We start from the raw sequence: 72,089 nt of genomic DNA, 5'->3' as shown, positions 1-72,089 counted from the left end.
TGAGACTATGATTGTCTTGTTTTCTTGTGGGATAAAAAATTTGGCGGAACAACAACTTTATTTTTTTTCCTCTGCATTTCCAATTGACAGGAGAAACTCTAGAAATGCTCATCCTGCCTTTCCAGCTCTGCCTTCAACATTCAGCTGTCTCACCATCCAGCAAAGTCCTTCTGCTTCCTCTTCCTCAGGATAAATGTCTTGCCTCCAAACACAAGCTCACTGGAGCAGAAAATTCCTTTTTTCTTGCATGTCAATGTCCAACTTAGAAGCAGGTGCTTTGATAACTGTCTCCATCCTGCTGCAAGGCTCTTTTAAGCACAGCGCGTGACACCTCCACATCTCCTATGGCACTGTAGTGGCCCATCCTGGCCATGCCTGAGCATGACCCGCACACCCCTCTCTGGCAGGAGGTTTGGGGAAGAAAACTCCGAGCTTGTGTTAAATGAGGTACCTGTTACAGCATTGCTGTGTCAACGTGGGGTCCTTGCATAGATGCCATGCTTTTAGTGAAGCACACAACAGGCTGGTTGCAAGCTCACGTATCACAAAGCACTGAACTTAGATTAAAAAAATGAAGCACATTGGTTGGCAAACATGAGTACCAGCAGTTTCTAACAAATGAACTCAAACTCTGCAACCGTGTGCAACCTACCTAAACTTGCTCTGTCCGTTCTGATGGCATAAATAGGACATAGGTTTGACTGGTAGCAGAAGTAAGGAAAGCACTTGAGAGAAGGTTCAGAGATCACGATTCCCTAATACTACAGCAGACATTTCATACTGGCATGCTTTTTAAAACTAAAACTCCACCTGTAAAACACACATTTTTTTTGCATGCAAGGTGCTATTTGCAGAGGTGGAGAGATATACCTCAAAGGTCACAAGACAGGTAATTACTCCTCAGTATCTTAATTGACCCAGTCTGTGCATTCAGCTGACCACAGTACTTGCCTGTATTGTGTGTATAATATTAGACCTATATAATCTGCAATATAAGGAAGTTATAAAGTTTATTGCCAAATGCCTGTAGAGGAGTCAAAACATCTCTACCACTTACCAGCAAGCCCCTCAATAATTCATATAGCAATGCCAGCAATAGCGGTGCCACCGTTTACACAAAAGATTTGCAGAAAGTCTTTCTGGCTGTTATATCCTATGTTTTCAGTAAGGATGCCAGTCATTTTTCATTTGACATTTGTTCTATCTGTGTTAAAAAGACGTTAAATTAAATTTTAAAGCTGCACAGATAGACTTCTAGGTGCATGGAGTGGAGCAGCGCAAACAAAGCCTCTTGTCATTTTTCACTTGTCTCCACATGGTGACTTTGTTGCTTTCATCAAGGACGGGAAAGGCACTTTCACTCAATAAACAATCTCAAGCGTTACCCTTAAGTTAAATTTTCTGCAAAAAACCTACACTTGGTGTTTGCATAAAGCTACTTTGGTTTTGGGGTCCCTCAGACCTCTCTTCTCCTACTAGGTGAAGAGCAATGAACAAGTATGAATAAATCTTATAGTCCAGGTGTACTGAATCCGCCACTTCCAGGATACATCCAATTCACGCAGTGTTTACCACAAAGGCTGTCTGCGTACATGTACCATATCTGATGTTCCCCAAATACTGCCCACTTACTGAGCAGTGTGTGTGCAAGTATTTCTGTCCAGGAAATGTGCTAGGCTCACTCTTGTTATAAAATGCAGCTTTCATAGTTCGATTAGTTTCCTCTATACCCCACATCAGTTCGGCACTTCACTGCATGGTTTGACACGGAATTTAAATATCAAAGTAAATGCATTTTATACCAGAACTATTGTCATCACTTAGTCCAACCTGGATACAGAGAGATCAAGCAAAGTGTGGCCACTCATTAATTCCAGAGACCAAAGAGGTTAAACTCAGTAGACCTCTAAACTACAGGCAACCGCTCAAAAAAACAGTGCATCACTAGAGTATTGTATGTTCTATGAGCGGGTTAAAAAGCAATCGAAAAAGATCCAAAGACAATTCTGCCTCTAGGATGAATTAATTCAGAGTAGGGAAAACAATGCTGTTAAATAAGAAATGACACAAACTTTTATTTGAACTTGAAACAAATCAGATCACAGACCTTTGGGGAAGTGTAAAAGATTGTATTTGATTGTTTTCTACTTCTTACCCTTATTTTCTATAATTGTGATCAAGACAGGAAGGGCCAGCGCTGCAATACAAAAGAAGAAAACATTATTAAAAGTGTTCTCACTGTGACAGGCTAAAGCATCAAAAACATTGTGAAATGCCTTTATTAAATATGTAAAGCTATTGTAAATACATGCTTAAGTGCTTTATTGTGCTTGAAATGCAGACTTTTATTTCTCAGACAAGATGAAACAGAATAAAGAAAGAGAGAAAGAGGAGTTGCTTTAAGTCCTACGTTGCACATCTGGTACTACAGAAGCCTTACAGCAAAGGGTTTTGGCAGAGCCAAGCACGAGGCCTGGCTGCTCATGGTCCCATATGCAGCAACCCAGCACAACAGAGTAAAGAGAGATAAGGTGACCATCACCCCAGCTTGGACCTCTTGCTTTCCACAGCCAAATAATTCAGCAGGCAGGAGGCAGGGAGAAGGGCAAAGCAGCCCAAACTGCAGTGCTCGACTCTGTGCCTTTCCTTCCTTGCTCTCTAAAAAATGCTAACAATGGTCATGTTGCTGGCCTCATAGAAGTTGCATCTTCAGGGAAGCACAGGAGACCGCTACAAGGGCTTTCTCAGGTGGCATGCCTTGGGTCAGCCTTTGCCCTTGGGCTCCCATGCTCTCACATGGCCCCACATGGCTTGGAGACTCCTCTGACACAGCTCAGCCCCCGCCATTGGTTCCTGCACGCAGGGAACAAATCACTGGTCAATCACCCATGCCTTTTTTGTCTTTTGCAAAACAGCCTCAGCTGGGAACCTGAGCACAGAACGATATTTGATAACTGCCCCCAAACGTTTGCTGGGAAGTTGCTTATCTAGATCCACCAAGTCGATTTCCCGCTTGGTTATCCAGCTGGATAATGTCTACACGCAGGGAAATATTGCATCTCAGCAGAATGATATTGTATTTTGTCTCACAGATAAGATTACATATGGGATTTCCAAAATTGTTATAGATCGGTATTTTAAGTGATTGCACAGCAGCTCCATGTCTGCTATGTGCCTCAGTAGCAGATAGGATACTTCCTAGTCCTAAACACAAAACAAGCCTCCTGTGTTTTAATTCAAAAAGGCAGCGGAGCCTTAAAGCCTGCAAGCATAGATAGACCCACTGGCACCTATTTGCTTCAGAAGCTGGACAAGAAATCTTTATCCAAGGTTAACCTACCTACTTGAAGCGTATGGAGATTATACATAACCCTTGGCCAGTTGCACTTATATTTGCAATAGTTTTAATACACATCACCGCCATTATAACAGCTCCTGAGCAGTCCCCAGTCTCTAATGGATTTATCTTTATGCACTATATTTTTCTTAGATGGATGGAGAACAAAGTCTCAAGAGAAACTAAGTGACCTGCTTCAGACCACCTGGGAAGCCTGGAGCAGGTCAAGACTTGGCATATCCTCCTTCTCAGGCCCATCATCTCCCCTTTCTAAAGGAAGGGAAGAGAGTCTATTTTCAGAGGATCGGAAATAAAATCTATACAAGAGCAAATTGCCCAGAGCTGACCATCCCTAATATGAATATTTGTATGAATACTTTTGCATAACACGTCCTGTTCTGGGACGATATTACACCCCTTTGGCTTGTCTCTGCTTCAGGTTTGGAATACTTAGCAGTGATGAAAATTTGGGTCATTTCTGCCTACAAACTAGATTTTACATGGGCACATCACTAACAGTATGGGAGCTCCCTCATCATTGCTATGGACAGATGAGGCTGTGCAAGCTTTGGCGTTACACACATAAACCACTCGTTTAGTACAAAGTGGATATATTTTCTCCAAGGCAAATAAAACCATTTTAACTTCTGCCTATGACTTCACGGGAGATTTGAAGAATCAAGCAAACTCATTAAGGCAATTAAATGATCTTTAAAAAGTGAATCAGCTAAGCTCTGGCTTCCTGGATTTTAAGGGAGGGAGGCAACACCAGAATTCTCTAATCTAATCATGACTTGAAAGTAAATAAAATGAGAGAAACTGAAATAGTTGCTGACTCTCACAGGAAGAAACATAGGAACAGCGGCAGATAAGCACCGTGTCACTTCAGGGACAGAAGGATTATGTTTTTCTGCTTCTACATAATTGTCTCTACCTGGACAGATTTCCAATTGTGTCATCCATGCCAAGGGGAGCATTACTAGATTAATTACTGTCGCCTACAAGGTAGTCAGTGACCGTAGTACGTAAACATATTCAGCATGGAGTATGACATTTAAATCAGGGAGGGAAGAACATGTAAGACTTTGAGGGCTGCAAGTCTCTTCAGATGTCTTGGAAGTACAACAGAGTACAAGCTTTTATACCACCCTTCCCCCATATATCATACCCTCACATTCTTCCTAACGAACAATCTTTTAAATATACATACCCCTGTAACAGGGGTAACCAGGGACTAACTTGTTGCAACTGTTTTTATCTAGGAAAAACAAATCTGTGGATATTGTGCATCTAATGGTCCAAAAAGCTTGTAAGGTTCCTGAAGTTTGTGGTATTGAGGCACTTCAGAATGAAGGTGCTCTGGCATTTTCATCTGAATTTTAAAAAGTCGGCCTACAACATCTAGTAATTCTCCCACTTTCCAAAATTTCCCTAAACGCCATTTGTATTTTATAATGCAAAAAACCGTTCTCAGCAAAATAATACAGTTTTGCAAAACCACGGCAATTTTAATCTAAAATAAGTTTTTGTATAACAGCAAGTGTGAATTTCCTTAACTTTTCAGAGTTCAGAAGACTCCAGCCAAACTTACCATTTTCATTCCAGTCAAAAAGCAGCTGCTTATAAAAAGGCGTTTTCAAAGAAGATATTTCTGTGACCCCCTCATACTGTTACTAGATCACTGCATTGCACACAGCTCTGTGCCTTTAATTTTCAACTCACAAAAGATCGTGGCACTGAGGTCAGACCCACTGGTGAAGGAAGCACCTTGTGTAATGGTAACAGGATCTGGGACTAGGAAAGTGCATCTCGTTCTTTGACTGTGCTTTTTTGGTAGTGATTAATCCCACCTTCACAGGCAAAGCAGAACACACTGACAAAAGCCTGATTCCGTTAGCATAAAATACCATCAGCTACCCCTTGTATAGCTACATGTGCCATAAATCACTCCTTGCCCTGCCTATCCCAGGCGGCTACGCTTCTGCTAATGAAAATGTGTGGTATGGACTGACACTGCCCAAGTCATTGACATTCGTTGACATTATCAGCCTATTTTGCCTGCTGAGAAATAACTAGCTGGAGACAGCAGCGCTTGGGAAGGTACAGATGACAGGGATTATGCATTACCTGTCCACCTGCAAGCAACCATCCCTGAAATAGGTGAGGATGCAAACGCATGCTTCAGAATTTTAGCACCCTGTGGAGAGGAAGGGGCTGCTGCCAAGTTCAGGCTGCTACATGTTTCTGAAGACAAGGGAATAAATGGCCCCAGATAAGACCGATCGCCAGCTGAGGTGATGTAGCTCCAAACACCATGCACCTGGTTGCTCTCAGGGATCCCTCTGGAGGAAAACTCCAAGTCAGGCTGCAACCTGGGCTCAGTAGCCTCGTGAGCTAAGCCCCACACGTGATCATGAGTGCAAGAACAGTGGTCCAGGAAGCTCCTCAGGCTCAACTTAAATTTTAACACAGCCATAAGTTAGAAACATCATTTGCTTTAATCAAAATAATTTCCAGAGTGCAAGCGTGCACCTAGGGGTGAGTAATGCTGGTGTGAAACACGCAGTGTGGGAGATAGAGAATCTCCCAAAACACTTCACTAACGTTAGCCAATGCCTTGTGCGCTGCATCTTTCATTTTGTATGAATTTTTCTTCCCAGTCTTCACAACTGTTTTTTGTGGTTTCCCAAGAAAGAAGAGGGCCCAAGTCAATGCTTTGAATCATGAAGGCTGGTTTCAGGACTTCTATAGAAGGGTAGCAGTGATACCAACAGAGTTGCATCTGTTTTTACTAGTTCTAAATCTGACAAACAATCTCAAGTTCAAAAGTCATTTCCCCATTCTTCATATAGTCATAAAGACATTTATATTCTGGAACCATTTTCCTTTCCTTTTTTCCACGGCCATTAATACATTTTTTTTCTTTTTTTGCTTCATAGCTGCCAAGTCTTGCACAGCTCCATGTGTGAATTTATGCAAATTTCAGAATGCGCTAATTCACATATTTGCAAATTGGCAAGTGATTGGCAAAGATGTAAATGAGCTCATTTAGTCATGTTCCTCTTCCCTTAAACTTCGGTTTCAGATCAGTACACCCTTCTCTAAGTTATGGCAATAAAGGGAAGTTAATGCAACTGCCCCAAACCTAGCAAGTCTAATAGGGGTTTGGGCTAGTGTACCCATGTCTGTGGCCAGGTACGGGAAGGATGTTAGAAAACATCTAATGCACTTAGGAGATCTCCAGATGTGGTAGGAACGCACTGGGGAGTACCCAGCATAGCTGCAGGAGTATCAGCAGCAAACGGGTGCGGATACGGTCATGTTTAGCATGGCCAGGCCAGGGGTGGGAGCCGAGATGTCTGATGGTGTGAAGCAACGCTGGCTGTGAGGGGAGCTACAGAGCTGGTTCCACTGCAGGGGACAGCGGTTTGGAGGATAGCCTCTTGGATGAAGGAGAGGTGGTCTGACAGAAAAAGGTTGTGGGATCAGGAGGTATGGTGAATAAAGTCATCTCTTGACTCTTCTGGTAGAGCCTAAGATTTTGCAGCAAAACGTGCAAGGAGGATGTGGAGCTGGAATGGAGATATCCCAGCCCCCAGGCTCCCACTGCCTGGGGTTGCTCTTCCCCCGCCCCCAGGCTATGCAGCCCCGTGGGAACCCATCACAAGAGCTCCTGGTGGCAGCTCCTGCCGCACCTGCAAACAGCTGCTTGCAGCGAGGGTATGAGAGAACTGCTGCACAGGGGCAAGCCATGCCAGATGCAGGGTGGTAGGCAGCCCTCTTGTTTTTTCCTTGTCACCAAGAGCAGCTTGCTGCTTTGGCATGAAGGGCAACAGCTCAGGGAGAAAACAAATATTACTTTGTTTTCCCATTGCTCACAGCCCAGGAAGGCTGGGTACAGGGTATGTCCTGCTGAGCTACGTTACACCAGCACTTCCAAGGTTTAGGACAATCTCTGATCTGCTCCCTTTATTTAACTGAGCCAGAACATCTTAAAAGCCTTATCACACTATCTGCTATATCACACTTGGTGAGCTAAGGAGTTCCCAGTGTCTGCTGTTTCCAGCCAGCACCAGTTGTGCTGCTTCTCCTCAAAAGCAAGATATCTGTAGTAAGCTGTATCACTTCTAAAAATGACAGATACCTTGTTCAGTGCCTGTAGTTTTGGGTGACAAAATTAGCAGAGTAGCTTCGAAAGGTTAAACAAACCAGGGCTGAGAAACTCAGGTAAACCAAAAGGGAAAAAAAAAAAAGAAACCAAAAAATTAGGGCCAGAGAAAACATACAATTCATCTTCGAGTTATCTAGGGCAGCTTGCCTTAGAATTAGCTTAATTAGCTTCATTACCTTGTTTCATATGGAAATATTGTAGGAACAGTATTCTTTCTGTGGCACTCAGGTAGTTAAATCCACACAATTTGCTTTTTGAAGCTTGGATTCTGCTGACTTTATTTCAAGCAATCAAAAGTATCTAATTTGCATTCACATTCACATTAGTGGTCCATATGTTAGCCCTGTTTAAAAGCTATATGCTGCATTCATTATGAAATACTTGGCTTCCTAGCTTTATCCTTTTACTTTGAAATTATTGTGATAATATTGCAACTCTTCTATTTAGGCTGTTCTCAAATACAAGGGGTTTTGTGTGATTTGACTCTTTTTCAAAGTCTTCCAAGGGTAGGGCTTTTTAATTTTTGTTTACAGTGTTATGGGAACTTGCAAATTGGCGAAATAACTCACTACCGTCATTTAATATGACAGTGTATTATTCTTCATACCTAAAGCTTCATTAAAATATCAGGATTTCAATCTGCCTCTGCATAAGATTTCAGACCACACACAGCGTCATGAAGTACATGCCCTTCAGAGTTCATCATGCTACTCACTGAACTGAGTCAGCCTCTTAAAATTATAAAATGTGGTTATGTTACATTATCGTTCTTCAAGTTACTTTTTCATTGTGGAGCACAGAGTCAGGCATTTCCTTCTTGCAGAGTCCATAATTCAAATGAAACAAGAAATAAATTGACAGAATTAAAAAACCTGAGTCACTGTCAGATGAAATGTCCTGTCCATGGTCACATAAAAGGACTGTGACAGAGACAAGAATTAAATCGACGTCTTCCAGGATGTCCTCCTCTGCCTGGGACAGAAGACCACCTACCATATACTATCAGGTCATTACTTTGTCAGTACTTGCTATAATGCATGCATTAAAACAATTACCACAGTATCACTTCCAGAACTTAATGTACATCACAATTTGTTATTATTCACTGGCTTGTACACCTAATCTTCATACTTTGGGAAAAGAATCATATTTCTTCCCATAGAAAAAACTGATAAGTGATTCACCCTTGGAGACTGATTCTCATAGCCATGAAAACTGGAAAGAGAAACTCCTTCCTCACCTCCATGTTCACTGCAGCTTCTGACATTTGGAAAATCCTTTCCCACTTCAGTCTTTGCAAGCTCTCTGGACATCCTAGAAGGTGACGAATGCCAAAATGAACATCACAAAAGGATATATAAAGACAAATACCCTGAGGTAAACACCTAAAAAAAAAAAAAAATCAGAAAAGCTCCATTAAGAATCCAGTGATCAGAAAAAAATAAAATATCCTTTATTGGTCTTAAATTTTTACATTAAATCTGTTTAAGCAAGTGTTTCCTGGATGGGTGGAAGAGAAATGGAAGGTTTATTAGACAAATTGTTTCTAAGGTGTGGAGTTTGAAATTATTATGTTTGTTGTTTGGAGACATCTCAACCTGACTCAATTAACAAATGTAGGCGGTACCCCTGAGAACAAATTGTCATTAAGGGTCAAAGAGTTCATTCACAATTAATTCTCAAGTGCAGAAGCTACGTCTTTTGTAATAAGGGTTGTGTATGGAAGGAGCATGAACAGAAGCCATTGGGTTATGATAGCATCCAGCATGAAATAAGAAATTCAAAGAATAAGATCCAAATCCCATATGGTTATTAAGAAATTTAAGAAGGGGCCCTGAGTATCCTATTCTTATCAAGAATAGAATGGAGGAGGGGAGAGGAGGGGAGGAGAGGGGAGGGGAGAGGAGAGGAGAGGAGAGGAGATTCAGTCGTGAAATGTAAGATATCGAAGCAGGAAACCTATGGTACATTAAGAAATACGAAGTCACTACAGAGCATTTCTGATCACTGCAGGCATGTCTCTGGCACACAGCTATTTGAACTAAATAGAAAATACTGCCTTTTATTGGTAGACTACTACTTTGCATTATCTTAAAAAATGGAGCTCTTTACAGCACCTGAGTGGTATAATAACACATGGTAAATTGCAGCTTGCTTTCTACAGGACTCTGAGTGAGGTAATGACAAATAACGATCCACAACTCAGAAGTGAGTTTTTCAACAATTCTTTCTGTTGTATTAGTTTAAGCACATCATGCCAAGCTTTATGTAGAGTCAAAAAAGCTAGGAAAACCTCAATGTGCATAATAAATAGACATTTTCTTAAGTCCAAGACAATTCAGATCAGCACTTAGTATTGCTAGACATTATGTTGAACCTTCCCCTCCACCCAAAAGTCCAACAGTTTATGGAGTATAGGCAGAAAGCCAAAACTTTAGTGTTAAAATCAAACAAACTTCTTGAGTCAAAGATTATTAGCCCTGAAGTAGTTACAAAAGAGCAATATGCCAGGAAACGCGAGCATAACCATACATTGATGTGTCAAAAAGTTACCCTTATCTGCACTCCATTTCTGCCTATACAGCCTCCTTGGGTTACAGCTATGCTATCCATACCGCCTGTGATCACTCTTGAGAGTCAGTCCCTTCAGAGGAGCAAGAGATGTTTCAATAAGACGAATGAAAAGGCACAGATACACCATGTCCAAGATGCTTCCCACTGCGCTGACTCACTGGCAGAAGTACAGCTCTGAACATCATGAAATAATTTATCCATAAAAGAGTGGGGCCACATCCTCAGTTGTGGTAAGTCACAGAGAGCAATGACTGTAGCTGCAATAGGTCTCCTGAAGATAGCAGAGCAACACTGACTCGGCCCAGCTGCGGTTCTGGGTCATTTGGTCTAGTTTTCTGGTCAGGTGTAAGTGAAACCTGGTAACAAAATCAATGGGGCTGAATCTTTGCTACGGTTGGGATCATGCTTTTCTCTTAGCATGTGCTTGCAACTCCCATATGAAATAAAAAAGGAAACCTTAACGTCTGGGGGGAAAAAAAACTCCAGAAAGACGAAAGCTTCTTCTCTCCACCCTACACACTCATTGGCTCTACGCAGTTGTCTTAGCCAGAGGCAATGTCAATGTACGGGGAAAAGGAATGAATATTTAGGTTAAGGGAACCACTTAAACGCACTAAGAAAAGATTTTTTTTTTCAGAGACAGGTGTACCGGGGGAAAAAATGATAAGCATATGAAAATCAGCATGTAAATTAACCTTAACTAACAATGAAGCTACTCCTGGATCCAAACTTCCAGTGTTTCATTTGTGTGGCAACTGGAATATCCCAGTTACGGACATCAAACCAGCTGAGGTCATAAAATACTGACAATAATTTTCAATTAAATCCATATTTAGCCTTCCATGAGCCTTGAAAAATTTCATGTAATCATGTAATTCTCTGTGCGCCTATGAGTACACACTGCTTTACTTCCCTGAAGTGCAAATACTAATGATTTTTTTTTTTTTCCCCTCTGTGGTACTTCTAGTTTAGAAGAAATCAAAAAGAATAGGTCACTGGCTAAAATGCTATTAGCATTAAGGTGAATACTCCAGGTTTGGACTGTCTCAAAGAAATTCCCATCTCGGTGTCTAAATTTTTCTTGCCATTTTAAGCCACTAAATTGGGATCACAGTTGTTAGGAGCTGACTGTATGTTGAGAAAGCACTTTGGATAGTACAGAGTTTTCTGTGGTTGACTGAGTATCCTCAGGACCTCAACAAATTTTTTATCATGTAACTTCTGTATCACGTATGCTATCCTCTGCTGCCTTGAGATATATTTCATCAGAGCAACACAAATATCTGCATCTGCCTTGGGAATAATGCAAAGGGTACCCATAAAGTGGGGCCCTCTCCATTCACAGTCCTTAAGCTAGGATTTTGGTACTTTCTCCCACACCTCCCTCAGCGAATTTCAGTAGATAACAGCATGTCCCCCATTATGTTCTCTTATCTTATGAATCAGGCTGCATGGTTCTCCACTGCTCAACGAACACATCAGATGAATCACTTTGTTGTTGCCAGTTGGCAGGTAATGAATATGCAGGTTAGGACTGTTAATGATTTAAAAGGTCTAGTCCTGCTCCTGTTGCTAGCAACCTCTTCCCAATGAAACAGAGCTCAAACTGACTGTGAAAAGCTAGATTGTGCGGCAGCTTCTGCCATTTTATACTAGAAATTTCCTGTAGCTTTATACTGCACTGGCGTCCCAAATGTTCTCCTCCTTGTTTCTTTTCTAACCAATGTGGAGAGCATGTGGCATGCTACTGCTCTCATTGAAAAGTCTGTAGCCATAAAGACATAGACAAATCTGGCCCATGGGTTTTAAATGCTGACTGAACAGTATGGGAGAACTAGTTCCACATTTTAATGGTTCCTTTTGCTATAAAGCAATGAGACTTTAAAGAAAAAAAAACAAGTAATGGCATATATATGTATGTATGTATCACCACATGATGTCAGAATTTACCCGCAGTACCTCTTTGATTCAGGACTAAACCACATTCCAGCAGGGTACTCAGCAGCACCAGAGTGTAGGGAGCTCATACAGAAACCAAACTAAGAGTCCCATAAACTCTGAGGACTAATGATCCAGCATAACACTTTCATGCAAGCACAGAGCACACCAAGTATGGGACTGTAGTTAAAAGTCTATTTCCAGGAATGGCTGAGTGCTATGGTGTGCATATCCATTTTCCACGGCAAGTGTGCATCTTGTACATGCTTTATTGTAGGTAGGGCTCATTTTCCTTATTACCTGGGATGATTTTTCTGTTTCTTTTGTCAACTTTTAAATCAGTTTAAGCCACCAAGTCAAACCATCACTGTTACAGGGGAACCAGTGATCCTGTAAGCCACTATCACAGCAATTAGTAGGAGAGCAAACTTATCTAACTGGTGACTACCTAGGTCAAATGAAGCCAGTAAATTTCAAACAGCCTTTGATGTACATCAACTCTAGGACTAAGGAAGTTCAAACGTAGCTTCAAATCAGCTTCACATATTCATCTTTCTTGATCTTGAACTGTTCTAGACAAAGTGCAGAGCCTGGTTTCTTGTGTCAGCAGAGGACTAATGTCAAAGTCTAGAATAGATTCTCCACAGTATTGGGTACACTGGGTGATTGGATTGACTCTTTGATTTTCTGCCTGGCCTGCAATTGTGTCAAATGGAAAATGTCCATTAGGAGCCATCCACTAGCTGCAATGGGCCCTAGTGCTGTGGTTTAACCCCAGCGGGCAATTAAGCACCGCACAGCTGCTTGCTCACTCCCCCTCCCGGCAGGACTGGGGGGAAGAGAATTGGAAGGGTAAAAGTGAGAAAACCTGTGAGCTGAGATAAGAACAGTTTAATAACTGAAAATATAACATAACAATATAATATAATATAATATAATATAATATAATATAATATAATATAATATAATATCATAATATAGATAGTAATAAATTGTAATGAAAAGGAAAATAACAAAGAGAGAGAAATAAACCCCAAGAAAGACAAGTGATGCAAATGAAAATCACTGCTCACCATCCAGTGACGGATGCCCAGCCAGTCCCTGAGTAGTGGCCCCTCTGCCATCCTTTCTCCTAGTTTTATTGCTGAGCGTGACGTCATACGGTATGGAATAACCCTTTGGTCAGTTGGGGTCAGCTGTCCTGGCTGTGTCTCCTCCCAATTTTTTGTGCACCCCAGGCCCACTTGTTGGCAGAGCGGTGTGAGGAGCAGAAAAGGCCTCGACTCTGTGTAAGTACTGCTCAGCAATAACTAAAACATCTCTGTATTATCAACACTGTTTTCAGCACAAATCCAAAACATAGCCCCGTACTAGCTACTATGAAGAAAATTAACTCTACCCAGCCAAAACCAGCACTCCTAGGTTCTTCCCAAGTCCCTTCTGTCTACAGCACCTTCCCTGGAGAAGTTCCTAGGTAAGCTCTGAAGGAATCCCATGGCCAGAGCCACTCTCCAAACAACTGGGACTAGATGGTTCATATGGGACAGGAGAGGTATAAAACGGTTTGCTGGATGTAAACTCTGAACTTTTAACTTTTGCAGATCCTTACTTGATCTTTTCACTGTGTACATAGATTTGCATCCTTTAGGTACTTATAGTATAAATCAATTCATTCTGTCATCACATCAACTTGTATAATATCTGTATATTATAATATACAATCCTCAGCTCACATTCAAATAAATAAACATTGACTTAATATAAATTGTTCTCTTACCGTATCAGAACATTGTGTAATTAAATTATCTCACTGGTAGTGTGTACAGATGGCTTAATTTTCTGTAATACCCACTAAAGCTCAATCGACTTAAAGGGGACTACTAATCTATTTAAAGTTAAACCCACAATGGATAAATTTGTAGCTCAAAAAGGATTTGTCTCTCTAGTAGACCATCGTTTTCTTAAATGTTTGGGGAGAATAAAAGAATTTGCCATTTAGAAATACTAGTCACTTAAAAAAATAAAATTAAATAAAGAAAACCCCAACCCTGTGGCCATTTACAAAGTAATAAGGCTAACAGATGATCTTTCTCCCTCTCAATAAAATAATCTTTCACTGTGAAACATTTCTGTCAGACTGGAACCCAGCACTGAGAGCAAAAGGCAAAGCTTAGTCTTCTTTCAGACCCTGCTGCGTATTTCTACAGTTTCATATCACAACAGAAGAAAAAAAGAAAAGAAAAAAAATACACAACCAACTGAAGTGAAATCCAAGCCAACACGTTGCATGAAGGTTTACAGCTTTTTTGTAAAGTGAAATTTAACATCTCCAGAACCTGTGCACCGAGTTCGTTTTCTATTTTTATTGTGTTGCAGCTTTAAAAAATTGCCAATTAAGTCAAATTAAGCTGTTGTGCAGTCGGCTTCTATAATTACTAGCAATAGTTTATGGTGGGTTCAAGCAAATAAAGGGTGTTTGGTTTTTTGTTTTGTCTTTTTTTTTTTTTTTTTTTTCCAGAGTAGTAGTTTCTTTTCGTAGAAACAATTATCATGGTAGTGCTTCCCAGAAAAGAAAAGCATAGCCTGCAGCCATCCTATATTTCATTTTCAGTCCAGCAGTTTTAGAGAGGCTTTTTGCTTTTCTAGCGAATGTACAATTAGAGGAAAACAATCCAAGGTGACGAATGAAATGTGGGGCACCATAAAGCAGGCAGAGAGGCAAGCGAGGAAGAATGGAGAGGGAGCTGTGCTGGTCTGGATGGCTCCTTCTTCTCATGCTCAGACCTGCAGTGGTGGCAAGTATTTGTTATATCACACAGCACCAGGACTCACATAGCCCCAGACACTGTAACAACATTATTGCCCCACCTGAAATAATTGCAATGCAAGCCCATGAATGACGGACTTGTCACAGAGGGCAAACCAAAGACACATGTTTAGCATTTTATACATCCAGAATATGCTCGTCCTATGCATGCTGTTTGCAACTCCAGTCCCTCCTTCTTTAAAAGAATATGCTGGAACTGAAAAGGTAAAGGGAACTGTGGCAAGGATGGTCAAGAGAAGGACACGGCTTTCGTATGACATGCTTTTTTGTAAGAAGAATGACTAAATAGACTAGGATTCTTCCACCTCGGCGTGAGATGATGGTGTAGGTATCTAAAGAAATTTATAAAACCATGAGTTCCACTGTGATACAGGAAACGATCTTCTGCTGTGTCTTCTGGTGTTAGAAGCAGGACATATGAAATACAATTAGCAATGGTTGGTTCCAAATTAACTGGGAAGAAATACTTCTCCACACAGGATGTGGTTAGGCTGCAGATCTCTGTGTCGAGGGGTGCTGGAGATTCTGAGGGTATGCATGAGTTCAAAAAGGGACTGAAAAAATTCAGAGAAGTAAAAAAAACAAACCACCACATTAGGCTCAGTAATCTGTACTACTTGGATGGAGCTGACACAGGGGAATAACTGCTCTAGCCTTCTCTTTACAGCCCTGGCATCTCCCGACTTACGTCCAGACTGCCTTTTCCTCCAGCACTGGACACCCTCGTCTAGCCTACTATGTCAAGGTGAAATAGTTACTATATTAGGAAGAAAACTGTGAGTCTCAACATTGTGCAGCAGAGCAGAGAGTAGTACAAAACTGTATTTTATGTGAGGCGCAAGTCAAATGCAAACACTCTGATAGCAAGGCATTAGTAACACGTAACACCTCTCCCAACACAAGCTTATAGTGCTTTACAAACCTTCACAGAGTCTCCCAACACCTTCTGTGTTGGCAGTAAGATATTATTACACAGGCCAGCACCGCAGAAAACTCTGACATCCGCAAGTAGAGAGATTAGCCTTCTTTTACAGAAGGAGAAAGCAGAATTACACAGATGTTAAATACCTAGCCCAAAGTGATCTATCAGCATAGCCAAGACAGCAACCATCCCAGCTACCTCCCAGTCCTATGCTTAAGCCTCTTGACTGATTTGCTTTCCAGCTGACAAGCTCTACACGGATCTCCGCACCACACTTCCAAGCAGTGCTTGCTAAGTGGCACATCCATTACCACCAAAGAGGTGCAGAGAAGGAATGCAGCATCAGAGTCAGCGGCTGCCTCGACTCCAGCTCCGAGCAGTCCGTTCATCGTGCACCTTACACATCTTCCCCACTATAAAGAATGAATAATTTGTTCAAGCACTGAAGGCAAAAGCCGGTGCCAGATCAGTCAGTGCCAAGTTAGGGGCTATTTCAAAGAATGTAGGTAGCCTGAGCCCTCCACAAAGCGTGGGGTGCTGTGAGGACCTGTAGAACAGTCCTTCCTCTGTCCCCCTGGGAGGTGAGCTAAAGGAAATTGCTTCTGCCCCACAGTCCTACCGCTGGCCAGGAGGATGCTTTGGCTTGCACCTGTGTGCAATGCCCGCCACAATTTGGCCTTGATGCATTGCGAGATTTACCAAAGGATTATGAAGGGTTTTTCCCCTCCCTCCAGGACTTTTTTTTTAAGACTATCCTAAGAAATGCGTAACTCCAGATTAATTGCAAGGGGGAAGGGAGAGGAACAACAAGAAGTCCGTTTTTATTCTCATCGAATTAGAAACATGAATTTTCTTCCCCTCCCACTGATTCACTGCTCAGCATTCAGCTAAGATGATCACCGAAAAAGGAAAAGCAAATGAACAGTGATGTTTCTTAGGGTATGAAATACTTTACAATTAAATAAGGTGCTGCGGAGTATTGCGCTGATCACCAGTGATTGGTAGCTCTCTGCTAAGCTGCAAATGAATTCAGCACAGGACAGCATTCCAAATTGCTCTTACAAGCTTTCCTTTATTATTTTTATTTGGTTATGCTCTGACTCTCATCCAGAATTGTACTTAATGCCCTCGTCTGAAGTTGTTGAAATGGCACCCCATGGCATAGTGTGACAGTGAAAGGATATTGCCTTTGGAAGCTGCTAATGGTCCATGAAAAGAAAACAGCAGAAAACGGGAGAGCAGTTGTTCCAAAATAATAAGAACAAAAATCTTTACATTTTTAGCTCATCGTCTTCCCATTGTCAGAGGATTGAGAATGGGCAGAACATAGTTTGCAGCTAGTGAGGAGTTGCAGATCCAGATGGGTTGCAAGTCAAAGATACAAGTAATGAAAAAATAGTGCATTATATGTAGCAAAACAGTTTAATATTTTTAATCTTCCACTTGCCACTCAAAATTATTGTTTGCGACATAACATTATCCACGAGGTATCGTCATTCCCTGGGGTGGGACAGATGGCCCGATAAAGTGTCATTAGAAATGAGCAGCAAGGGTTGCAAAGGTCAGGCCAAGCTACAAAAGCTTCAGTCACGGTAAGTCTGTCTTAGACAAAGATACTTCAGTGACCCCCCCAAGCACAGGGCCCCACTGAAGCGAAAAGGAGCTCTCTGCCTCAAATTTTTTTCATTTTAGGAATACAGAATACTGCTGGGAAGGCCTAATTCCTCAGTGACTTTACTCCAGACTTACCTGCATGCTGCTCCAGCAGGAGTATTATAGAAGTGAAGCAATAATCGCTTGAATAAAACAATGCCAACAGGCAAGCTATGAGCATACCAATCTTTTAACAAACCTGTTTGTCCTAATTCCCCCAAAGTAATACATTCCCTTACTGTTGAACACACTTGTACAAGCAAAAACAAAGAAAAGAAATTAAGGTTAACAATAACAGTGGCTCATTCCTTTAACAGCTCTCTCCCTACTCACAAGAGCTTTTCCTCCAGCCTTAGACTATTGCTATGGCCATTACTGCCTTAGCATAAAGTTTGGCACTTGCCTCTGCATCTCACAGGCCACAAGAGTAGCAAGGCGCTAGCCGGACCCTTTCATGCCCTGTACCAGTCTACCCACTTACTGTGCTGCTGTAGGAAAAACAAAGAGATGCTAACCTCTTTGCCCCAGCACAGCAACATCAAATCGGAGTCTCTGTGTCCTAAGTAACTGTCTAGTTTACAGTATATTTCACCCCAAAGTAAAGCACAGCATTTTTTCAATATAACTGTTACTTAAATAACTTACTACCAGAAAATTTGCCATTTTTTCTTCCCCTCTTCAAACAACAATATGATAAAATAATAATAATAATAATTAGAAGGAAAAAACATCGCCCTGAGAGACAGTTATGTTTACTGTGTAGTGATTTCCCAATAGAAATTAATTCAAAACAAATTTACATTCTACATTTAAAGAAGATATAAATAATTCATGTTCTCATATCATGAGCACTCTGCATGTCATACACCGGGGTACCTGCAATTTTTCAGTTTATCCATTTAAAATTTTCATTCAGGAGCTCATTATCATGTTCTTTTGTGCTTCTATTCCACTGTGGTAATTTAATAGTCTTCAATAGAATTATGTTCAATTAAAATGTATTCAGTTTTACCTTTCCAAATCTTTTTAGCTTTTAATTTAATTGCTGTAGGCTTCAATTTTACTTATGTACTATTAACTCACCTTGTTCACCGATTCATCTCTCAGAAATACGAAAAGACTAACCCCACAAAGGTTGCAAACGGGTTTCATTCCTCTTAAGACACTTCTGCATAAACGTCGCCCCATCTCTTTCAGGCCAGTGATTCCCATAATTTCTGAGGGCAGAGTCAGACCACATTGCTTCATCTTTTTAGCAGCCATTCTTCTTCCACCTAAATGCAGCGAACGCCCTTGCCAGCTCGTGCACCCGTTGTCTTCTGACAGACCATTGCCACACCAGCACGAGGTCCTAAGAGTTTCTGCTTGCCCAGCTCTTGCCCAGGATTATCACGCATGTGAGTTCCTACAAGAACCTCCAAGTCACTGAGGTGCTCAAAGCTGACCAGGTAAGTAGATGCTTCACCGGAGAAGGCAGGAAAATGCTCCACTTCTTGTAGGATCAAATGACATGGCATGGAAATGGACTTCCTTCCAGTCACTGGAGGTTTGGTGTCTCGAAATAGAGAAAATGAACAAGTGACCCATGGAAAGCTAGAAGACGGTGATTCAGGCTTTCTTCTGGATTTATACAACTTTGTACCCCCACAGGCGTGGAAATGGCAGACCAGGAAGATCCACACCAGTTTCTGAGTCTCTGCTGCCAAAAGCAGGTTTGCTAAGCCGTACTGACATAGAAGCACTGGACTCTTACGAATTTAACACAAGAGTTGTCTGGCATGGGGGTGGGGGAGCGGTGGTGGGGAAATAGATTCGCATCTTCTGTACTGGCCCTTCTCTGATCCTATGTTGCAGGTGACAACACACCATGATCACAACTGATCCATATAGTACCATTATCAGACTCATGCTGTTCTGTAACTGTAACTGATATTGACATCATTTTATAGTCCAACTTCTACAGGTGCTAACATTTTGTCTATTTTTGAGCTACTATTAGAGACTGACTAGTTTTGACTGACCTGTGTTGAGTGGTATCAGTATTGAAGTTAACCTGTAACCTCAAAAATGGATGGGCGATTTCGAATTCTCCCTTCATTATCCCAAGATAAATGACTTGCATTTATCAGCCTTCAGTTTCCTCTGCCATTGTGCTAGGTCTTGTCATGTCCTTCTGACCCTTGACTGGTTTAAATGACTACAAATTCTTCTACCCGAGAGTTTATTTCCCCATTCCCAAATGTCAATCAGTACTTCTCCAACTGCAAAAACTTTGAGTGCTCCTTTTCTCCTATACTAAAAGAACTAAAATTTTTCCTTATTTCCATCAAAAGGAACGTTTTTCATAGGCATCTCATAGACAAAGACATCTTTTGTCAAATAAATGTCATCTTTCTCATTTTTTATGTGCAAAGACATTTCAAAGGGTGAATATAAATAAAATCAGGAGACAAATTCTTTTAGAAAACACTTCCCAGTCATCCGAAACTCCTAAATTTATGGTAAATATCTTGGAAAAGCATGCCGCAAAAATAGCTTGAATCAATCAGGCACACAATTTACTGAAAAAAAAGGCCAGGTAGAAACATATTGTCCAACTTTGCAACCTTGCTGGTCCTAGGTGTGCAAGATGTGCTCGACTCAATCTTTATGTATCCTCAGGTTACAGTAGGCTTGCCTCTCTTCTCCCATCTGTATGCATACATTGTTCATTGAAAGATTAAAAATCTACCCAAACCTAACTGGCCAATCAGATTGTTCTGACCAGCTTCCCGTAGTCAGTGGCACGGGAACAGGCAATGTGCTCAGCAACACACTTGGCTTGCTTCGGAAACCATTTACATGTAAATAACCATAGGTGAAATATTCGTTAAGGTCTACAGCAGAGTCTAGACTCACACCGTTGGCACTGTATCAAGACTCCTCAATCCCCCTGTTCACTGTGCTGTTGAGAAGAGACAACGGCTCACGCCTGGATCAGACCAAACGTCCAGCTCTAGCTGACATCCCTGTCTCTGACAAGGGTCAGCCACGGAGGCTGTGTCATGGCCCCTCCACAAGGCGTAAGAGACTTCAATTTAGGAAGGGCAACGCAGGCAAAACCTGCCAAAAAAAGGAATTAATATTTTCTTCCTGTGCAGTGATGTATGTATGTCCATCCAGAACTCAGCTGGCCTATGATACAGGATATTTCTGCAGTCAGCAGTAATGAGTTCCCATTACAAACTGCAACGTTCCATTTTTAATATGAGAAAGACATTTTTCACTCCACAAAGAAACCATACAAGGAACGACCAGGTGTAGTGTCCCAAAGCAACTTGAACATGGGAACGGAAAGTTTTGTGTTTTAAGTTTCAAGCAGCACTGAAGTTTAGCTGAGCTTTTGCGTGCCAAGTTTCAGCTTAAAGGGAATTTTTTTGGCTACAGCATAAGCCCTGGAGAATAGGAAGCATTCTAGAGGAAGCATCAAATCACACTTAACTACTGTATGGCAGAGCAAGTGGCTGTGTTACAACACAATCACTCAATAAGATAATTTCTTATGTTAGCATTTTAATTAAAATAAAGAATACTTGCCTCCATCTTACACTCTGCAATTCTCCCTTCAAATTACACAGACAGACAAAATGTACAAAGCAAACAGAAAATAGGATCACAAATCCTAGCAGACTTGAAGGCATGACTCAGAAGCTTTGTGAGAAATATGGCAAATAAAACCAGAGTTAATGATTCCATAAACATTTATTTTGAGGAAATATTAACAGCAGTCCCTAAAATGTTTCTGGGCAATAAGGGATAAATAACACCTATTATTAATGTAATGGTAAAAAATGTCATTTACCACACATTTGCAGTACTCTTGTTAAATATATTATTAAACAGTATCCCAGTATGGATTAACACTGAACAGAAGCTCCAGATGTAGAGATGTTTCCCTGTGGTTTTATCAGCAGCAACACGGTTGGTGCTAGCCCAATCCTGATCCCAGTGTGGACAGGGCCTTTGGCTTGCTCTGTTTGTTTTTTGGATGAATAATAACACTTGTGCAGACTTCGCACTGGGCTTGGTGCTTTGATCAAAGCACTTTCCAGTGGGCACAAAATCTGCCTCTAATGTTTGCACCTAAGCTTTCCTTTTTAAAGTAAATCACCGGGGTGAGACCCTGTCAATCCAGCCTTGCATACCGCTCTCTCCAGCCAAACAGTTGCACCGATTGTCCCCTGCAGGGTCTTGCACCAAGAGAAAAACAGGTCTTCTCCCACCTGTGCCAACAAATGGCCCACGGGCCTCCCCTGCACCTCCTTCCCTCGCTGGCTCTCTGCTCAGCGCAAAGGCAGCAGTGGGGGAATAGACGGCTATTGGGCAGCACGCAGCAGGAGCTGGTAACTTGTGCCAGTCCACTTCTGACAGCAGAAAAGCCTCTGAGGAAAGACAGGGCCTTCTGCATCGATCTTCTACTTCTCCACCCAGCCATGTTGCTTTGGGGTGAGAAACGGTGTCTTACTGAGCAGGTTTCTTGAGAAAAACGAGCAACGTGGGACGGACCAGCACTGGCTGAAGATGTGGTTAAAGCTTTTTCTGCTCTCTGCAGCTAAAGGTGATCTCACTGGAACCCAGATCAGATATGTTTTACAGACAGGCATTGCTGATGCTGTCCTGGAGGATCAGGTGGGTCCACGAAGGCTTCTTTTACTCTCTCCAGTCCCCATGGGCCCCAGATGCTTAACAAATCAGCAGCCTTTCACTTGGGCGGTAGCACTCCACACTGGGAATTTTTATCACCGATCTCTTCGTGGTGGTAAGCACGCTCTAGGTTATATGAGATCATGTCTCCCTCTAGTGACTAAATGTCTGTATTTTTGGAAGTCGTGACCCCAACTTTAAAGACATACTTTTTAAAGGGGCTGTAAAGTACACATCCACCTATCTATCCATAGATTAAACTCTCTCTTCTTTCACTCCTGATTGTGCACCAAGGTCTGAACTGGATTTTGCTTAAAACTATCCAATTATTAACAGAGTCATAGGACTTCTCAGTAGGCATTGTGTCTCCATTATACTGGGCTTTCAAACAAAAAAGGCAGTATCTGACCAGGAAGAATGATAGATCTTGATTAAACATTCATGCTATTTATTTTGTACTGGCAGCTAATCTTTGTCCAAACATTTAAATCCAGACAGTGATATTTAACAGCAACTCTACTAAAACTATCACTTGTGCTTGGTACAGATATGAGGATCACTCTTTCTTATTTGGCAGGCTAGAAGACATCCCCTTATCCTCACCAACAAAACAGCAGCCCGATTTGTTTTTAAAAGACATAGGAAAAAAGGGAAAATAATGTTCAAAGTTTCATCAGCTGGAGATAAGAGTGGAGAGAAGATGATAAGAGAAGAGACTGGAAGCTTGAAGCTTCACAAAAGGCTTGCCAGGCTGGTTTCTCCTTTGGCTTATCCCACAGGCAATAATACACTTCACGCTGATAACGAAGAGCAGCAACATACAAAGCATCAGACAGGGAGGATGCCCTGAGATTTAGAAAAGTAAAATCTTTTTTATCTTTAGCCCTGATAATACAAGGCATAGCACAAAGTATGGTATGTACACATCAACAAATGGAAGCTGAACACAGAGGACAAGAGTGACCAAAAAATAGTGCCATGGCACATACCAAGGATGAGCACCAGAAAGCAAGGAAAGGCAACACAAAATCTCATGGGAGGTATGTCACATCCCTCATACAGTGACAGAATGAAACAGTAAAGAAAAATTACAACATGCCTGACATATGCTGGAAAAAAACCACATTGCAAAACAATTTTTAAAACTCTGCTGGAAGCTGCTAAAAACACAACATAGGACAAAGACAACTTGAGACTCACATTTCCACTCAAAATTATAAAGCAATTTTTATAATAAGAAATATAATTGAAAAAGGAGGTGAAATTAATATTTTTCTATATGTTTTCTTTAGTGAATGAGTTTCCCACACATAAAATCAATTTAATTTAACATCTGGCATCACTTTTGTTCTCATTTTTAGTGGCACTGAGCTTGCCTAAATCCACATGTAACCTGTGGGAACACTCAGAGCTCAATAATTTCAGTATTCCTCCTGACAAGGAAACCAGGGCCTGGTTCTGCAACTGCCAATATGTTTGGCCTCAAATCTTCATAGGATCCCATGAAGTGGGATCAAGAAACCTTTCTACCAACTCTTGTCGTGATCTGAGTTTCATGTTATCCTGCTTGATCCCCTAGATCTTTCACAGAAAAGAAGATAAGACAATGTGATTTAAAATCGACGGAAACTGATAAAATTTGGAAGTGGGAATAGGGCCCAGGGCTAGATGTCAAGTCTGTGGGGTTCCTTAAGCTATTCCTACCTAATTGCAAGAGTGTTATACCAGTACTTTATATGGTCTAAAATATAAACATATATATTTCGAGATAGTAATAATAATCATAATAGGACTGCAAAGCTAGAGAACAGCCCTTGGAAATTTTCTTAAAAATTCCCTTGTGTCCCTAGTCTGGTTTCAAGGATGGTTTTGTTTTTCCTTCTTAATCAACTCTAGTTCAGCTTCTTCTCTTAGCTCTGTCCTGGTCCTGCTGCAAAGGAGTAACTAAACCTAAGTGCCTGCCCCTCATCTCAGGATGTTTGGAGCTTCCTTGAGCTACAGCGTAAAAATGTGAAATAACAGGTTGTTCTTTTTTTTTTTTTCCCCTGAAGGAAACCATTTTGTATAATATTTCCCTTTCAGTCACCTGCATTCCCCAATTTACTTCCTCAGCTTCAAGTCACCAGCTAGAGCAATAGTACGCCCATCCTAGAAAAACCTGGAAAGGATAAAGAAATGCAACTCGTTTACAAACCTTACAAACAGTACAACCAACCACTCCTGATGCCAAAATCTAGAAGCTGCTCCGGTGCTCTCATCAGCAAAGCAGGTCGCTTTTCTTCTACCTATAGGTGGCACTAGTTATGTTCCTAACATCCCAGCCCTTGCCTGTCGCTGTTTCTGCCGACCTTGGCTGTAGCTTCTTGTCTCGTTTCTCCCTTGCTGCCGGCGGAGGTGTTAATCGCAAACTTTAAATACATTCGGAAGCAGCTTCAGACAAACGAAGCATGCGTTTATAATGCAAGAAACAAACTCTCCCGATGTCTGCCAGTTCACACATCACCACTGCCTGGGCATCCATCCGTTTCCTCTGGGTGTCCTCAAACGTTAAGGACAAATGGTGGCAAATATCAGTCTGAATCATACTTCTCAGGAAAGGTGGCTTTATAAATGTTAGGACGTATTTAACTTTTTTCTCCCAGACCTGCCTCTGGTGAAGAGAAGCAATAAACCCCCCATGGAAAGCGGCATCAACCCACAGTTCACTGCAGTTCAGCTAAAATTTGAGAATGCAACATTGACCTTTATTTGAGCCGCAAACCTTTCTAGATTTTAACCATTAAGCTAAGCCACAAATGCTTTTCCTGTCACCTGAGAAATTTCAGAATTTTGTTAAAAAGCCAAAAACCTGAAAAATAATGCTGTTCAAGAAGACCAACGAATAGACATCCCTAAGATTAAATTGTTAAAATATTTCATGTAAATAATATGCTTATCTTCCCTATTTTTTGTTTATTTTTAACAAATTAATATAAATTAACCAAAATACTGTGATGAAAGCATTGGTATGAATTATAAAACAGTAAATGCTTCTTGAAAATATCAAAAGGGGCCATTTCAAGAAAATATATTTTCCTCCAGAAACAGCTCGGATTAGATCAGAACAATCAAAACTGATCCTTTCTAACAAGCAGGAGGAGGTTATGCTTAACACCGCACTCCATCCAGAGAGAACTACAAGGACGACCTTACTCCAGATGCATGCAAAACTTCTCCAAGCAGCCCAGGAACTGCCTCAGCTTGCTCTCTCCAGCTCTACGCCCAGCACACAAGAAGAAGCAGGGAAAAGATGGATCAGTCTTATAATATCTATTGAGGGAAGGACTCTTTTCACCCAACTTTAACCATCTAAACTGCACATATCCAGTTGAAACCACCCATGCAGGGTATATCAATACTCAGTAGAGAGTGATGATCCATCTCAGCCTGAAGCAGTTTCCCATAGGATGGATTGCCTTCCAGAAATGTCTCTCCAGTGCCTGCTGAAGCAGCCTGCAGAACAAGTTTATACTCGGCATGTCACATTTAGCTGGCGTGGTTGACCTGAAGGCAAAGACCCCCTGCACGTACCCTGAATGCAAAGACTGCTTTTGGGAACAGAGGCGGCTGTGTGTCTCCTTCCCCTCTGCTCTCACCAGCCAGTTGCCACCTGTATCGCTAGGTTTTTAAACTTCATGCCATTGTTTGGGTGGTTTGTTGGGTGCAGCACTGCCCCGCCCTTTACTCTTCTCTTTAGCCCCCCCAGAGCAAAGCTAAATATTATGTATGGCAATTACCAGGCTTTTCTTTAATAAAACAGGTCAAGAAATATTCTGAATATAAAACACTATATTATACCCTAACACACTCACAGAGGCTAAAGAATTATAACTCATTCCTACTGCAACATTATTTTAGCCCACTTTCCAGTTGTTTTATTTAAGTGATTAGTTATTGTGCAACTTATTTTTTTCATAAAAAAGGAGAAAGATCTGTTTTAACACATCTTGGCTCTGTTAAACTACATTTTACACATGAATTAGTGTGAATTTTATTGCTGTATTTTCCCAACTTATTAAAAGGGCTGTACTTTACAAATAAAACTGCAGGATGGATTTATTATTTACAGTCCTAGTCCTAGCCTTCATATCTACTTAATATGTGTAAAGTGTTTAGTTTTCCAATGTAGTCCAGCTGCATCACTGGAATCAAACTTGTAATTGCCTCTTTGGGATTTAAAACCATTATAGTTGTGCTTTTATGTTCTCTTTTGTTTTGCTTGAATCACTTTTTCAGGTCTATGAAGTACAGCTGGCACAATAAAAGTTTGATCAATGCATAACCAATGCAGTGTATATTTCTTCCAGATATATAAAACCCAGGTGAAAAATGTTAATCTATGAAAATTATCTTTGTCAGCTACTTATTCTTGGAATTTAAATCGGTTTCAATCTTGAGGTATATGGTTTGGCCTGGGGTTTCCCAGTCTGGGTTTTTCAACAGTTTCTTGTAATGTGTACATTTGACATATTAAAATGAATGATTGCCTGATGTAAAGTTTCAATTACCAGGGTAGATTTTTTTCTCATACTGTGATACTTGAATAAAATTATCCTGGTACCACAGGAGTTAGCACTGGAAAAAGCTTACACAAGCAGCCTTTATTTCCTTACCAATTTAGGATCCTCTCACGCATCATTGACATTGATGCTATTGGATCGTCTACTCAGATCCGTTAGGCCTCAAAGTCATGCTTTGGGCGTATGGAAAATCACCAAATCCCTGCCAAGAAACTGAAAAATTAAACCATTCAGTTTTGGCAGCATGAACTGGTTTTCACATTCTGGAGTACATTAACCTGCTAGACAATTAATTCCCATCCCCTCACACTGGTTTAGTGGCCTTCACCTAAAGCCTGACTCTTCTGGAATTGCTGGTGGAGAAAGGTGTTCCTCAGTATGGGCCAGGAATTCAGACCCCGGCCTTCAGAAAACATTTATTACACTATAAAGTACACTTTTAAAGCCAAATGTAAAATAAAGTAGAAAACAGGTAAAATTGCAGTATATACCTTTTTGATGGTAGGTTTTCTACATAATGGTGTATAAAAACATGGTAGGTGTATTAACATAAAACTGCAGAGCCAGCTTAAATGTGGTGTTGCCAGAGTTCATGGTTTCAGCAAGTTTCACAATATTTGATGTTTGTCTCTGAAAGCTGGGTTTCAGGATTTAAATGATTACATTAGGCTCAGCAGCAAGTTCATAAATAAAATGGACTAGATTTGTAAATAAATTTCAAAGCCAACTTCATAGTAAGAATGCTAGTAGCAACTTAGACCCCAGACTCCTCTGTTCTGTTTGTGTCATATGTAGTACATAATATAGCCCTTTATGGCTCCAGGACATGATTGACTTTGTCATTAGGCACAATCAGGCATGTAAGCTGTCCATACACCCTAACGGAAAGCCTCTCACAGCCACACCAACGTGTTACAGAATGAGCCTGATTTATAAAGTTATCACAACTTGAGTGGTGAGCAAGTCTGGACTTCCTACACTGCCTACGCAGTAGGTCTGGTCCAACCGCACATGCAAGACAGAGTTTCTTCATGGAGGTATGCCTAAAGACAAAGTCCCTAGTAGTTACAAGAAGACACTCTTCACATAGGTATTATAAACATGTCTGTAGGAGTAGAACTTGCATCAAAACATAAATGTGATTTGACTGAAAGTGTGAGGGGAAACAGCTACTTCTAGACTCGACTAGTCTGGTTACAGTGGAGGCTCTCATGTCATCCAGAATGAGAGCAATTTTCTAGACAATATTCAAATTTATTCTTCCTGTTTAAATAAATCTAATTATGAGACTTAGGTTTCTGGAGCTTATATTCATATTTATAAATTCAAGACTTACATTCCGTGAATGTGTTGAAATAAATAGCTGATATCCGTAGGAATGCCGAGCCTTCCTCACTGTGCCTTTTGCCATACAATGAAGATATTTTGCATATACAGACATAGTAATATAAATTTCAATTAATACTCACTAGAATGATTTTGTAGTTCTCTTGTACACTGTCATCAGAAAGCGTAGCAAGAACACATTCAAAAGTGCAATATGTCACATCTATTTTCTAGAGTAAAAGAATACACAAAAGGTAATCACGATCACCGTTCAAAGGAAGATGTCACTTATTAACACCACTAAAGCAAAAGAAATCCCCCAGATGTATTCTGAGATATTCACTATCAAAATATATTAAATAGACAGCTTTTTATTTACTGCCCAAGAGACATTTCTGACAATTCTTCTATGCCATGTACTGCATGGAACTCTTCTTCTAGATTGTCCCTTGAGTTAAGACTCTCACTGTATTCCGATAACTCTGGAAGACCTGACTCTACCATGAATATCTCCAAGAAAACAGCCATGTGATCAGGATAAGTTCTGAGGAAGATTTTCGTTTCCTTTTTTTCCTCTAATCATCACCTATTTGTCACCTATGTCCCCATTTGTGTTCTCCTGTCTCTTCTGCCCATTCCTCACCAGTTCTTTGGTTCAGTCACTAGTAGTAACTTTCCCAAAATACCTCAGTGACTGAAAAAGTGACTCAGGCATGATTTGGCAGATCTCGTGGAGCTTTCCAAAACCACCTCATTTCTTGACTTTTACGGCTTTGAAACACAGCTAATTGCAGAGGATCATGTTCTGACCACCCTCTCCTGTCAGCCAGCTCAGGCATGGTTGCTCCTGTTCTCAAATGACTGTATACAGAGTTCGGATCTGTCAACTTCAAACAACAAATGCCCTGGATTGCTTACCCCTTTCTAGTAATAGTAACAATAGTTCACCTCAAAACGGTCCCCAGACATTTTTTAAAATCTAATGAGGGGGTCTTGCATCATTTTCTACCTAGATAGTGAAAAAAAAATACACGTCTAATTAAAAAAACCTCTCCCTTCTTGAAAGTCAGTGGGTCTTAGGCTCCCATATTCCTGCCGGTCTTGAAAGTTAGACTTGTGATTTTGAAAGTGCAGATCCATGCTATGAATCCTTCTCAATCAGACCTGGCTCAAGAAGAGGTTTCCTACACCCTCCCCAGAACTTCCTATTCCCACTGCTTCCCTCTCAAAGATTATAGCTTCTCCATTGTGACAATGCTTGTGTGTTTATATTTAAGACCACCTTTTTTCCAATTTCCTTTTAAAAAACAAGATTGTTTCACATAAATGAACGAATGGTAGTGAAGAACTGGGTCTAGTGAGGAACTGGAGCCAAGGTAGAAAGGAAATTTTCTAAAATGGTTTTGCAAACAAGTATTTTTTAAAGTAGCATTTAAAACTAAATTATTTAAGGCCTTGTAAGTTCAGTGACCAGCTATGTGGGCTTCTCCCACCCTCAGACCTCATATCACCATCACATCCCAGCATGGGAGGATGGGATCTAGAGAATCAAATGCTGTTGCCACCCTGACATATATCATCCTCTTTATAAAAATATCCTTATCCCATCAAGCTCTTGTTATCATAGTGAGACTTGGTTTGCCAAGTTTTAGGTCAAATCAATCTTTTTCAAAACAGTTCCCTATTTTTGACGGTAGCGATTATGATGTGAACGGAACTGCAGGCAGAACTGCTGCCGTAATTGGGGTGGCATGAGGTGTCTGTGAAGCTTAGTTCATCCTTCTAACACAATGTTCAGGTAAGGAAGCTGCACTATATTCCAAATTGTGCTATTCTAAAGTAAATTATGTTTCACAGCACAATAATTGTTAACTGTGAATATTTGCAGCCACTACAGGGGTACACATGGGAGGCAGAGTGACAGTAGATTTGTTAATTTATTTTAGCAGTGGGATATAATGGTTCCTCAGCATCTCTCTTCTCTCCTAGAAGAAAGAGGCATGAGGAAAAGATGTACTGTATGTCTTTCACACTCTTGCTTTCTGTCATCATTAAAATTAGATATTTGTATAAAGACCTACAGCATCATTTGTAAGACTGCACTCTCCAGAACTGTTGCTTTTGACTCTTATGAGAAAGGCCAGAGTAGCAGGTTCTGAAGGCTCAAAGTCTGATGCTCAATCATCAAAAATTCTGTATGGAGATTCATGTTCCATATATCTTCCCATCTAAACCACCACAAAACTTTCCCCACCCACAGCCATCATCAAAAAGGAGAAGACACTTCAACCTCCATTCTCATTCCGATCTAAACATTTGTGCTGAAGCAACCACAAAAGAAGATCTTTAAAGCCAGCGTTAGCCATAATTATCTTGTTGCTTGGCCAGATTTTCCACTAACTAGGAACTCAGCTCCCACAGGATGCCAAACCACCACCAGATGGTTCTCTGAAACCCTTTTTGCCAAGCTCACAGTACAAATTGGATGAAGATGCAAACCTTGTGTTAGAAAGTCTCTTTGTGCCACTACCAGTATTTCTGGACCCCTCAAGCTTTTTATGCCCTGCACATGCCACCCATGCATGGGAGATGCATCTCTGGCACGCTCAGCCACGGACAGTGTGTTAAGACATGCTGGAGCAACCCAGAGAGAAAGTCTACATTCAGCCCGTGCTCCTTGAAATGACACCTCTGTCCTCCTATTTTGTCATAGACTCTCCTTCCCACAGAGACTCCATATACCACGTCTCGTTGGTAGACAAGGGATCAGGAGGGAAACCACAAGGCTGTACTGCATATGCATGAGAACAAGACCTAATTATGAGAGAACGAGATGCGGAAGTTTGTTGTGTAAGACCTGCACCAAACGCATGAGCCTTGAATACTCGTGCTCTTCTCAGCAAGCCTGTCTTTGCATTCAGATGCCTTCCTTCTCTCATGAACCATGGCGGTGTTTGGTGCTGTGGTTGAAAGGAAATTTCTCGGGGTTTCCCCTTCGCTGGAAGTCCCCTGGTTAAGGCTGCTGTTGCTGGGGAACTCTATGCAGCCGTTCCTCTGGTCAAGGGCTGAAGCCTGTAGTCTTAACCTTTAATTAGCTTTCCCTTGACCCCTCTGCAAGGCTTGCCACTGGAAGGCTTCTCCCTGGGGTGAGGAAGACACCTGCTTGCGTAAGTAAGACATTTCGATGAATCTCTTTAGAAATGCTCAGGCCAAGAAAGCTGCCAGGACCGGCAGAGCGCTCTGTCTCAGCTTCACGATAACGGGGTTTTCTGCAGAATACTGCAGAGTGACTACCAATTAAGGCCATTCCCACCCATGAAGATCGTACACAAGACAGAAGAAAACAAGAAGGGCTGATTTAATAAGTCTTTTCACAAGCAGACCCCTTGCTCTCTGCAACCCAGCTAGGCACCCACATGCAAGGAGGATGTCCTTCTGTTAAAGGGACATCAGATATCTCACGGGGCATAGACATGTCAAGGCATTTTGGCGACATTGTTACTTCAGAACAGTTTGAGCTGGAAATTCCTCCGGCATCTGGAGCAAGTCTTACTTTCTGAATGCAAAGAGTTATCGCAACACCTACCACGAGGCAGCTTCCTACAGAGAACCCACCACAGAGCTGAACTCCTCAGGTCTCTTCATGGTCAGCAATGGGAAACAAGCACCATCAGAGAAAGGCATAGTCCAGGACCCTACTGCAAGTGCTCAGGTCTGCCCTCTAAAAAAGTTTCTCTCTCTCTCTTCATTGACTATACCATGGAAGATGAGGCTATAGTCTGGCAGTTACAGAAAGCTGGGTGGCTGAATACACACTGGTAATGTCATCGACTGATCATGATTACAGGGGTTATAATTGTGTTCTCCCTTTCCTCTCCTTGTTGGTTTTTTGTGATGGCTGCTAGCAATCTCACTCACAGTTTCTGCATTGCAGCCTGAGTTTTCATTATCAGCAGCGGTTGCACTAATATTAGTAATTCCCTGGAGCCTGCAGCTTCACTTCGATAACTACTTTTTCTAACTGAATGTTTTGCATTTCACCTGGGCGACCACCACATCAGCTGAATACTGTCCAATAGGGCTTTCCTCTGTTAGAAAGGAGGTTTTCTTCCACCTTATGCCCTTTAGTCATAGGAGGATTTCCTCCTCCTTCCTCTGGCCAGGAAGTTGTATTAATTTGTTGAGCTTTCCAGCGCCGGTCCATGAAATGGGCAACACCTTCATAGCTGAAGTCAGGGGAAGACCTCATCAGATATGTTGAAGTCACTCAGCTGTCTGAGGAAACGCTCTGGCTCATCTTCAGTCACCTGGGCTAGCCACCCCTGGGACGGCGTGGCATGCAAACCATTAGTTGTTTGTGCATCTGACACCCACGCTCGGAAATTTTCAAGATTCTTCAGGAAAAAATTTCTTCTCTGATTTCTGGGATTACTTTGGTGGTAATACAGTACCTATCGGCCTTGCTTTTCTTGACTTGAAGTGGCCTCAAAAAAATTCCGTTGTCTTCACTCACCATCAGATAGTTTTTCTCCGCGTCAGAGAAGATCAGCTGCTGGCTCACTTTTTTAGGTCCAACACGTGCGTTCAAAGGTTCTGTGCAGCTACAGCCCTGCCACGTGGAGCAAGCCCAGTACCTTGTGCGTTAGCACAGGGCTATCAGTGCGCAAATGTTGAAGTGGGAGGATGTGTCTCCAAACTGTATTTTGGATAGTGGTATATGAAGGTGTCTGCTGTGTGGCTCCGGCCACCGCTTCTTTGGACTCAACTTACTACGCTTTCCACGCTTTCCACAATTTGCTGCATTTCCTCCCCGGAGCAAAAGGAACTTATTCTTGTACAGACCCTCTTGACATGATCTCTTCTTTCAAAAGACTGATTACATCGTCACTTTCTGTTTCTTTCCTGGTAAGTGCTGCTGCAGCACACACAGCTGCTCCCTTAATTCTTCCTCCCCTTTTGCAACACGCTGCCCGACAGAACTGCAGTCAAGAAAAAACTCCTAATGGAATTTTTCTACCGGGCTTGCACTGTGCTTTCCAGGAGTACCTTCACAGCTTAAAAGCACTGCAATGAAATCTTGACCACACAGATGCTCGAGGTTTGTCAGGAATGTCCTGTGGGGGCCTGTGATCTGTTTCAGTGGTAGCAGCACAGCTACGTATGTCCTGATTAAGCTCCTGATACCCAGGGACAATAGCAATAGTCAAATTTTTCCATCTGAACGTTATTTTGCTGTGTTGGCATCTGTGTTCTCAGTCCTTTCACTGTGGAGCTTCTTGCACCGGTGCTGTTCCAACTGCTGCTTGTTAAGCACTTCCTTGTGGTGGGACTTCCCTTGTTTTCATGAAGTATTTTGTTTCTTTCCCAAGGCAACAGCGTCCTTCATGTTCCAGACCGCTGTCCCATCCCAACTGTTATGGAGGCCCTGTGACTCCTGCTGATCTTGGTATCCAGTATTAATTGGTAAGTAGTTACTCAACAAATGGCTTCCAGTTTCTTAGAGGAATGTTGGTTTATGGCATTCACTTCACTCATGGTGCCTGAAGTCCTTCATTTGCTATGCAGTGATTTACATTCTGCTGTCATCCAGGTTTAGTTTATGCTTCCCAAATTTAGGCTGAGCGGCGGTATTCCCTCTTGTCTTGGTCGCATACCTCTCAGTTGTCATGTATGTTTTCACCTCCTGTCAACATTCATGCTTTGTGCACCCTTTTCCCAGGAAATCTCATGTGCTGATAACAGGCCAGCAGGTGTTTCCTACCAAATGTTGTGGCTGCTTGTCTCTTCTTCCAGTCTCACCTGCCTCGCCCAGGACAGGCAGGTTGTATTCAGAATATTCTGCAGAATCCTGATAAATAATAGCCTACAGCCTCCCTGAAACACTGAGTTGCTTTTTTTTTTTGCAGACCATCATTTTCTTCCTCGTTGTACCCATTTTAGAGGTTTGTCTATTTTAAATCATATTCTAGGGTCAGACACTGCAGTTCCTTCACCTCTTTGCACCTCGCTTGTGGAAGGGGCTGCTGAAATACCCAAGCTGTTGGTACCGGGACCTTGGGAGATGACTTATTTTTGCAGTTTCCAGGATATAGCCCATGTCTGCAAACAAAAAACTCTTAGCTGCTAGAAAAATCCCATTTTACTCGCCTCCGCTATAAAATGGATTGCACAGATATCAAGTTTTTTATCAAGTGAAACCATTTGCTGTCTCAGGACTAAATTGCCAGCATGTCAACCACATAGAAAGAGAAATTCTGACCTTTCCCTTTGCATCTATATTCAATCTGAATTTCTCCAGCACTTGGGGTGGAAGACCTCCATATTTCGTTAGTCCTACTGATGTAGGCAATTCTAGAGTCCAACTGCAAGCTGGCTTTTGCCCATCTTCCATCTCATGAATACAGATTACTTTTTCTGCAGTTATCAGTTTTGAATGTCACAGGTTTTCCTTTGGCCCTATGCAGCTAATTAGACCTAGGAAGCTAGATGCATTGTGATCCTTCTCTTTGTACTGTACCGTAGCCAAGAAGAGTGCTGTGTCACTGCTGCCGCTCGAGTCTCTTTGGGGGTGCTCTCCAACTGCAGGCACCGTACGCCCTGTACTTTTCTGTTTGCTTATGCGTCATGCTTCTGCAAAATGGTTTACTTTGTGGTTGGAATCAAACGGCCTTATCAACATGCAACTCTTCAATAAAGCTGAAATGAAACATTTGGACCTCATGAAAACAGAATGTTTTGCTATTTTGCACGGGGGAGTTTAGGAAGAAGGTGAACAGCTTCTCAGTTGTTGAGTCAGCATACGGGGGGAGGGGGGGAGTGAGGGAGAAAGGATCTCCCTAAATGGCCAGAGCATTATTTTCTTTTAGCACAGTTTCAATGGTCAGAATTGGAGACAGTGTCAGAACGCAAAACTGCAAATATGGGAAGATGGTATTTCAATCTAGATCCAAAAGCAAACTCACAGCTGTTTGTAAATTAAAACAAAGAACGGCTCAGTGACTTGGGGGCTTGCAGACATGTAGAGCTACACATCTGCCCGCACTTCAGGCTGATGCGGTACCAAGCAATCCTAACCCGCCAGCAGGATGGCTGTGTGTGCGTCAGGCTGAGCCCCAATAATACGCCTTGCTAACAGGCAGAGCATGTCCCACATCTGGGCAAACACCCGCGTAACATAGTGGCATGGCCCCCAGGCCAGGGCTGCCTCATAAACGTACGTGCGTCCATATCCAAAGCAACTCTCACCTGCCTACAGGGATAGATTTTTAAAGAGTGCCGAAGGATGCAGATAGAGAACTCGGTGGGAGTGGGGCACTGAAAACAGCAATGGGAAACAATTTGCCTCTAGAGGTCCTGAATGTGTTCAGAAATCTGGTTACGTCTCAAGCATAATAATGACTTTGGTCAAAAGTAATTTTAGTTATTTGGTCCTACAAAATACCTGAGATGACATTCACGAAGGACAAATTTTATTTTCGCTCATGTTTTCTCCTAGTTGCTTATGAAGCAATTGAGTATGACAGAATTTTTGAAAAATATTTTTATTAAAGTGTGACTGTAAAACCTGTATCTTCACCTGTAGTGGTAAAAATATTCTTTCAAATAACATTCTTTAGCTGTATTAGTTCTTTCTTCATCAAATGTTTATTCACAAATTCTTTCTTATGAGTACTGGATTTCATAATTGGAACAAATAATATTTCAGAAATTATATTAATAGAAAATAATATTTTTTCAGCTTGTAATTATTTTCAAATACTGATGGAATTTATTCATTATTTTGTGGTAAATGTAGAATTAAAATTTACTGATTGGTAGGGGAAAAAAAAAATGTAGTTTTGCTCGTAATCCCCACACAGACATTACAATAACAAATTATTGTACCTGGGTGTAGGTGTATAAAGAAAAAATAGGGGTAGTCTCATTTCATAGGGATGATTACGTTTTGAATTATCTTGCATACATCTAATACGCCAGGGGCATCTTGGGAGCTAATCAACACCTGCAAATCTCACAAAAATTAATGGATTCAAGTTTACAAGATATTCCTGTTGACTTAGGCCCAGTTTGCACTTAGATTTTACAAACTAAGGAACAGGGGACAGAGTTTATACCTGCAGAGTGTACATTAGCTTAAACTCACTCCTTGAACAGAACAGAAATATGCTTTATTGAAAGTATAAGTGTATCTATGCTGTATCTCTAACTGCTGTAGCTAAATTTTTAAGCTCAGTAGCAAAAAAAAGAAGAATAATCAAAAAGAAGGAGCAAAGTGACTTGCTGTGATATGGCAGAGGAGCTAGAGGAAGCTGCAACAACTCTTGAACTCCACTGTGCTGTAAATGCACAGTGACGGCAAGTGATGGGCAATACCCATTTGAATCTTCCACATCACCCGCACAAGTGTCAAAGTGGCGCCGACGGCTAAAATCTCACCAAAGCTTTTGGACAAGGACCCAGTGAGCTTTGAGAGGACTGGTTTGGTGCCAGCCCCTGTTCATACCCCGTTCCTAGTCACCGTAATCTTGAAAAGGAGACAACCGGTCTCTCTGGGCGAGGACTGGAGATTTCCTCCAGCTGTAGTGGAGGGAGCAATGTAAAGCGCCCCAAAGAGGTACCAGGGCTTCCTCTACTGATCTTCATGTAAACCAGTTCTGATCTGGCACCCCGAGACGAGCATTTCTAATCAGCCTATAGATATTATAGCATCTGGATATATTACCCGACAGACAGACACCTTTCTCTTCAATGTTCCCTCACACCTCACTAAAACCTCACTAAAACTTGGGACAATGGCTGTCCAGGCATACCAAGTTCAGGTATGCAGAGCAGAAGGACTGATTAGATGTATACAAAGAGGCACGCCCACAAGGGTGCCCAAGGAGGAAAAGACGACAGCACAGCAACCTGGAAAGCTAATCACTTATCCCAGGCTTTTATGGGCTCCGCTGAGTTTGACCTCTCAGCGTTAGCAATTGGCTAGAGGATGTAACTAGGAAGAGGGGAAATATCCCTGTCCCATCTATCACACGGCAAGGAGGCTCCTTACAGCTCCCCTTCGGCACCTAAATCAGGAGATCTGCAGCAGCTACACTCCCTTAAAGACTTGACTGTTCAGAAGCATCGACGAGTTTCACGGTTGCAGTGGCTCATTGCAGGAAGTAAATTAATGGGAAAAACAGCTGAAAAGGTGATTAAAAAGCAAAAAAAAAAATATTAAAAAAAAATTAGCAGTCTTAGTATCTTAGACCACATATTTGCACTCCGTTCTTCTAACAAAAGACATGATGAGCTTGCGCGCGCGCACACACGCACACACTCATGCTTATTCTATGCTTTTTCGCCTCATCTGGCAGCCGCTTTCCGGTCCAGCAGACACTAACATCTAATGAGTCAAACTTCCCATTTTCAGACTAATCAGTCGGCTGCACTAATTGCAAATGCAAATATGCAAATTTATATTAATTAATTACTCTGCTAATTAGTTCTGCGGTCTTTTTGGGGTAATAAATCATTGTGCAGTGGAAGGGAAACACGTCCTGTCCCATTTCACTCCACATAAAAATTTAATGTACTCATTGAAGAAAATATACAAAAAAACCCCCAATTCTGGTAGCTCTGCTTCTACTGATGAGTCCCCTACAGAAAGGTATGATTGTAAGAAGGCTTTCACATCTCCAGCAAATGCCATCACTAAGGTGCCTGTTAGCAATTTAATTATCACATTATGAGCTCCAGGAAAAGCCAGTTTGCTGTGCTGCAGGCTGTGACTCCGAGCTCCGTAGTTCACACATTTTGCAGCAAATGCTGTTTATACATACATGAAAGATAATCTGGAGGAAAGCACTCCGTCTGCTCTACCTGAACGGACTGCTAAAGCTTGCGCTCAAATCCCAGGAAGCCGGAGCTGCTAAAACCATCATGACTAGATACGCTTTAGTCCTGCAGCCTCACTAGATTCCATTTGAATGGGTTGTCAGGAAAAACGAAGAGTAGCTGAAGGAGAAACTGCTTGCAGAGCCCTTCCCTGGCCTTGAGTTTTACTTTGGCTCTGATCCACTCCACTTGGGAACTGCCGGCTCCCCAGCTGGCGCCACCTCTCCCTTGCACCCCTCACCTCTCCAGCACACCCCAGGGACAGGGACAGTCACTCCACTGCCCCCTCTGGCAGTGGTCCCCCAGCCTCAAGGGATCTGCGGTGGTCTTCCTTCCCCACACTGACATCTGGAAGGTGCAGGGAGTTCCCCACATTGACTTCATGCCCCAGCAATAGCGCACGGGACGGCGCACTGGTGGAGGCTCGGGTACCAAAGCCCGTCAGGGCGTGAAGGTACACGCGTCACGCTCGCAGGGTTGTTCTACGCTTTCCTCCTTAGGGTAGGAGAAAGACATCCCCATAGCATAACAAACCCCACAGCACCTGGCTGTGACAAGGGAGTGACTGAGTCCCCTCATCATACCAGCGACGATGTGGTGCGCAGTTCACCACAGGCGCCCCAGGGGCCGAAGGCTTTCCTAAGAGGTTCAGAAAGGCATTAAGCAAGGTACGATCTCTTATCTCATGCAAGTTCAGGCTAACTAGAGATACAGCATCTCCCACAGCACTCAGAAAGTTTCTTCAACTTCCACGTGCTTACTTTTCACTGCAATATACTGTCATTTCAATAAATGTGAAACATTCACAGAGCATTTTCTTGAGAGTTTGAATGTGATCAAGCGGGTTAATCCGCCTCGTAGAGATAGGCTGAAAACCAGATAAAAATGTTATAAAAGTCAACAGAGCTCTTCTTATATCTTTGAGATCCAGGCATCTGACATGCAAGAAGTTTTCCAATATTAAAAAAAGAAAAAAGAAAAAAAAAGGAAAAAAAAGTAAATGCATTAGCAAATGTTTTGCTTTATGCTTTGAATTATTGTGTTTAAATTGAAACAATAAATGAGGTTTACAGGTAATTAAATTCCAAGAGCCTTTATCATGCTAGGTTTAACCAGAACTTGAGCTGTGTATTTTTCTCATAGTTTGGAACCCTAGAATAGCTTCTTTCTTATTTATTTCTCTCTCCTACCCAAACACGGGAATAAAATACTGTTGAACAGATAATCTGAAGTCCTGTGACTTGGGTTCTGGGAAACAGAGGAAACTAAAACAACGGGAATTGACTGGGCAGTTTATGGACCAGACAAAGATAAAATTTATTTTTAAAAAGTTGCCACCTTTGCTTGAAATACTAATGTGCACTAATGGCTATGTCATTTAACATCATGCAAATTAAAATATTTATTTAAAAGCAAACCACCTTTGTGATCTTTCTTGGTTTGCAGGATCCTGGAGTCACATGGGATCCAAATTGTTTGTTACAGACTACAGTTATCCCCACCTGCTCTGAGTTTTGCCTGATATTTAAAAAAGAGCTTCTTTTTTTTTTTTTTAAACCCTACACGAGATTTCAGACATTAATAGGCAAAGATTTTGACAAAACTCCACAGGTAACTCTTTAATAATGAATAGGTACACGATGGTAATGGGACTTTGTTCTGGTTGTCTGTAGTGTTCTTTAAAGAGTTACATTTAAGTCATAATTGCACTGGGACATGAGATATAACTTAAGACATTTGACAAAGTCTCTAGACCCTTTGATGGGTTACCTTCAATTAGAAAGCTTCACCAGCACATGCATCTTCTGCAAACTGCAGTAGGCTTCCTCTCGGCAGGCACTGTGAACAATTCTTTCTTTTTTTTTTCTTTTGTTTTCTCAGAGTGTGTTCATAAAATAGCTAAGAAAGTTTTGTCAATACTTATTTCTGAAGAATATTGTCTTAATTCAGAATACTTACATATAATCATGAAAAAGTGATGCTAATAAAAATTCCATCATGATAGTCTATGTTTATTCCCTTTCAGTTACTTCTGGCTGATATTTATTCTCCTGTCAGGGCTGTGAAATTGAGACTCTTCTTAACATATAGGACAGCAAGACCCATTTGGCATCCAAGATGAAACCCAGATGAGTGTTAAGATTGACAGTGTTTTCACCCTTATAATTAGCTATTCACACAAATGGGGTTTTAGTTTGCACTTACACTTGGAACATGGCACTTCTTCATACAGAGAGCAGCATTCACATGTTAACATTTTCACTTTTGTTTTTTTGTTGGCAAGTAAACCAGCGTACTCGCTATTGACTTCTGTTAGCGTTTCGTTGTATATTATTCGCTATTTATTAGTGCCCTCTTTAAAAAGGATTTAACGCGAGCAAAGCACGAACAAGAACTACAGTGATGCAGTTTCTTTTGCCCTGCTCTGGAAGAGGATGGCATTTGCCTACAGTCACTCTGCTGCTTCCAGGTGAATGCTTTCCACATACTTAGGGCTGGGGCACCGCTTTCCACCTTTTTTTTTTTTTTTTTAAAGGGTTAAAGACCCCTCTCCCTTGCTGAGGGAAGGATGGGTGGCCCCGGTGCAACAGAACGCGTACCACGCCGAGCTAATTTGCAGCCTTGTCCTCGGTCACGCACTGACTCAGTGATGTCTGGAAGAAGGGCGCACAAGTAGGAAACCTTATGGCAGTACAGCAACGGGTGCCAGAAATTCATCAAGGATTGTGATGGGTTCTGAACAAGGTCCTGTTCATTCTAAATCGAGGAATAAAAGGCTCGGATAGAAAAGAAGGCAAAAGGACGGCTAAACCGTCGTTTTTTTGCTAAATCTGAGATGCGACTGATTTCCTCATACACATTAAGGGTTACAAACAGAAAAAAAACAAATAAAGCATCCTAAACGGACTGCGCTCAATATGGACTTAGGCTAGAGACCTCACTGCCACAAGAAGCAGATTTCAGAAATGTATGTTTGCAAAAAGGAATTGATATGCATATCAGAGTTACCATAATTAATTACAATAACGTTTTTGGGTCATGCTTCAGGGCTCACAGAATTCAGCAACTGTTAGAGAACGGGCTGAGACTTAACAAGGGTAATGTCTTTTTAACCTTCATGTACACACTTTAGGAGTCTCTCTTCGGCAATGGCTATTGCCAGAAAATTATTAAGAGATGAGACCAATCTTAGGTCTAAACAAACAGGAAAAATTCCTGGATTCTCAGCTGTGGGCTATATCCCTATGTGGTCCTTTTTCTTATGGGAATGGATGGATTTTGGCAGTTGATTTAGTCTCTTTCCTAATTCTTTATAAGGCTAGAATGAAAAGGGGATGAAAAATATAAGGAAAACTTGATTGTTTGAGCAGAAGTGGTGGCAAAATACACAAGGTCTTCTGCACCAAACAAATTAATTAATATTGTTCATCCCTTTAGAAACAATTGCATCTACAATGGACAAGAGGACAACTATCAGGCTAGATTAAAATGAAGATTACATATAAAATCACTGGGGGAAAAAAAGGAGAACAGACTAATGGTGGAGAAAAGGCACAGAGAAGCCCTAAAGGCAAACAATAGAATGAATAAGTATGGTAACTGCAAACCACCTAAGCAAAAAATAAAAATAACGATTGGGGAAATAGCAGTAAAACGGGAAAATCATTTGTCTATACCAAAGCTCCACAACCACAGCTCTATGCCTCCAGGCACTCCCAAGAACAAGGATGCCTTCTCACACAAGTGGCAAGATATCCAGAGAAGCAACCCGAGCCTGCTGTTCCTCCCTCTTAGAGGAGCAGAGCGATGCCTCCCTCTCTGCTCCCGCATGGATGCAGCACCACCACCATAGCTCAGAGAGGGCCGTTACATGGGGAACTGGACTTGAGGCTAGGTGATCTTTAAGGTCCCTTCCAACCCAAACCATTCTATGATTCTATGATATAGCGATATATAGAGCAATAGCGGGAGCCCAGGGCTCGGGCGCTGCGGTTGCAGCTGCCCAGGAAGGCAGCAGCAAGAAGCATCTCTGATGCAAATCAAGGTGTGAAGCAGGTCAGTGCTTCAGGGACGGGGACTTCCACTGGTGCAGGTGAGAAAAGTGGAATTGAGCCACCACATCCCTACCAGAGACGAAAAGGTCTGGCTTACTATCTTTTATTGAATTTCGAAGTCCTTTGCTCACCTTTGTTGGGGCATATTTCACTGTACTACACTGAGGGAGAAATGCTGAGCCTGCTAAGTGACACGTTAAAATGGAGTTGTGGCCGCAAGGCACCTTGAGATAGTTAAAGACAAACCAAAATCAGAGTGTTCTTCCAATGAGTTATCCCAAAATTTCCATGTTTGTTTTCAATCACGGCCATGATGAACCGTTGCAATATTTGGTAGATATACTCCCTAACAGCATTTTCAACTGAAAAACTGTGTTTAAATTTCACAAGCCAAACCTTTTCAGCTTTGATGTACAAAGTAGGAAATGACAGCTCATTGTCAGACACTTAAAACAGAGAAACGCCTATTTCTACACCAACACTTGGTGTTGCGGGAGTTTTCCTCAGGAGCAAGTGCCTCCTGCAAGCCCAGCTTCCTGCCCCAGCTACACACCGTGGTACAGAGGGACGGCCGTTCAGAGGCAGGATTGCACTGTGCCCTGGAAAACATGTTATGGCCACAGAACAAAAACCATAAAGAAGAACTGGGGCCCACACCACAGCTCCCATGATCCAACGTGTCTTCTAGGACAGGACACATTTGTATTTAACTGACTAGAGAAATATATATTTTTGGGGCAGCCCAGCAAACAGATTATTCCTGTTGGGACTCACTGACGTCACAAAGGACTCATTTTGGCTTCTTGAGCAGATAGTCAACAGACTTCACTAATGATGAAATACACCCAAGAAAATTCTGATTTGTGAGAACAGCTTTACCATGAAGAAATTGTCCTAGCAAAAGATTTCCAACAAGCTCTAGTCCTGACCCTGCAAAGACTTACAGTGGAATTAGATTTATCTAACATCGACCACCAAAAAAATTGTCTGTCCTAAGCAGTTTGGTCTATCATACGCACAGAGTTAGTGGAAAGCAGTGGAAGGCGATTCATTGTACTTAGTTTACACGCACCAGGAGAAAATGGTGCCTCCTCTTCCCATTGTCTAAAAGCAAGCTTGGAGAGTTGGCTTTCACTCAGGCAGCTACTGAGCCGTAAGCTGGCGGTATGCGAGTCCTTGCACAGCTTATGCGTACGTACAAGGTTGTTACTCATTGCCCATCTAACATGACGCTGGTGCTGAGCGAAGTCCACCTGGAGCTCAGTGAAAAGCCCCTACCCTCGCTGTCATCCTTAGCGTCACCGTGGTTGAATGTGTCTGCCTGGACAAAATGGAATTAACAACGTTTTGGGCTCTGTCAGATTAAGTGGCAAAGATCTGAAGCTATGGCATGAAATATGTAGCTGAGTGCCAAGGTGGCAGCAGCCTAAGATGACAGGAATCTCTCTTCATTCCCTAATCGGAAAAACTCTCACTGAAAATGGGACTGATGTATTTGGAGTAAACTTTTGCTGGGATCTTAAATGACCTAGTGGTCTCAAGTTGGCTTGACCACATTGCCTACAGTGCTTAGGCAGCTCAAAACCAAAGCCTTGAAATAATATACTCGTACTTATAAAGAAAAAAAGACCCATGGTCAATAAAAATAAAATAAAAAAAATCAACTAGGGTTTGGGGAGGATTCTTACATGTTTAAAAAGTTTTGCTTTGGGAGAAAAATTTTGGTTGTTAACTAATTATTAATTTTTAGTTCCTCTTTTAATTTCTCATTTGAATTGCCCTCTAACGTAAAAAGCAGAGAGCAGAATAGTTTTGTATGTAGCACTTTAACATTCACTATCTAGCTTGCTTAGTGAAAAACTGAATTAAAATGCTGGCTTTCAGTTAAATCATTTTTTAATCAGTTGATTTCTTTTACTGTACTTTAATATTATTTTTTTTTTTTAGTGTTTTACTTATCCTACAAATCCTAGCTTTGAGCAATAACATAATGGGAACAGTGAAGGTTAAGTTTGTAGCTGAATCTTAAATCCCTTTTCCTATACAAAGCATATAAATTCACACCTTTTTTTCTGCAAGAGCAAAGACACACATATGTTTCATATTCAATTACAGCTTTACATAAACAGAGATTAAATAAAGCATTAGTGTACAAGATGCCATTTGACCAAGGCAAAGGTTTCTTGACCAATAACTTAGATGATGCAATTTAAACACCTGACTTCCTTGAAAATAAATTATTCAGTTTCTCTGGCACAGAAGCAGCAGCACAGTTGGGTCTGGATGGATTTTATCAGACTGTGAACTAGCTGTGCTGTAAATTGAGAAACACTTGAGCTTGATCAGGCTGGAGAGGAACAGAAAAATGTTTACACTGTGCTGCATTACCAACAGAACATCCGCGTGCTCCATAGGCAACAGTGTCACTGACCTTGCTTTTTCCTGCTCTGCCCTCAATCTGTCCTCTTCTAGCTCACACTGCCATTGCCCCAGATAAATAATAACCAGTACCATCACTCTTGCTTCAATCTATCACTGGTAAGAGATTTCAGAAGGCAATTGGCCCAGCTGGAGAAAACTTCAGAGTGGAAAATATATTTGTACCTGGGAAACGTTATGTTTGTACTTGGGACTTGGACATTTCGGGCTCTCGTGTGCTTCTCTTGCAGCCTGAGCACCCTTTTTTCCTAATCGCTTGCAAATATAAATTGGGCTCTGTGCGCGTGGCAGCGGTGTACATGGAATTCACAGCAATATTCACAGCGTCCACCTCTGGGAACTTGTCCCTTATGCTTTCAGTCAGGAGCAGATGTTTTAAGTACGTAGTTTGAATCGAAGTTTCTTTATTTTCCTTTGAGGTTGAAAAATAAAATTGCTTCACTCCACGATGTTCTCACCACTTAAAAGTTAGAATCAGGTCAATGGGAAGGGCACACGTGCGTGCAGGTTGGATCCAGAGACCGAAAGTTGCTGAGCTCTCAGTGTATTTCCCACTGTACGTCTGACTCACCATGGGAACTTGAGCGGTAGCTCCTCTGTATCTATGAAACACTGATACGAACTCACTGAACCAGCAGGCGCTGAAGCTTAATTTCAGTATGTACAGTGCTGTGAGATCTTTATTTGCCATGTGCTGGAAGAAGCGCAAAGTAAGTGCAAGGATTTCCCTTGCACGTTTCTGATAAGAAGTTTTTGGTGCTTTGAGTATCTTTTCCAGCCACTGACAGGATTTCGCCATTTTAACAGCAGCACACCAAAAAAAAAGTTCCAAGTTCTTATTCCGCAATGCTACTTTTGTGCATAAACAGTTATTAACTTTGCATCAACGTCTCCATGGATTAAGCAGTCCCTAAGTACACATTGACAGCACGGATCGTTATGGTTATGGACCCTTAACATTTAAAATGGGAGGGGAGGGAGGTTGCATGCGCGTGTATTCATCTCCTTGCTCCCTCTCTTTCACAAACTATAAGGTTTAATAGCGATTAACACTAGACCACAGCACTTCTAAATTAACGATAGCCCTGCCAATTCTAATTGGTATTCTAATTAGTCTGACAATTCTACTAATTAAGAACATTAAACTTTTTAACAAAGGCTATCTTTTTTGTGTTGTGTTTGGCAAAATGGAATTGAGGGTGTAGGGGAGCCTGAACTGCTACTTCAGAGAATTGCTGATGATTAAAGAAAAAAAAAAAAAAAAGAAGATAGATTTGGGGAGCATATAGAAACATTTATATATGGTAGTTAAATAACAAGAAGAGACTATCTGAATTTTAGGATATAGTAAACGATAGAGAAATGGATTAATAAAGTGAAAACTGCAAATCCAGAATACATGGCTGAAAGAGGTTTGCCTTTTGGAAACACTGATTTAGCCCAGGTTCTATAGGGATTTCAGTACAGTAGGCAAACTGAGACATTCCTTTGTTTGGAGAAAGCTCACTTTCTAACTTTGCTTTCCTTCAGATACGAAAAAAAAGCAAAGGAAAAAAAAAATGTGTTCCACAATGCAAAATTTTCAGTAAATATTTGTTTCACATCAATTGAAATGTCTTATTGAAAAAAATTGTTGTTCTGGTTTTCATTTTATGTATTATATGTGACTTTGAAAAGAAGTATCCTTTTGAATCCCTTTGAAATGAATTAAAAACCTTACTTTTCCTAAATGTCTTACTCTCAGAAGGAAATCTCATTGTAACGCACTTAACGTACAAAGTTTTATGCTGAAAAGTATACGCAATCTTCTGAAAGAAAACATGTTCCATTTTCTGCCACTTCACGTTACAAGGTCAAACTGCAAATATCTTTTTCTTAATCAAGATTTCTATTTCCGCGGGAGTCAGAGCTTTTGCACAGAGTCATTGCGAAAAAACCTCACTGATGTTAGTTGGTGCCGCAAGAGGCAAATGAGTAACAGACTGAATGGAAAGCAATATTTACTCCAAACCCCACCAACCTGAACCTCACAGATTTTACACTTCCAACACCTGACCTTCAAGGCATAGTGCAGGAGCTCTGAATCTCTCGGGATTTGGCCCCACGCCGTAACGCCGAGTTTATTTCCTCCATCACCAAATTGTTACTGCACTGCCTGTGTTCACGCTGTTCGAGGGCTTAGAGGTACGGGGAGAGATGGCTTATTCCAGTCACCATCTGCTGGCGACAGCAAACGTTCTCCACATGGCTGTCTTCAAAATTCATAGCAAAGTAGCCTTTTGAGGTAACTTTTACCTAGATGGCTTTACACAGCAAGATGCCTTACAGGTCCAAATGAAGACTGCAGAAGGCAGCGCCCCTCTCTAGGCAGAAAGCATACTTCAAATTTCAGCCCAAGCCGCGCATAACACCCCTGAACACAAGAACGAGGTCCTGAACATACTATAGTAGTCTTCGGCAAGCATATCTTTTTATACGGTAAAGTGCATATTTTTTTCTCTCCCTGTCGCCCTGCAGTAACAATGAATCGAACTGCAATAAGTATTCCTCCAAAAATAGGAACTGAATTAAAGATGATCACAAAGAAACCAAAATAAGGCTAGATGCATACTGCCTGACACCAAGAACAATACCATGGCAAAAAAAAAAAAAAGGGGGGGGGGGAGGGAAGGATTCCTAACTTGCAAAAATATATGCATATTCAGTAATGTTTCTGCTGACTAATAGCTGTTTTAGCATTTTGCAAACTTTGTCTTCTATGACCTTTTCCCGTTACTGCAAGAGCTTAAGGAGTCAGGCCCCCAGCAAGGCCATGCAAGCCAGGTAGAACGCCAGCTTATACAGCAACGCGCACGACAGAGGGGAAAGGGAAACGCAAGCATGAGTCGGGCTCAGCAAGCCCGCTCCCTTCTTCCGAAAGGGAATTTGGCCAGAAAAGAAGGCTTTTTGCCAAACTTCCAGGTGCATTCTGGCCATGTTTGCTTTAAATGATGTGGGGATTCAAACCTGTCCTCAGCCAGCCCAAGGACTGAAATGAAAACTCCGGGCTGCCAAAAGATACTACTCGATTTCCTTTGCACGCCCTGCAAGGGGAGACCGCTTTGCAGAGCCATGACCTCCAAAAACAAACACTCTGTGCTCAAGGCTGAGGCATGAAGCGCTGATTTTCACGATGCCTGGTGGCTGAGGAAGCTGGCAAGCTGTAGGGTTTACACAACTCCTTAGAGATTATGCAGACGGAAAAGACGGAAAGAGATGGAAATTACTGAAACTACTGTTTACTTCAGCTTGTACTTAAATACGTGATAACCTCACCGCTCTTCATGGCAGATCATAACTTCACGTTGACTTTGGCAAATTTTATTGGCTGTTGTTAGACAATGCTGCTTCCAAGGGGATGTCCACAGATCTTACCAAAAACGTCTATGTAGGTATAAGCAAAATTCTCTCTTGAGCTCTACTTCTTTCCGTTGTGTACTTGAATAGACAGGAACAATTGCTCTATTCTTAATCTTCTCTTCTTTACTCTGTCCTAGGAAAATTATGAGGCTTGCAATGGGAACGTAAGAAATTTACAGTTTACAACTTCAGTGTATCCACTTGCCCAGGAAATTTGGTGAATAACATATTAAAATGGGATTTTATGAGGATGAGAAACATCAGTTACTCTAAAAGTAGATCTCGCAGCTAGAAGTAATAGAATTGTTCGTTCATCACTAAAAAAATGTTCTTTAAAACATTGATTTCCAAAATATTTTTGGAAAAAGTTCATTACAGCCCAATCTGAATTCAGCACCATTTTACAGCTGAGCTGAAATTGGCTGTGCCTTTCACTTTCTCAGAAGCTTGGGGACTGAATCCAGAAAACAGTTTTATAAAATCCTGTTCTATTTGCGGTCAAATTCTGCCACTGAATCTGTCAGAGGAAAACTGATCCTGTGGGTAAAACAGCTCAAATGACCCAGCTTCCACTCTCAGTTGTGACAAACTTTCTGTGTCTTAAGATGAAATGTGATGGTCAAGATCCTCCAAAGTGTATTGCTGTCCATCTTCTACTGCCTTCAAATCAGTGAAGATAAATATAGTTTTGTGTAACACGAAAGAGCAGGAAGGCTATAGGATTGGGTAACTGAACACTTCAACTAATCTGCTTCTCAAAAATAATTTCTGGAGTATTTATCAAATAGACATCAGGGTCTTGATTATTCCTAACATTTGCATTGGGCATTTAAATCAGTGGAACAAGTTCAGGGTCCGTGCTGTAAGATCCTTGTGCCTGCCTTTTCCTTCTGGAAAGTAGCATTTCTCCACTTCATAGGAGTGGTATAAAGATGAACCTTTAATTCTAACACCGGCTTAGGTTTTTTTGGTTTTGTTTTGGTTTTTTTTTTAACCCAAAGTTACCTTTCTTTTTGATAAGGAAAGATCTCCAGTAAGGTTTTAAAGTACATGCATTATCACGTGTTGCAGACACTGGTTGGCAATCACAGATGCTAGGAGAACTCAAAAGTGTAAACGCAGATTTGGGAAATGTGAGGGAGGCCATAGTTCATTAGCAGCTTGGGATGCCTGATTGCACAGCTTTTCTGCTTTTTGAATGGAAAATTTACTTATCTTCACCAGACCAGTATCTCAGGAAGAGCCCTGTGCAGGAAGGGTTATAAATTCAGATAAACCAAAATAAGGATATATTCCCATTACAGTAAGCCTGAGTCATCCTGCCCCACACTTAATATTGTTTCATAAAATCAAGCACCACAGCCGAGCTCTGCAGTTAAGAAACTACCTGTATACGAGTACATAAGAGAGAGAATTGAGATTTCATAGGCAACTGTAGCTCTGGCATTTCCTACTATCAGCTACTCAACTTCTCAACTTTAATAATGTGCTTTCAAAATAGGTTTAAAGGAGTTGTCATTTCTAAGGCCTGTTTTCTTTTTTTCCTAAGATGTTCAGATATTATTTCAGCATGCTGCCAAAATTTGCCTGAGGAGTGCACGCAAGAGAAAGGAAATGATGATTCTTAGGAGCTTACAGCTCTCCTGAACCTGGATAAAATTTCATGGGGATAAAGAAAAGTCATTTCTCTAGCCTGAGGGCTTTGTCCCTGCTGAGTTTCAAAGGTCTGCTGCAAATAATGGAAATGTCAGAGTTTCTCATAAACTTTGCAAGGATCTTTTACAAAGTTCCCCTTACAAAACGTCCTATAATTTCCTGGGAGGACACTGTCCACCAGAAGTTGACGTTACTCTTAGGTTTGATTTTGCAATTCCGTCAAGTCAGGGTTAATTCAACTTCTCTATTTCCTTGCATCTCACATTGAATTTAGAGCGTGCTGTGTAGTCCTAAGGAAACTGCTCATCTCAGCGTGTGCTTTCTTGTAAGGTCGTTCTGCTCTTCTGAGTCGGTGCCGTCACCACGTGCTCAGAGCTCCCACCGTTTCCCAGAGGGGCTTTGCCCCAGCGTCGCCTCGCCACGTGGGGCTCAGCACGTTGGCACTCCCCACGTGACGGATAATCCACTCACAGGGAGAAAGCTGCAGAAAGGGAGAAAAAGTACCAGGAACATCCACATGGGTGATCCAGGGAGAACATCTCATCAGGTGCTTCTTGCTGGGGGAGACTTGCAGGGGGGAGATAAAAGCAGCCCATCAGCCTCAGAGATTTTGCAAGGAAGGAGTGCCCTTGGTTCATGGAAGAAAGAGCCTGCATCATAGCCATGGGGTCTGCTTGGGGAAGGGGAAGTGGTGCAGATCTCTTCTCGGGTCAGGCACACCGACTCTACTTCTAGAAGGGACTGGCTGGAAGGTCCGTCCCAAAACCCATGCTTTGATGGGGACATAAAAATTCTTGAAATGTAAAGATGGAGGAAGCATGCCTGTGAATCACTGGAGGCACGGGCAGAAGAAAGGGAGGAGAAAAGCAGAATCACCAACTAGCTGTTTGACAGAGATTGCCATTAAAGCATAGATGCCCATCAGCAGTGTCGGGGTGCGTGCTACAGCCAAGGGTCCCTGCTGCAGCCTCTAAAGGCTGCCAAACTTACTGATCTCAGAACACCCTCAAGGTAGGGTAGCAGAGAGTGTGAGAACCCCAGCCACCAAGCAGGAATGAAAAAACTCAGTTTCTCAGAGGTACCATAGGGTTGCTTCACGCCACAAAGCAATAGGAATGATCTTAACCCCCGTCAGTTTCAAGAAGTGACACAGCTACATGACTGGTCTGAGGAGAGCATTTTTCTCTCCTCAGGGAGAAAAGGGAAAGAAGTACCTTAAATTCCATATTTCTGCAAGGTACATATCACCTCTTAATCTAGTAATAAAACTTTCAGCCTATATCACGCCATTACTTCTCTAGGGTAGAACACATATTTTTTTTTATTTATTTATTGAATGTATTTTCCACCTTAAGATTATTTGGTCCCACTCTCTCTCAACTCATTTACATTAGTATAAGCCAGGAGCAGCTCAAAATTAACAGGATTATGCCAAATGTATATCATATCTAAATCAGACCGATTCTAGTCATGTGTTTCAGAACACTTAGAGCAATTTCTGGTCACAAACCCATTTTTGGTTAACGGTAAGCAATTACTATTTGAGTCCATTTTCAGACTGTAAATTCATGTTTTACTCAAGCGACTCCCATTAAAACAGAGTAACTAACCCCTCTGCAGCTCTTTCATATTTGTCCCTAACAGCCTATTCAAAACATAAAACTAAGGATGTCTGATTAGAGCAAGAAGTACATCCTCATTACAGGAGGCTTAGATAGTGCAAAACACATTTATAATATTTTGCAGTATTAGCAGATGGGTTAAAATCACGTTTTCAGACTGATCCGAATCCTCTTGAGCTAATGTAGGTTAGTTCTCTTGAAGCTGGGCGTACTTATTAGTGTCTTCCTTAATCTCTCCTGGGAGAAGGACGTATATCCCTGTACATCATCTTAGTACTGGTGGGAGAGGGCTTAGACAACTTGATGGGAACAGCAGATTCCCCTCACAAAGCTGTCCACGGCCTATGTTAGAGTATCAGGGATTCAGAGAGGCAGAAAAGGTCTGGGTCACCCCTGAACAAGGACATACATCACTTAAGTCCCACAGTTACACGTAGGATATGCAGCCGGAATGCAACGTGCTTATGGCATGTTGGTCTGGTTCCTCCCCCAGCAGCTCCTTCTGTGGGGACACAGTCCTGCTTTTGCCAAAGATCACCGTTCTGACCCGTCTGAAATTCACTGGGGCTGGCAGACCAGAGTCCCTGCCCAAGACACCATCCTCTTTTGCCTGACTTTTGTAAAGAAAACCCAAACCATAACAAAACTCTCCAAAAAATCCCACAAAAAAACCTCAAACGGGTATTCCCGCCTCCTCTTGAGCCCTGAGCTCAGCAGGACACAAGCCAGGAGCCTCTGTTTTTCATGCTCTTACTCTTGTATTTGCCCCTCATGGCCTGGCTTTGCGATTTAGGATGCACTAGGCAGACATTTCCCCCAGTCCCACTCCCAAGGCCACGGAGGTAGCCACCAAGGGAAGCTGAGAGTCCAGCCCTGCTGGATACGTACAGTCAGGTTCTGGCATAGACACCAACCGCCGGAGCCTGCCCAGAGGCCAGCAGGCTTGGAGGGGGTATTTCTGGTCCTCCCCAGCAGTTTGGGCTGTGGCAGGAAAGCAAACTCACGCCAGGTTGTGAGTGAGGAAGAGGGAATTTGGCACCGCAGGATTGTCACCATGAGTTTTACACGCGTGTGAGGAGCAGAGTTGTTGTGACATTTAGTGCTTACATGAGAAAGATGAAGAAACAAGGAAAAGAAAAAGATTTAGCTAACTCTCCCCCCTTCTGAACAGTCCCCCACAGCCCATGAGGTCCCATTGCTACCAGTGAATGACCCAGACTACCACACGCCAAACTGATCCTAGGCAAACATTATTAAAGTTCCTTAATTCTGATGCAGTTCTCCTGCCACAGCTCCTCTGGGAGATACGGGCCAGGGACGGCGGGAGAAGACGATGAAAAAATAAAAAAAAAAAAAAAAAAAGAAGAAAAAGAAAAAAAAGGAAAGAAAAGAAAAAGAGTAGAAGCATTCCCTGGAGATCCGATGATAGCGTATTGAAGTTATTGGAAGGACTCCCATTGATTGCAGCGCAGTTTGGGTCAGTCCCCCTGATGCACCGCGGAGGATCTGCAGTCCTTTGAACTCAGTATTATTTCAGTGAATCTATTAATGTTTGGCTGTGTTAAATGTATTATAATAACATTGCATTTGAAACAGAGTCACTTATAATTCAAAACTATACAGCTTGGGCACAGGGAAAAAAAAATTCGTGGTATGTGTTCAGCAACATATTTGGTGCCATGCAGCCGTTCTATAGAGTGCATTTAACTGTGTTTTGTGTATTATTCTTAACATGCATTCACAGTAGACAGCAAAGCAGCAGTTATGGGGTATGCTGTGAATGCATATTAACAGCAGTACACATTTGCATATCATGGATCCATAATACAAAATGCGTAGTAAAATCCTTATGAAAAGTTATTATGCATGCACAGTAGAGGCTTTTTAAACCTTGATATCTCAGCTATTTTGTTTCTCCGCTATTTATTTGAAAATATTAAAAAGGTCAAATGATGGATTAAGAATCTGCAAAAATGTAATGTTAGTACTACAGAGGGAATCCTTCAACACAAACTAATTCATTTATTTTGTTTTTAGCAGCCGTATAAAAGCCATTCAAAAATGCATTTTACAATAACATTTGAGTAGTTTAAAAAAACCAAACTACTTCAGCAATAAAAAAAGAGGGAAAAAATATTTTTATAAAAGCGTATTTTGGAGGCTGGGTGATATAACTGGAAATTTTGACAGTCTTTCCCTTAACACAGAGCTACTATAATGCCAACCTTTCCTTCCATTTCTCGTAGTATTTTTAGTATGCATTGAAACAGGGTTTGGTTCCTCAGGACTTTGCATATTTAGATTATCGTGCATTGTATAATACTCTGAATATGCAAAATCCTTGAAAAGGTTGACAACCCTTAGGACCTTCCACAATATAAATCTTAATACATAAATTCCTATTGAGAATAATGGGATTCTACCCTCTCCTCTGTTACACAGATTGTAATATTTGGGATAAAATGAAACGAATGTTATGAATAGTACCGCTCTTGCTCTCTTTGAAGAGTTGCCACTTAAGTTTTAACATCTTTGTCACTTCAATTACATTTTACTTTAAAAATAAAAAAACAATAAAAGAAGAAAAAGAAAAAAAGAGAGAGACCTGGGCTCTGTAAAGAACGAATGACCCAATATTTCTCACTTCTGTAAAAAAATGCAAAGTTTGGGGTGAGGGCTTGTTCTTTTTAATGAAAGGCTCTAAAATCATTAAGCACATACACGTAGATGTACATAACACACTCTCCACACACACACACATCGTTCTGCTGCCTTATTTTTTGTTCCCTTCTCTAATCAAAAAATGCCTGAACAGATTTAAATGAAACTTTGTGAAAACAAAATAATTGGATCGGGGCTGAGAACATTAATGCCAAGCTTGGGCCCAATGTGAATTAAAGCAGATGAGTTATAAACCCTTCAAAACCAGGATTTATAATCGAAACGCTGACACAGACCCGTAACAATAGGAGCTCTGCCAGGGATTATTTTAATACTAAAAGCATACTCGATCGCTCACTTTTTAAAATAGAGATTACTTAGTCACTAAAACGCAGTGATACGCGATAATATTGAAAGCAAACTTTAAAAAAAAAAAAACGTTTCTAAGATGACACGTCGTTCCCCCTGTAACTCTCTTGATATCGCTTATATGTGACACGCCACTCCTTAAATTAAAAAAAAAAAAAAAAAAAAAAAAACAAAAACACAAACCCCAAACACACCAAGGTGGAGTTTGCCATAAGCTCCATGGCAAGGCTGAGCCGAGAGGCTTTGTCAGCTTCATTTAACAGTTTCTTGCCCGTGGAAAGAGACAAAAGGGTTAAGGGAGGAAGAGCAGGGAGCACAGGGGAGGCAGCTGACGGGGAGATACAAGGGCATGAAGAAAGGAGCAGCCAGGGAGGCAAATGGGGAAGATTTTAGGAGGAAGAAGAGCGTGTTTCCAAAGGAAAGAACTCCGCTTTTAAAGAGATTTTGGGGAAGTGCTGGCAAAAAGGCGGGGAAAATTTGGCAGAGGGGAAGCCCTCCCAGCGCCCCGAGTTTTCCCTGCCAGCCTGTCGCCCCGCCAGGAGCAGGTGCACCCCAGTCGCATCCCACCAGGGCAGGACGGGGACCAGCGAGCCCCGCCACGCGCTGCCGAAAAAAAGGCATCGTTCATTAAATCTTCACGTTGTACGTCCAGTTTCCCACAGATGCCTCTTTTCTTTCGGGAATGTCAAAAACCACCGAGGGATGCAAGGGGAGGGTTTCTTGCAGCCGGCAGGAGTTTTGCTCCCATTATCCCGCGCTCTGGGGCAACACTCGGCACTCAAGAAAAAAAACAAAACAACCCACACCCCAAAAAATCACTCCCAGCAGCGTCACACAAAAACTACTTTTTGTGACCGTGCTATGTGTTACAGCACCGGTATTACTTCCCCACTCCTGCCTTCCCTTCCTCGCCTTTTCCTTTTTTTTTTCCCCTGGGTACCAGGTGCACCGGAGGGACTCGGATCGATACCAGACAGCACTTTTCGTATAAACAATACCGTATTAACAACCACAGGGCAGCCGTACCTGTAGGCAGGGATAGCACCAAATGTTGGCACGTCTATCCGTGCAGCTAGACTGCTAAAAAGAAGCAGCTCCAGTGGAAAGGCACCTACTGTATGTGAAATGCTGGTGCAGATTTTTTTCCTGTTCTTTTTTTTTTTTTTTTTTTTTCTCTATCAGTCTAACCTTCTGTGTTGATACATGAATGCTGGTACCCACTTAGAGGGATGCCAGATGATCAGTGCAGAATGAAGGTCCCAGGAGAAAGGCTCACGTGGTTTTCTCTGCCCCGTGACGTCACTAGCAGATGGCATGGGTACCAGCTCTGGCAGTTGGCATCAATGTCACTTTTTAGAGATCAATGAGATAGTGCAGATATACACAGATCTAGACTCCAGGAGACGATGCGACATTCAGACTGAAAAGATTTGGAAGGCAAAAAATGAAAACTGATTGTTGAATGAAATAAAAAGCTAAGGTAATACAAATAAAGATATATTTCAGTTGGTGCTGGGTGTGCATGCAAGTGTTTAAAGATACAGTATCATTGTCTTGTATTTTATGTATGCTATTTACTGTCTAATAACTCCTCCTAACATTTTATTCTTCTGATGCAATTGCATACTTTCATTGGTGTTATGTAATATTGCAAGTGTGTAGACAATACTGGTAGAGTTAGTCTTTGACTGGGGTTTTTGTTTAGTTTTGCTCTATTTAAAAAAGTCCCTGCATTCGTTTTGTTTGTCTCTTTGAGGACCGTGGGCTCCAAGCTTTTGCTGCTCTCAAACTGCAAACAAAAGCAAAATAATTGGGAAAAGGAAATTATTTTCCCACTCCAGGCTGGATTCTGAGCACACGTGCAGGATTGCAGTCAGAATCTACAGACCGCTCCTGTCAGCTACGAGCTGGAGGGAGACGTCTGAGCCTCACAGAACATAAACATTGCTATAGCGTGCAGGGAATTTTTCACCTCCCCCCCACCACAATTGATAGGGGAGAAAAAAAAAAAAAAGGGAAGAAAGAAAAAGAGAAAAAGCAAATAAGTTTATTCTAACTAAATACATAATATGAATTAGAATTTTTGCTGGGAAAAAGAAAAAAAAAAAAAAGGTAGGGAGATTTTATTTCCTAACTCTAATCTGAATATGTTTAGGGTTAGATCGTTCTGATTTTTGTTTTAATATGAAATGTGTAATATGTGATTTTCATAAAAATCATTAGAAAAAAATGTCTTCGTTTTTCATTATGTTAGTAGCTGAGTGATCTTGGGGGGATGTTCCATTAATTTTTTTTTCCTCACCCACTCTAACTTACTAGAGTTTAATATCTTGATTCATAAGGGAAGAAACATGGGGGGAAAAAAACTTTGAAATATGTCAAAAAGTGATTTTAAAATATTTAACTATCAGTTAATAGAGATATGGCACTTTTCAATTTTAAGACTGCTCTCGCTCTCCTTATTTTTTCACCCAGGGGAATTTGGATTAATGAAATTTCTGTATTGCTTTATCATGTTTTGCATTTCTTTGACTTCCACGGTGGTGAGGGTTCGAAGGGCTCGTTTAAAAATAAGATAAATGAGCAGGGAGCTAACTGTACGTTTTAAATATTGATTTATTCTATGTTTATCTGTGAGAAAAGTGTCTATTTAGTTGCAAGGTTTTGAATGTTTCGAGTGATTTTAAAATTCTGGACAGCTTTTATTTTTTAAAAAGTGAGCATTTGAAACTGGCGTTTTATGTAAAAAAATACAGATTGTGCATTTATGTATACACACATACACACTCATATACACAGAGCGTGCACACAGACGCACGAAAGGTGCATGAGGATGTGTGTATAAGTCGGCAAACTTTAAAAATGGAAATATTTAAATATTGTGCTGGCATTCTTTCAGGTAACTTAAGATTATAGAACCATGTTAACACTACCGTTTGATGAGTCTGTTGTAATGCCAGAATCCCAGATGTGCAGAAAGTTTTCCAGAGAAAGTGATGACCAAAAGCAAATGAAGAACCCAGAAAGCTTTTCGAAGCAGATCGTGCTCCGAGGAAAGAATATTAAAAGATCTCCTGGAGAAGACACAGAAAAAGAGGAGGAGGAGGAAGAGAGAGAAGAGGAGGATGAGAATGGCTTGCCCAGGCGAAGGGGCCTTCGGAAAAAAAAGACAAGCAAGATAAGGATGGAAAGGATCAAATTCAGGCGACAAGAAGCCAACGCTAGAGAGAGGAACCGGATGCACGGCCTTAACGACGCCCTGGACAATTTAAGGAAAGTGGTCCCTTGTTATTCTAAAACACAAAAACTGTCCAAAATAGAAACTTTAAGACTAGCCAAGAACTACATTTGGGCTCTTTCTGAGATCCTGCGAATTGGCAAGAGACCCGACCTGCTCACCTTCGTCCAAAACTTGTGCAAGGGTCTGTCCCAGCCAACGACAAACTTGGTGGCGGGATGCCTGCAGCTGAATGCCAGAAGTTTCCTGATGGGCCAGGCGGGCGAAGGCGCCCATCACACCCGCTCGCCCTACTCCACCTTCTACCCCCCCTACCACAGCCCCGAGCTCGGCACCCCCCCGGGGCACGGGACTCTCGACAACTCCAAGTCCATGAAACCTTACAATTACTGCAGCGCTTATGAGTCCTTCTATGAAAGCACTTCCCCCGAGTGCGCCAGCCCACAGTTTGAAGGTCCCTTAAGTCCTCCCCCAATTAACTATAATGGGATATTTTCCCTGAAGCAAGAAGAAAGCTTGGACTATGGCAAAAATTACAATTACGGCATGCATTACTGTGCAGTGCCACCCAGGGGTCCCCTTGGGCAGAGCTCTATGTTCAGGTTGCCTACAGAGAGCCACTTCCCTTACGACTTACATCTGCGCAGCCAGTCTCTCACCATGCAAGATGAATTAAATGCAGTTTTTCATAATTAATGAGGAAAATGAAAATAAACAGTGGTCATTCACCTCCCCATCTAATTAAGAGCAAGCAGATGCTTGGGCACTGCGTAATTGGCACAACTCTATTTAACGTGTTTACTAGTTCCTAAAGTGTGTTTCAACTATTGTGGGGATTTTCTATGTATTAATAAACCCTTTTTCCGATAAGTATTTTTCCTTTCGTTTTTTTGTCTGTAAACACTGTGAGATTCTGTTTCCTCCCAGGGGTTATTTCCCCCTCCTTTTTTTTTTTTTTTCCTTTTTATTTCCCTATTTGCTTGATTTGTTGAGCAGTGTGTCTGAACAATATCGCTGAAATAAAAGCATACACACTGTGTAAAGTCAATGTCTATTTTGATTGTACAGTAATTATACAAATGCATGTTATGGAAATCAGATTAATAAAAATGATGTATTTATAATTGGTAGAAAATATATATTATGTATTTGAGGAGAACTGGATTAAAAATATTCAGAACTTTAAAGAAATTATCTCAGAACTGAGATGGGCTTGCAATATGCAGAGGTGAGAGTGCAGCAATATTGAAAGCTATGCAAAAAAAAAAAAGAGCAAACAAAAAAAAACAAAACAGTTTTTTGGGTTGTTGTTTTTGGATAAGCTAAGGAAAACCAGTGATCGTCGCTGACATTATTCAGCCTGACCTTTAGAGTGTTGCTGGCAGGGGCCACATGCTAATATTTTAGAAGATGTTGTCGAATTTTTGCCTCAGTTATTTTGACCATATATAATCAGCACTTTTTTTTGTATTATTCTGACTTCAGATGTAAAGGTTTGTTATAACAATGTATAACTGTGGTTTCTCACTACGTACTTTAAATGCAATTAAACATAGATGTTTCCACTTTTAAAATACATCTATTAGCTGTGATGCTGTATTTTGCCTGATACTTATTATTTCACAGTATACAGCTGCCTTTGGTCTTGCCTACACAGCTTTCTTCCCCGCACCCCCGTAGTGCTTGAGCCTGGGGATGGAAATCATGAATTACCAGGGCGAAGCTCGCGCTGTTTTCAGAAGGACGTATTAGCGACGCAGCAAAAGCAGACCCAAAATATCACAGAAAACAGCTGTGTGCTAAAATGAAACACAGGTTAGAGGAAGAAGGTAACTTTATAGCTCAACCTAACGCTGAATTTCACATGGGAAAGGGCCCCGAGCGGACACGCAGGCCACTAGCTGCCCCTCCACCTCTGGCTCGTGGAGGGGTGCAGGAGCGCGGGAATCATAAAAACTGCAGCAAGGAGGACTCCCTGAATGTTGCTAAACTTAGTTTTGGCTAATAAACAGCACCCATAAGCTACAGATGTGTCTACAACACACATTAGTTCAGCTGCTACAGGGGCCGGCACAGCGCCTCGCGCCTCAGCAGAGTTGAGCTCAGCTGAGCCCCGGTCGTTTTTGAACCCCTCAGAGCTATTTCTCAACAAGCCACACAGGTGACAAAAAGAATGAACAGTTGAGCTAAAAGCCAACAGCCTTTAAACCTGTGAGTGAGCAAGACCTCTTGATTTTGAGAGGCAAGTAGCAGCTACCTGAGGAGCATTCACCTGAAGCACAAAAATGCTATGCTGTGAATGAGCAGGGGATCATTTTTTTAAAAAACTATATAAAAAGTGCAAATTCCACCTGCAAATTAGAGACCCCTGGCTGAATCACAGCCTGGGCCACAGTTTGTTAATGACACATCAACCGCAGACCCTCACTTGAGTATGCAGCTTGACAAGGAGGGGACGGGCCAGTTTTTCCTGATAATTTGCCTAATTTCACAAGCGGGACTTGTTGTAAACAATCTGTCCCATTAAGCGTTGCAGCTCCTTCAGGACAACAGCAGCCTGACATTCATCTCTGCTGAATAAGACCAGGCCACCCCAACTGCTGGAGAGGGGTAACAAGTCCCAAAGTTTGGATAAAGGTCTATATGCTTCCAAGCTTGCGGAAGGGAGGGGGACAGATGTGGGGTTTTGCTTGACCAGCATCCTCTCTAGACACAAATATCGTGTCCAAAATAGAGCCTTTTGAAGTAGAGTCTTGAGCCATGGTTCAGGGAGTTTGGCTCAGGACTGTCCCACATCAGGGTCAGGAACTGTGGAAGGTACAGGCAGGGGTTTTTTGCCTTGGATGAAAGGTGGCAGTGATGACTGTCAGCTCAAAAGCATCCCCAGGTGTTTTGCGTGGAATATAGGAGGGGTTTGGGGAAAGAGAGGAGGGTAAAATAGATTGCTTTTGCTGTTATTCAGAATTAGCTGATATTCAGCAAACCGTGGAAAGGTGACAGGAGAGAGCAGAAGGGGGAAGAAGCCAGCCAAGGAGAAGAAAGCACGCAGTCCTGGGCACAGATTCGCACGAAGAAACACTGCGATATACTAAAACATCGCAAGGAGCTATAGGAAAGTGCGCCCGGGGGATCCCTGGAAAGGGGGGCAGATGCCCTCCCAACTGACCAGCGGGAGCAAACTTATCTAACCAGGTTTTGTTAGAGGAGCCTCCTGCAGGAGGCTGAAGAGTTAGCCCAGCGCCTCAGAGCAGCGTTGCTGCGCTGGGGAAGGGTGCGTTTGCATAAGTTGAGAGCGAAGCGAGGAGGCAGCTGTAAAGACCTGCACCAAGGGAAGGAAATGCTCGCTGCAATACGTTCAGCAGGCACCCGAGGGGTCTTAAGACTTCAGGCTCTGCAATCTGGGGGTCTCCAGCTCTGTGGCCCTATATTAACTCAATAACTCATGGGCCAGTTCCAGTTTCCCCTTCTGGCAGCAGAAGCAAAGGGAAAGGGGGAAAAAAAATATATATATCCCTGCCAGTTTGGATCTTTCTCGCTCAGTCCACGACAGATGGGGAGGCAATTCGCAGCCAGATTCCCCCTCTGGTAGCTCAAGGCAGGCACCACGCTTGCTCAGGGCATTGCAAATTGGAAAGCCAGTCCAGAATAAATAATGGAGCAAGTCATAGAAAAATATTGAGACTGCATAAAAAAGCCCCGACATTGCCCCTGTCTAGAAGGGTATGGATTATTTAGAGATAGGGAGGTAGGGGATTCCCTTGAGAGCAGGCTCTCTCGCACACCACCTCTTTCACGCACGCGACAAAACGCTTCTGTGCTCCTTCGCCGACCAGTCACAGAACATAAGGTGCTCCGAGCTCTGACGTGATTTATAAAAGCCTTTGAAGTCGCCTTGTTTTAGAGAACAAATCCAAGCATCGAGAAAGTTCTGGTGCTTTAAACTCACAGGAATAAAAGCCAGTGGGTTTCTTTACCCAATCTCTGCTTTATAAGGTTTGCCTCCTTTCAACCCCATTCATACAGCAAAACAAAGCTGCTCATTTCTGCCTGCCGTGTTCTCCTCTTAACTGCCTTCGCTTCCTTGAGGATAGAAATATGTAAAATAGCAACTGCTCCAGAAAAATTAGGTGAGAAGTTTCTATTCTCCCCTGTCCTCTAGCACAAGAGTAATGAAGCCTTCTGTCAATTTTAGAGGTGGGAACCCCAAAGCTGGCAGAAGAAAAGCTATTTCATATGTGGTTTTGTCACACAACGGAATTCTTTGCCATTTATTATTTCCCAGAGTAACATTTTAGTGAGATTTTTAAAAAGCGCTGTATGTTTTTATGGTATCAGAAATACACCAATTATTTAAGAACGGCCTTACCGCTCCGGATTAAGCATCCATCTAACCTAATATTCTGTTTCCTACACGAGGGCACAAAACAGAGAAAGACGTCCAAAGATGTCAGAAGAGGGTGAGGAAAAAAAATATTTGTTTTACTAAGAAAAATGCTGGAAAAGAAACTAAACATCATGTTCCAGGACTTCAGCCAGCCCTGTCAAAGACAGGGATGTGCCTGAATGGGGAAAAGGGGTGGGAGGCATGACGGCGTATTGCAGGGTTTGCACCCTTTCCTCTGCAGCCCTGGGCTCACCGGTAATCACCGCGTAGGATGGACTGGGTAACGCTAGGCTGTACCTCTGAACTCTGTCTCAAAACAAACTCACCAGGGCTAAAATTTAAAACCAGCAACCCCAGCCCCGCAGTCCTACAAACCCCAGTGCGGCCGCAAAGAGAGAGGGAGGGGTAACCGCGGCTTTGCCAGAGCTCAGCGGAGATCTCAAAGCCCTTCTGCGTTACAGTAGGAATACACTCATTTTAGGACACATCCTGGCTGTGCTCCCTTTGGGACTGTCTGCATTCTTTCACTTCATAGCTATCTGCACAAAGATTTTTAAAATGTATGGAGACTGTACAGGCACAAACGTGATGGCAGGTTTTTTTCTATACTGGCAATTCCCTCTCCCATTTTTACCCCTACTTTTCTCTTCTCTTGTCCCCTTTGCCTGTAGGGCTCTCAAATGGCAGCAAATTAAGTGAAATGCCATCAATAAAGATGAATGAAATCCCAGAGAAACACATGGCAGAATCTTTCCTTGCAAAAGCAAATCATACTTGCCTAAATTAAAAAGTAGCTCCATGGTTTTGTTTTTCAAATTCTGAATCTAGCTTAAATCAAGCCTATGGTTATATTTTACGGTCCATACACAAGGTCAAAGCAGGCTTAATCGTAGTACCAAAATCCTGCAGCTTTTAATGTACAAGTAGCAGAGATGGTACTGCTTTGGGCTGAATTGACAGGAAAGCAGGTCCCCTTATAAAATTTCCAAATTAAAAGCAAGACCAAACAAATAAAAAAAAAATCCCCACCCCTCAGTAATCCGGCTGTGGGTCTGACCCAGAGCTGAACCATGGCAGCAGGTTGTGATTTTGCTCTGGAGAGACACAGATCAGCGTGGCGAACAGCTGGCACCGTGCCACCGCAGAATCTCAAGGGCAGACCTGTCGTGTCTCACTGATACAAATCTAACTACCGTACACGGGGCTGCCATGCAGAATCGCACTCCCAAGCCCGCTCCGCCGCGCAACCAGACCTGAGCGAGTCGTCTCACAAAATTCTCGCACATTATGCCAAGAAGATGGCCTATTTTCCTGCAGAGCCTTCCCCCTTACCCCAGAGGATGTGCAAGAATGAGCTAGGAAAAGGGAAAGCAAAGCCAAATTTATGGGCAAAAAAGCTCTGGAAAAAAAATGTTTCTTTTTTTTCTTTTTTTTTTTTTTTACATGCCTACAGTCTGAGTCCCTGTGAGTCACGACTGGCTTTGGATTGGCATCACCTGCAAAGGTCGTTACAGAATTGTAAGGAGGTTTTCTCCCTTCTCTCCCAACACACTGTTTTCTCTTGGCTGTTTTCCTTTGTCACTAGCTCCTTAGACTTCCACGTTTATCCTTGTAACTGCGCTACTTGCACTATTTAATTCTAGGACACCATGTATGTAGAACATACTACACAGGAACAAGCCAGATCTAGCTGTATCTGAAATTCTTGACTACTTCAGGAGGTTAAAAAAAAAATAATAAAATTGGATCAGAAAAGCAACCTTTACGATTTATCATTTTTCTAAGATATTCAGTGTACTGCAACCTAGTGAACATTGTACTTTCTGATATTCTGGGTTGGGTTTTTTTTTTTTTTTTGCATTTCTGTGGAGCATTACAAAGCAGTTTTGGGGGTTTTTACCTTAGTTTCTTTTTAATTGGAGTTGATTAATATGTGAAATAGTATTTTTCAAACTGATGAAATTTCCTAGTCTGTAAGTGTAACCAACACATAAAAGGCTATAAATTCTGAAGTGCTTGGACATTTTGTTTGCAAATGAAAATGATAATAATCAGCTGAATTGGAGGTCCTTGTACAGATAGAGAATCCAGGCTAAATAGGAGATTATAACATAAATTTTGTACTCTTGAAAGCAGGAACGTGAGGGCTTAGGTCTGCTCTTGTTCCATGGGAGTTCAGCAGATACCAGATTGGATTCTAAATCACACGGGAAGCTAAACGTAGCCTTATCCACTACGTTATTTATTTACAGCCACATGAGCAGATGCATAATGCTTAGATGCAACTGAAATGACATTTCTGTTGGGCAGACAGCTTGCAAACAAAGAAACTATGATGGGATCTTCCTCAGAATCCAGGGGGAAGCCCACATGAATACTAGTGGATATTTGCCCCACACCAGGAGAACCACATGTGGGAAAGACAAGCTCGGTCCAGACACCAAGAACAGCAGGAGCAGGACTCTTGTTAATTTTAAAAATCAAGCAATTGAAATTCCATCCCCAAATTCTGAGGAAGAGTCCGTGTCAGTCACGATGTAAAGCCCTTTCCCTCCGGATTTAAGAAGAGAGCTGTTCTTGTGCTTGGCATCGTGATAAGAGGCATTACTTCAGAAAAGTAAATCTGTTCCCCACAATAGATACAATAACCATTTTGGTTCACTTCACACCCATCAGTGCACACACGGAGGCACGCCTATACCCACTGGGGCGCAGATTTTGCAGGTCCCCCTCATGAGGAAGTGGGGAAATCATTTGACTGAAGGCATGCAGTTATACTAATTTTGATGCCAAAAGGGCACAAAATTTAGGAGTGTGATAAGACAGTGAATGAGTAGCCAGTCAATATGTCCAGCCACCAGTTCCCAAGTGTTTAGCCGTACAGACTTTCAGTCCATGGATTCAAACTGGTCATAACCATCATGTTTTCTCAACTCCTAAATTTCACATATTCTTACCCTGTCTAGACACCCAGTTTTTCGCCTTATTCAATAAAATACTAGATGCTTAGCTAAAAGGATAACCCTGTCCCTGTGCCTCAGCTCAGCCTCCCTATTTAGGAGAGGCTTAAGATAACTAAACCCAGAAATCAGAATGACAAATAAATATCACAACCGCAGAAACACAGCCCCAACATAACAAGCGATGCAGGATGCAAATAAATGCAAACCAGAAGTATGACCAAGGATGTACTAGTGGACCGAGTAATTCAGTGCAGGATGCACCGTGGCACGGGTAAGGAAGTACTTGGCTTTTGTGGGGGAAAAAAGCAATTTTGTGGTCACAACAAATTCAGAGAATTACCTCCTCAGGAACACGTACGTTAAATGTGAGCTGGGGTGCTCTGCCTGGACAGCAAGCGTGTCCCAGCTACAACTCTGTCTATCCCTATTTTGAACGACGCATTTGCTTTGCACAGCAGGTCATCTACCCCATAACAGTTACTTCAGCCTTCATGCTGGATTAACAGGCACTTCACAACAGCTGAGCCTGCAAAAGATGCCCTAGAGGAGATATGTTGCTGTACAATACATCCACATCTTACTCAATCACGGGTTCCCCGTACCCTCAGGTACTCACACAGATGTCAGCGCGTTCTGTAAGATGGTGACTCCGCCATGAGTAATGGCCGCTACCACAGGCACAGCCTTATGGAAAAGCTCTTCAGTGGTTCATTTAAGCTGTGCCTAGTGGCCTCCATGAGAGACTAAAAGTACAAGCTGCCTGAGTGCAATATCTCACTGCTACTGCGGTCATATTGCCTATACTCTTTTTCCTATCTGTGTGCTGAAACTGAAATTCAGCACTGTTCTGGTCAAAAATGACACCGGCAGCATCAGTATTGATATATTGAATATGTTATTAATGGACCAAGGCATACAAGAAGGTATTTTATATGGGACCACACACATTCCTAGCAATCCCAGGCTGCAAGCATACACTCACCAACACCCTTTGCCTTCTTACAGTCACCAGAGATGTCTGGGAAGCAACTCCTCCTCCAAAAAGGATAAGTTATTGGCAAGGAAGGACAGCACACAAGGAGGGATAACTCCTGTGCTCAGATATCCTAGATCAGTGTTATACCTGCCCCTTCTCTCCTGCAGGCCAGTATGTGTGAAGGTAGCAGTAGACGATACAGTCTTTGCTTAGTTTACCCATTTCACCTGTGATTTACCCCAGCTTCTTCATCATGTATAGATAATCTAGTCTCCATGTCACTCGATTGCTATGTGACATTTTACTTTGAAATATCTACAGAATTATGAAAATAAACTCAGTCTCAAATGATAATCGAGCATTATTTTTTTTTTTAAGAAAAAAATACTCAGATTTGTTCCTAAATGTATTTAAATCTTACCAGTGAACATGATGCTGGTTATTAAAAAGTAATTCTGGAGAAATTAGCTTGCAGCTACAAAATTAATATAATTCATTTATTACTTGCAGCCACAAATCAAAATGCTGTTAACACTGCTGCATGCAATTTAATATGCACAGTAAGTTTCCATATGGCTTCAATTTTAGGTTCCCTGGTCACTACAGAGGCTCATTTGCAGAATGTTCTATAGGCATGTGAAGTCAGCTTGTGCGTACTGGCAGAAAAGGTGTTCTAGATGGTTCCTACATAGGCACAACAGTCCAAACGGGTCCAAAACCACTAACACCATCTGGGATTATCATAGCCTACCATGAGACTGAGGAATACCTACAAGCGTTCCTAGAACCAGAAATATAGCCGGTATTTACAAAAAAGGCATCCCTAGTCAGAGAGCTATTACCAGCTCAGCCTCCTGACCACGTAGGGACATTTTTTAAAAGCACTGAGCGCCCAAGTCCTCTTTTGGAGGCAACAGGACTAAAACATAAGAGCAGGAGGATACATCAGCATCGACTGCAAAGCTTAAAAACAACCAAAGAGCATAAATGTTGACAGTGACATATAGGTCGGCTGTTAGTGAAGTACTGCTGAGTTTTTACGTAACATACCTGGAGTTGTGCATACACTGTGATTAGTTTGAACAGATCAACTACATAAAGGCAGTGTGTTGCACATACATTTCATTTGGCTTGTTGCAGAACCTCGTCATGTCTGAATGAGTGACAGCCCTTGTTCAAAGTTGTCTCTTCCTTTCCTTCTTCAAGCACTGAGACCACACCAAACTCCAGCAGCACCAGGCTCATCGCTGCTAACAAAGCCCACTGAAGAGTGATTACAATGGACTTGTGCCCGTAGATTCAAGTCTGATTGATCGATTGCCTGACTGAGAGCAAGAGTGATAAACTGAGCCCTTTCCAAATAAGAGCATGCCATGAACGCTGGCATCCCACGCCACAGCTCTAGTCACTAGGCTGCAAGCCCACACAGGTCACAGTAATACTCATTCCACTCCTCTTCCCCCTCCTCCAAAAAAAATCCACCCGATGAAGTCTTTCTCATAACCAAAGCAAGATATTTCAAAGCACTTTTGCTTTGTTGGAAGTTTTCTGACCAGCTTTGCTAATAAAATCGTCGGAGATTCCCAGTGTGCTTTCTCTGTTGCTTCAAACAGGCAACTGGCATCAGCTGTGGCATGGCGGTCGGCACCAGGTCAACAGCAAATAAGGCCAAAATCATAGGCACAGAATTATCTTTTTTTCGTTAACAGCTCTTGCGATTGAACCCTTGCCACTTGTTCGATAAGTCAGCAGCTGGTTTGGTTCAACACTGTTCAGCTGTGCCTGAGTTCCACTTATAGCCGGGAAACCACGTCAGGCACAGCCCCAGTCATATCCAAACTCAGAATAAGATCAGACACCTAACAAAGACATGAACACCACACAGAACTAGGAGGTCAGGCTCACCACATATCCACTGGGCTAGTCAAAAAGAATGAGAAGGGGTGTGTGGCGGGGTGCGTGTGTCTTGGTGACTGTAATTTATCAGAGACACCTTTAAGGCATCATTAGCTGGTGTTTGTTCAGAGTGGTTGATGTCAACACAGCCCCTTCACCTGGAAAACATCTTTGCCAGATCTCTCCTGGGCAGCAAAGGCATCAGCATGCCATTGCAGCCTGGCTAACCACAGATGGGAAAAACCACCAGAGATCAAAGTGCTAACGATGCTGAAGCCCTGATTCTGAAGAGGTTCAGTGAAACAAGTCTCTGATCTAACCTCTTCTAGGATTTCAGGTTATTTTGACTAATTTCTAACTGACGCTTTTGGGACAACCCCAGGCTAAATTACTGTGAAAGAAGGGAGACAGATGGAGGGAAGAACAATAGAAGCAGGCAGCCTATTATAACTTAGGTCCTACTCTTTCTAGCACTCCTGACATCAATAAGTCCTGTCCACCAGAAGGGCATCGCGATGGAAAGCGGGCTCACAGAAATATTTCCCTGCGTTTACACAATGATTTCCTGAGATGGGAGGGAGCGGGGGAGCTGCTTTCTTTATTTTAGTACTGTCAACTGTTAGTACAGAGAGTCTCTCTCTGGTGTGTTATGTTCTCGTGAGCTGGCAGACCTGTTGGGAATATAATGAGGTCTGTGCATGCACCTCCTGGTGTGATGTTTAAAAAACTCCATTTCTAACAACTTATTCCTCAGATGCTCTCCTGCTTTTCTTGAGGCGTAAGGACCAGTTGACTATGCAAATGAAAGAAGAGAATGTAGGAAATGAGTTAGACACAAAGGGAGTTGCTGGCAAATGCCATTGCTTCCTCGGGGCATAATGGTAAGAGACAGCTGCTACTGCCAGCCCAGAAGCGGTAGCTGAGGGGCTTAGCACAGCTCCGTTGAAAATCTTTAGTCTGATGAATAACTAGGCAGGGGCCGCCTGTGCTTACGAGGCAGGATCCCCAAACCAAGATCTTTGGTTCTCGCTCTGCTCTTCCCCATTATCATCCACTGTAAATGCACACAGGAGTGATAGCAGATGATTTTTGTAGTGGTTTGCAAGTTTATTGCCTGAAAATCCTTTGTAACAGGAGGGGCAAGACAGGAAATTAACTGCGAGTATGAGAAGCATTGTCCTTCACAACTTCTGAAGTTGTTATTTTAAGAATACAATGACCAGTTTTGCAGCACGATGTTAATTTTCTGGATCAAATATTTTGAAATATGAACCACCGCCGTGATTGTAGAATAAATCATTCCAAAAAATATTTAATCACTGTACATGATACCATGGTTTTATTTTTAATTTTCGTTATGGAGCGATTCCCTCAAGTAATTATCACTGCAATCGTAACTCTGATACATGTATTTTGTCGGTCTGCCCAATAAATGGTAGCAGAGTACTGTAACTGATGTGCATACATAAATATTTTAGGACTCTGTGCTTCTTAAATTGTTTGGAAATACTTATGGTAACCAGTAAATACTGATACTTTTCTTTCGCCTCCAAAAGAATCTGTCACTTGAAGAACTGGCACGATGCTTAGAGTACCACTTTATGGAAAAAATAACACAAATGTTTATTGGTAGTATTAAAGGAAATGCTTGGTGTTTTTTAGCTCTGAGCAGAATAGCTGTCTGGAGTGCCACATGTTATGATCACCACACAAAGACAGAATAAAAATCCTTCCACAGGGGAACACCTTCATTTCAAACAAGGGAGAAACCAAACCTCTCAATATTAAATGATTAAAAAGCATATCGTATTTTAAAAAAATGGACACTTATGCACTTCTCCTGTGAGGATAGGGGTGCCTGATACCTTCCGAAACACCCAAAGAGAGTAAGTGGTAAAAAAAAAAAAGCACACTTCCTGATATTTCTGCTCTTCCCTCAGCACTTCCCAGGAATTTTGATAAATCTCAGCTGAGGTTATGCCTGCTCACCACAGAAAGTTAAGTCCCTATAGCAAGATTCTGGCCTCATTTATACCAGCAAAACCCCTCTAAACACATTGGATTTACTCAGGTATTAAGGAGGACAAGCATGAAAACTTTGCATTAAACTCCGACAAAGTTCAACATACTCCACACTTCTGTTCAGCAAGAAATAGAAACATCCTGCTCTTGTAACATTCCCCTTTTTCTGTCCCCCTCCTCCCCCAGTGCACTTCACAGTTGTGAGTTAGCACCATTCCTACTGCTATATGCATGAGAAAACCAAGATGAAATGGTTGCCCAAAGAAGTCATGAAGTGAGCAGGAGCCTGACGACCTACCTCCTGAACTGGGCTGAACCCAGATTCCTTCAATCAGACATATGACTGAGCTACCTTGGCTTAACGGCTGCCATGCCTCAGCTGAGCCCCAGTGAAAATAGTTTAAATTAGCGTGTGCTACCCTACATTTGCAACAGCTCAGCTGCTACACAGGAACTCATTAAGCTATGGTAACTTGCTCGAGTGTCTGAGACCTCAATCTGATGCTTTACCCCGTGGCCCACATAACTGCCCAAATCGTGCCCCCTGCCTCCATGCCAACAAACATCCTGAGCCCATCTTTCACAAAGTAAGGATGTGCCCAAGAAAATAAGCTCAGTACAATTTTCCACTGAGATGCTTCAGAAGATTTGTTCGTATAAGGAGAGAGCCCTCAAAGACGCTGCTATTTCTTCTCTCCCTGACCTAGATCTGGACAGAGCTCTCTGCAATTCAAAAAAACTTCATGGACAGTACTAGGATTATCTTCAAGTTCATTTTTATCTTCTGTTTCATATACAATGTTTTCTTCTTCAGCCCACCAACAAGGATTACACTATTCGCTCCTCTTACCTCAACTACTGTAATTTCTTCTCCTTATGATCTCCTCAAGACCTGCTTCTCCAGAACACTTCAAGCAACTGGTTTTTACTAGGGGAGAAAAGAAAAAAATTTTTTTTAAAAAATCAGCCATATAATCCTATTTCAATTAAACTCTACTGACTCTTTCATTTAAAAATCAAGTTCCAAACTGTCTCTATCATTCTCTCTTCCTCTCTAAAGCATCTGTTCTTCTATTGTCTACCCAGAAATGTAGTGCAGGAAACTTCACTTCAGCTGGTGCCGTCTGAAATGCACATTCTGATCCTTGAGTCATATCCCTCTTTTTGGAAAGAGGGCTCCTATTCATTCTTGCTTGCTTCCTTAATTTCTCTTTTGGGGTATTACAAATGTATAATTTAACTCTATTAAACATCTTAGGATTCAGATCACATTAAAATGTTATGCAAAATTAAGTTATATTTTATTGTCTTGCATGGATTCCTTGTTATTTTGCAACCTATAATATCTACCAAGAGATATATCTGTGAAGATAATTAAATTATATTAAATGCAGAGCAAAAGTGAATATCCCTATATTCCTAACCCAGTGTAGCTCAGTATCTCAAGTTTTCTCAGTCACCAGTTTAAACCCTGGGGCAAGTGTTGTCTCACTGTTATGTCTACAGGTAAATAAAATTGGATTGAGACAAGAAATTTTGGGCACCTATAAAATTGCCATGATAACATTTGCGATTTTGCAAACTTATACAACCTTATACTCATACAACTTATACAACCACAAAGTCATATTTTAGAGGGGGTAAAAACAGGAAGAGCATTTACTCTTGATACCACAAACTTACCAGAGCAGCTCAAGAAAAAGCAGGCTAGTCTTCCCCCACCTGACGATGATATTATCACAGCCATTCCAACAGGTGAATATGATTCCAGCTTTGTGCTATAGTGCAAAAGCATTGATTATCTGTGGGTTACCCCCGAACATAGTCTAGCTCTCCCTAGACTTGTGGCTCCTGAGCTCCCAAGCAGCCAAAGTCAGGCTTAGCTTTAGGAGAGCCTCCCTGGGCTGATGGCTGGGCTCTGCTAGCACAAGGTCTGCTAAGAAGTGCTATTTCCTGGCTGAGGGAAGAAGTAGGAACGGGAGGATTGCTGTAGCTGGGATGAGACCTTGCTGCTTGCTCAGCCCAGCCCCACCAGCTGTGAAATAGCAGGACCCTAAAAGAGCCATTGCTGTTACCATTCACTTGTTCTCTCAGCTCTCCGCGGGGATGTCTCTTATTGCTCCTATCTATGAGGCGATGTCATGGATTTAAGGGTCAGCCATTAGGGCATCGTGCAATCTCTTCGCTATCCTACAGGAGAGCCAGGATGTAAGTGTCAACGCACTCAAAGTGGGCAGCAATGGTCAGGAAAGGGCTGGCCTCAGGCTCACTTGATATAGACTCCAAATAGACACCACTCCCTGGTGGCTATTTGTTCAGATCATTGGCAGGTTTTAAAGCTGTGTGTTCACAGCAAAACCTCTGGGAAAAGACAATGAAAATTTTGTTCTTTGGCATCTCCACGAGGGAATCCGTACTTTAGCTCAATCAGTAGCTACTGGAGTGATGGAGGAAATGAGATGCGAGTCCCTTTCAGTGAGAGGGAAAGGGTATCTGTCCCCGAGTGCTCATGTCTAGATTCCATGCCAGGAGCAGAAAAGGAA

At 42.0% G+C, this 72,089-nt stretch overlaps 1 protein-coding gene across 2 annotated transcripts; it reads left to right on the top strand.

The window, feature by feature from the left end:
* The first annotated feature begins 31,041 nt into the window (after window positions 1-31,041).
* NEUROD6 (neuronal differentiation 6) lies at window positions 31,042-58,223 on the top strand. 2 transcript variants are annotated; one of them, XM_054193237.1, is made up of 3 exons: window positions 31,042-31,157; window positions 33,360-33,453; window positions 56,967-58,223. In XM_054193237.1, the coding sequence occupies exon 3, from the start codon at window positions 56,988-56,990 to the stop codon at window positions 57,999-58,001; it is 1,014 nt and encodes a 337-aa protein (XP_054049212.1). In that variant the 5' UTR covers window positions 31,042-31,157; window positions 33,360-33,453; window positions 56,967-56,987; the 3' UTR covers window positions 58,002-58,223. The 2 variants fall into 2 exon arrangements, with proteins under 2 accessions (XP_054049212.1, XP_054049211.1); XM_054193236.1 differs by lacking the exon at window positions 31,042-31,157 and adding an exon at window positions 32,110-32,895.
* Window positions 58,224-72,089: the final 13,866 nt, after the last annotated feature.

This window comes from Rissa tridactyla, chromosome 2, assembly GCF_028500815.1.
Source record: "Rissa tridactyla isolate bRisTri1 chromosome 2, bRisTri1.patW.cur.20221130, whole genome shotgun sequence".
NCBI classification, from domain to species: domain Eukaryota; kingdom Metazoa; phylum Chordata; class Aves; order Charadriiformes; family Laridae; genus Rissa; species Rissa tridactyla.
This window is presented reverse-complemented; position numbering and strand designations above follow the sequence as displayed.

Excerpts from the sequence above, each read along its gene's own strand:
- NEUROD6 (XM_054193237.1), top strand. The coding sequence starts at position 56,988 with ATGTTAACACTACCGTTTGATGAGTCTGTTGTAATGCCAGAATCCCAG.